The 70,822-nt window shown below is 42.4% G+C and overlaps 6 protein-coding genes across 9 annotated transcripts; 3 read left to right on the top strand and 3 right to left on the bottom strand.

Annotated features, from left to right (window-relative positions):
* Window positions 1–8,447: 8,447 nt before the first annotated feature.
* LOC133891559 (uncharacterized) lies at window positions 8,448–11,703 on the bottom strand. The gene is made up of 7 exons (XM_062332284.1): window positions 11,512–11,703; window positions 10,635–10,709; window positions 10,403–10,502; window positions 9,709–10,316; window positions 9,306–9,473; window positions 8,997–9,107; window positions 8,448–8,878 (listed from the first exon to the last, which is right to left on the bottom strand). Exons 2-7 carry the CDS (start codon window positions 10,707–10,709, stop codon window positions 8,672–8,674), a joined length of 1,269 nt encoding a protein of 422 aa, XP_062188268.1. The 5' UTR covers window positions 11,512–11,703; the 3' UTR covers window positions 8,448–8,671.
* An 8,243-nt stretch (window positions 11,704–19,946) lies between these two features.
* Window positions 19,947–22,220, bottom strand: LOC133891524 (small ribosomal subunit protein eS1). The gene is made up of 6 exons (XM_062332251.1): window positions 22,060–22,220; window positions 21,824–21,929; window positions 20,879–21,016; window positions 20,618–20,803; window positions 20,323–20,523; window positions 19,947–20,226 (listed from the first exon to the last, which is right to left on the bottom strand). Exons 1-6 carry the CDS (start codon window positions 22,116–22,118, stop codon window positions 20,128–20,130), a joined length of 789 nt encoding a protein of 262 aa, XP_062188235.1. The 5' UTR covers window positions 22,119–22,220; the 3' UTR covers window positions 19,947–20,127.
* An 11,882-nt stretch (window positions 22,221–34,102) lies between these two features.
* On the top strand, window positions 34,103–35,892 carry LOC133891370 (zinc finger protein ZAT9-like). The gene has a single exon (XM_062332083.1). It carries the CDS (start codon window positions 34,341–34,343, stop codon window positions 35,619–35,621), a length of 1,281 nt encoding a protein of 426 aa, XP_062188067.1. The 5' UTR covers window positions 34,103–34,340; the 3' UTR covers window positions 35,622–35,892.
* An 8,584-nt stretch (window positions 35,893–44,476) lies between these two features.
* On the top strand, window positions 44,477–49,265 carry LOC133891521 (uncharacterized). Its single transcript, XM_062332249.1, has 10 exons — window positions 44,477–44,693; window positions 44,980–45,197; window positions 45,657–45,771; window positions 46,012–46,101; window positions 46,267–46,425; window positions 47,586–47,705; window positions 48,187–48,297; window positions 48,474–48,555; window positions 48,635–48,718; window positions 48,878–49,265. Exons 1-9 carry the CDS (start codon window positions 44,553–44,555, stop codon window positions 48,688–48,690), a joined length of 1,092 nt encoding a protein of 363 aa, XP_062188233.1. The 5' UTR covers window positions 44,477–44,552; the 3' UTR covers window positions 48,691–48,718; window positions 48,878–49,265.
* Window positions 49,266–58,066: 8,801 nt separating this feature from the next.
* Window positions 58,067–62,136, top strand: LOC133890857 (pentatricopeptide repeat-containing protein At1g26460, mitochondrial-like). Of its 2 annotated transcripts, XM_062331468.1 has the most exons (7): window positions 58,067–58,787; window positions 60,032–60,248; window positions 60,403–60,882; window positions 60,991–61,197; window positions 61,321–61,458; window positions 61,528–61,724; window positions 61,858–62,098. In XM_062331468.1, the coding sequence occupies exons 1-6, from the start codon at window positions 58,174–58,176 to the stop codon at window positions 61,708–61,710; spliced, it is 1,839 nt and encodes a 612-aa protein (XP_062187452.1). In that variant the 5' UTR covers window positions 58,067–58,173; the 3' UTR covers window positions 61,711–61,724; window positions 61,858–62,098. The 2 variants fall into 2 exon arrangements, with proteins under 2 accessions (XP_062187452.1, XP_062187451.1); XM_062331467.1 differs by having other exon boundaries at window positions 61,528–62,136.
* A 4,735-nt stretch (window positions 62,137–66,871) lies between these two features.
* LOC133891531 (putative pentatricopeptide repeat-containing protein At1g26500) lies at window positions 66,872–69,926 on the bottom strand. 3 transcript variants are annotated; one of them, XR_009904240.1, is made up of 4 exons: window positions 68,253–69,926; window positions 67,804–67,937; window positions 67,487–67,589; window positions 66,872–67,394 (listed from the first exon to the last, which is right to left on the bottom strand). XR_009904240.1 is itself a non-coding variant. In XM_062332259.1 (2 exons), the coding sequence occupies exon 1, from the start codon at window positions 69,798–69,800 to the stop codon at window positions 68,277–68,279; it is 1,524 nt and encodes a 507-aa protein (XP_062188243.1). In that variant the 5' UTR covers window positions 69,801–69,926; the 3' UTR covers window positions 66,872–67,937; window positions 68,253–68,276. The 3 variants fall into 3 exon arrangements, 1 of the variants encoding a protein (XP_062188243.1); XR_009904239.1 differs by having other exon boundaries at window positions 66,872–67,589; XM_062332259.1 differs by having other exon boundaries at window positions 66,872–67,937.
* Between the last annotated feature and the right edge of the window lie 896 nt (window positions 69,927–70,822).

Consider the following 70,822-nt stretch of genomic DNA (forward strand, 5'->3'; position numbering starts at 1 on the left):
AGAGATGACCCTAGCTCAAAATTGTTCATGGATTCGTCATTTTCTGATACGGTGTCACAATGAGTAAGGTGAGGGTAAAAGACAGGACTGCCCAAACCATATATCGAGATGGAGGTAACTAATGGGGAGTTGCCGAGTTGAAGAAGAGACAACACGGTCGCGACTCGTGAGGCTGGTGTGCATCAAGCTAAGGGCACGAGGGTTCTCTGTAGAATTTATGGACATCATGAGGATAAGCGATGGAAGGCAAATACGTCTACATTTCTGCCCTTCATCATAGATCAGATGGGTCTTATTGCAGCGATTTTGTTGTTTTTTATTCATTTTCGCTTTTGGAGTTGTTGGAAGATTTCTTTTTAGTTTTTTTTTATAAAATACAATCAATTTTGGACTTTGCGCTACAATTTTGAACCCAATGTCCACACTTAATGGACTAACATTCGTATCATAGGGGCACACGCACTTGGAATGCAAAAGATTTTGTATTCACATTGCAAAAGTCCAACAAAAAATTGCATGATTCCCTCATTGTAAAAAGAGCAATCAAATGTTCGTGCGACTTTTCATTACAACAGCATATTCTGGTCTACATCGCCAGGCTCATTACTTAAACACACAACCTGATAGAGGTAGCATACAACGTGCACTGTACCAGCCATACGGCTTTCGCAACAATTTTTTTATTACAACTGCAATCTAGTTTATATTTAACTAAGGATTGTTCAAGTAGCAATGCATACATGAAATTCTTTAAAATAGTTTTGAGACGACAAGAGACAAGAGTTACCATGCTTCATAGCAAAGTAAAGATATGTGTAGAACATATATATTTTACATGGTAGGAAATATCTAGATTTTAGATAAAATAAAAAAATCTAGAATTTGGATATTTTATAATAAGTGTGTGGAATGTGCCATATGACAACATTCCAAATGTCTTGCACCAAAAGACAAGTATAAATAGGGGTGACCTCATCCCCCCACCAACATTAAGTAACTAGAAATTAGAATATGACCCTAAGTCAAGATGGTTTCACCATGCACTATTAAAAGGTAACGTGTCATAAATGTATCAGATACAAAACTAATTTAAGGATTTCTCCATATGTATGATCTCATAGCTTATTTATGTTCCGTGTGTATGTGTGATACAAAACTTATTTAGGTTATGATCCCATAGTATCATTACACATTACATGGACAAAAGTGTATAATCTCATCTTGTATTCTTCCTTAGATTCCGTGTCTTCGCCCTAGCTCAGAATTGTTCCTGCCACCTAGTGACACACATTGGTCCAATTTCTAAAACTAAATGATATATTTGCACATATGGAACAAATTTAATGGCATCCAATGCGATATACTTGAATGGGAAAAAAACTACAACAGAGTTACAACATCAAAAGAGATTTTAATGGTACAAATCATCTTTGTGCAACATCTTCAAATGGCATTTACATCATCAACAAATCACAAATTTTCATGTCCAATGAGAAACTAAAGATAAAATATTACTGTGCTTCTCCTATTTACAGCAAGGCAATTTTGAAAGGGTAACTATGGTTTCTCGATCTATCCCTTGAAAGCAATAACAAGGATGTGCTTAGCAAGGCTGCACAACAAAGATTTCATAACTTCTTCAAGGCCTATTTTGTAACCAAGCAGTGTTGGCCAGCTCCTTTCACTCTGGAGTTTAGTTCATCCACATCATCATGAAGAGGATCTAGTGCTTTGTTTTGCTTGCAGTTCCAGTATGCCTAAACCACAATACATTCAGCAGACTGCACAAGCACATAAAACTGAAAAGAAAAGATACATTTCTCACTTAAAAAGTGATGATATACTTCACTTTATTAAAGAAGAAGGAAATGGAAGACAAAAGAAAACTATTGAAGAACATAATTATCATTGTTATTCCCCCAACAAAATAAGATATGGTAGAACTGGATTTATCGAGGGACATGCCTATCAATTTACGAGCCCATATCAAGGGCAATGCCCTTGAGTTGTCCCAATATGTTGCTAAGATCAGAAAGGGTATTGTCCTGCTTCTCTTTCTCAACTTACAAAACAAAATAGTTTATGTAACATCCCAAATTTCATAAACACATTATTAAGCATTCATGAGCATCATAATTGAATCTTTGAACAAGTAATTTAATGCAATTATAATTAAACATAAATTGTTAAGTTTAATGAGAAGTGATGCATTGTGAAGGAACTCACAAAATTACTATGTAACTTAGGTCTGAAAATAATTTTAGGTTTGGCATATGAAGAATATTAATGAATTTTCTCAGATTTTAGAGATTTAATTTAAAGCCTTAAAAATTAGAGAAAATTAGAAAAGTTTGCAACTTGGAAGAATTTTAATTTAATTTTGACTCAGGCTTTTTGGGGTCAAACCAATCAAAATGGGTTACATATCCCACAAAATCCTCCTAAAAATTTTAGTGCTTGGGAAGGTCTTACTTTGGATCAGAGGGACTAGAGGGAGATATTTTTTTGCTAGGTCGGCCATTGTTCCCATGGGGGCCTACCTGTCATCCCCTTGACCACCCTCGACCTCTTTGCTTTGGACAGCCGGATCTGCTGTCGACCACCGCTTTTGTTGACAATTAAGGTCGGCCACTGAGCTGCTTCTAGTTGGTGCCGTCTTCGTTGACCCTAAGGCAAAGCCAGCACTTATCTTCTCCCTGTTCCCTCCTTTTTCCTTCACTCTCCCTCACTCGGTTGAATGCACAGAGCAAGCAAAGTAGAGCACACGCACCACCGCCACCGAGCCTAAATCCACCGCACCCCAGGTTGGATCAGCCGGGCCCATGCCCTAGGAATCAAGGAAGGAGGTCGCAGAGGCTTCCCCGAGCTTCCCTCACCGGATCCCCCTCGAGTTCCAACTGGATTTGATGCGCTGGCCCTTTCTTCCCCAACTTTGGCGGGCTCTGCCCACACCTCATTGATGCGCCACCACCTTTCTGAAGGTTTATCTAGTATATAAGTGTGATTTTGGTAATTAATGATATTACATATGGACTAACAATTGTGTTGAAAATTGCTAGTAGGTTGTTCTATAAATGATGCACAGAGGATTGATCATGGATTCATTGAGGAATGTCATATGATCAAGAAAGATGCATCAAGATAAATAGACTCTAGGTGATGCTCATGTGATAAAGGAGAAGGTCAAGAAGATTGACGATAAGCGTGAAGGCTAAGTCGCCTGTGGAGATAAGTGACTGAAGGTATGAGATTGTCATTTGAGTTTTATAGACTAACCCATATGCTATGTGCTTAATAGTAAGTGAGGTTAATTTCTGTATGAAGATTGACAATAAGAGTGAAAGCTAATTTACTTGAGAAGATCAGGTGACTTAAGGTATAAAGTTATCAATTAGGTCTTATGAACTAACCCATGTGCTATGTACTTGAGAGTGAGTTGGAGTTAGATTCCATAAGAAGGCATGAGTTGAATTGTGATATTCAATAAGTCAAGTTGGAAAAACAAGATCAAGACAAGTTTAGTGGATAACTTATATGCTTGATGCTTACGATTTATGCCTTGATGGTGAACCAAATGAAGATAATTTGAATATTGAAGTCTCATATGCTTGGTGTGTGGGAAGCTATCAAGAGAGCTTCAGTAAGTTTTCAAAGATTGAGTGAAGATCAAGATGGAAGCGAGGATGATCATCGTTATCAAAGAGAATAGGAGTTGATGACAAGCCTTAAAGAACTATGAGAAGCTTAGGGGCTTGGATGATGTGTTTGTCTAAGTCCGAATGAGATTGCGTAAGGCAAAGATATAACTAGGATATGTTTTCTAGTTTTGCCAGTCTCAAGGAGTTTGGTAGAAGACCGGATTATAAGATCGATAGTTGTACTATCAAGAGGGACTGCTGAAAGAGTTGCTCGATTGTTGTGTCGAGTGCTCAAACCATGTGCTTAGTGCGGGATGCGTTTGTGTTGAAAGTTCATTTAATGAGTGTGGGTTATCTAAAAGGTCTTTTACATTTAACCCTTTGTTGTTGTTAATCTTAGTGGCGAAAAGTAGTTGTGACCGAGCTTTAGTGGTGTTTGATATGTTTCATATTATATCTAGTTTAATCTTGGGGGATTAAGCTTTACGCAATGGGTGGAAGTGTCCAAATCGACTTTTGGAGTGTTTCTAGTTTTGATCCAATGTGGTTGAGATCATGAATTTAGTAGGGATATGTAGCCCTCTGAATAAGATTTTCATAGAGTCTGAGATCACCGAAATCGAACATCAGGACCAAAAGTTATCGGTATTTTTCAGAGGATCAATTGTGCTGATTTCGGATATTCCGATGTGATTTTGGATGTTCCGATATGTCAGAATATCCGATTTTTAGAAACATGGGGTTCTCGGGTTTGAGTTGGTTTTGGATCAGATGTCCCGATCCTAGCATCAAATGTTCCAATGTATTTTTTTTTACCAGATCTGACCATTGGAATTTGAAGTATCAAAAGTTCTAATCATTGCATAGTCTATCTAACGGCTAGCTTTTTTTCAGAGTAGGATATAAATACCCATTTACCTCCTTGTATTGGGGCAAATCTAGGGGTTTGAAGGTATTTTTCTGGTACTTGCAAATGCTTGATAGATGTTGGAATTTGGTGTTCCACCTTTGAGTGATTCCTTTCTCTCTATAGGATTGTTTTGTAATATCCAAAGCCTTTGTGGCTTAGTGGGTAGAGAGAGAAGTATGGTGCTTTGGTAGCCCACGGTTGGCGTATTAATTACGTGTGTTTGAGCATTTGGTGTTGATCGTACGCGAGTTCGGGAGTATGTTACTCTTGAAAACCACCATCACTTAGACGGCTTAGTGGTGGATTACCGGCGATCTCCTCAAGTGAAGATTGTGAGGAGGCCTATAAGTGGTAGCGGAACTCACCATTTCGTGAGGAAAAGGGTTGAAAGAGACCCGACTCAAGTGTGATCAAGCTTTCTCAACGGAGACGTAAGATATCGGTGGATATCCGAACTTCGATAACAAATTATTTGTCTCTGTATTTTCTTAGTCTTTGTGCATTATGTTGATTAAATTGCTTGTATGTGTATTGAATTAATTTCATGATATTATATTTATATTTATATAAACATCCAATGAACAGTAACAACATCAATGAATAGTATCAGAACATATGATGAATAGTATCAAAGCATCCGATTAGAGCTTCTGGCATATCTTTTTAGATTCGAATAATCTTTGTCACCCTAGGGTTGTAGCCTTCACATTTGTATAGGGTATTTGTGCACTAGTTGAGTCTAACATATTTAAATTTTTTTACTTGTGAAAAATATATTAGTTATTTCCTCTTCAAGTTTAGGTTGTAGCCTTCATATTTGTATAGAGTGTTTGTGCACTAGTTGAGTCTAACATATTTAGGTTTTTCACTTGTGAAAAAAAAACCGGTTAGTTTATTTTCGCTGCAAGTTTAGACCAACTATTAAACAAGAGGATAAGCTTTTGCAAAAAAGACTATTCACCCCTCCCCCTCTATGCGACATCATTGTCCTTTCACTTTCCACCCTAGCTGAACTCACAGTGAGCATCGTCGGAAACCCCCCCCCCCCCTTTGATCTTTTGCGTGCGCCTTTTCGTCTTGAGCCCGTCACCGGTGCTGTCGACCACGATGACTGAACTGTCGCCACCTCTCTACGCATGCCGCTCGCCATGCTCCGACGCGGTCGAGTTCACATGCCTGAGCAGATGCTTTAGGTGCCCTCGTTTGGGCATATTAGGCTGTCGTTCACCGTCAGTGTGCCGAACCGAGCCACTATGGTACGATTATTGCCGTGTGCCTCAAATGGCTCCCCACGTTGCGCCCTCACTGTGTATGACCTTGGTCACGCAGAAGTGGCCGCCGCTCTCCGCCGGTGCGGGTAAGCGAGCTGTCGACCATGACTGCACTATGCGGCCATAGTCTCAAGGCTTTGTTGACCCGGTCAGCCGACATGGCCCACTGGCAGCCGCTAGGGTAAATAAACCCTAGTGCAAAAAGTGTTTAGGGCATTTAGTATTCGGAAAATTCCAGGAAAATGAGAAATTGATTATTCGTTGCACTGATAAATTAGCTTACAGATTGTAGAATGCATAGGAAATTAAGATATAGCTCCAAAAATAGTGAAACTAATTTTGTTAGCTTCGTATGATCATGCTCTACATGTTAAAAATTCTAGGAGCCATGCAATATGTATCGAAATCCATATAATTAATGAGATATGTTTAAGCTTCATTAATTCTTAATTAATTATTGGTAAGTTCAAAATTGGTGAAACCAATCTTGTTAATCTTATTATCTTATGCCCTATTCATTAAAAATAATCTCCCTCATATTATACGTAATTAGTTTTTATTTAATATTAAGTCTTGGTTTAAGCTTAAATAATTCAGAAAAAATGTTAAACGATTAACAATAACCTAAATTAAGAAATTATTGATACTATAAACTCATGACATGATGCATTGTATCTCTATTTTTGTCATGCATCACGGAGTATCTTTCATCGTATATCATCCATACTCATTGCGATGCATCGTTGTTTAATTAGAAAACGACGTTTCGGAGTCATGTGCTTGAACCCGATGACGAACCAGTGGATTTTGTTAGTGAAAAATATGAAGAACTAGACAAGAATCTATCATATTTCTTCTATATTTTAGTGCATTGTTAGTCAATTTGCTAGATATTGCTACGTGGCATATATACATGTTTTAGTGAGTAATGTCAGGAATGTGGGTAGATCATATTTGTTATATAGTACCTATCTTGACAAAGTTGTTGATCCTATCAATGTCTGATTTAAAGTTAAATGTGACATGCTTAGCAATGCACATGTCACCGTTAGAAGTCGGATGGTGGATCGTCCATTGTCCGTGAGCTATATGGCTTATTTATGATCACTAAAATAATAAGTTGGGATAATGAATTGGTGAGATTGAGATGAAAGAGAGGAGACCCGAGTGTCATAGGTCGTTTGTATTGATTAAGCACCAATCGTTGGTGTCGTTAACTTAAGTATTTTTCTGTGCTACCATATATCTGAATATGATAAGGATGAGCCTAATACCTTATCTTATTGTAACCCTTTGGCTTTCTGGTCTATGGTGTGAGCACGTAAGCTTGTAGAGGTATCTAGGCTGCTGGGAGTAGACCTAGGTAACCTCCACATCTACAGGCGCGTGTTCAAACGATTGGGACTGATTTGGGAAAGGTTGTCACGGGTACCCCTTGAGTAGATGTGGCTGGTTGCATAAGCCGAATGATCTCGTGTCGTGTGGGTAAAGAAGTAATCATCTATATGATGTAAAATCAATTTGAATTGTCACGCTCTTAGTCATGAGCACACTTAATATCCATTGGACATCAATCGTAGAATATCGTTCAATTTGTGGGATAGAAAGTATGTGGGCTTTACGGGAGAAGCATCTGCTGAAGCTTATTGGAGTTGAGCAAGTTTAAATTCTTAGAGGTTTTGATTATTGTCGATCAATATTAGTTCTTTAGGTCATTATGTTGATTAAAGTGTTTTTTCACTTAATCAATTTAACTTGTAGTCTTTTCCTTGCTATTCATCTAAATGCATTATCTTTGGAGTCGGGACTACTATATATCCATATTGTGTAAGTCTTACGAGTACATTCGTACTCAGGATGATGCCCTTAAGTTGTTATAGGTGACGACAAACTAGTGTATATATATTTCTATCCTGTCGATGCCGGCGATGGGCAGGAGTAGAGGGTGTCTAATCGAGCTAATCTCGGTGGTGTCTTTTGGGCGATGATGCCATTGATTTTTGTTGTTAATACTTTCTGCTGCATATGAAAACTCTTATAGGAAGTAGAAACTGATATGGTGAACAATGTATGTAATATAAGTTAAACATTTGCACTCTAATCATATCTTGTGATAAAACTTTGTTGTAAACAGTATATAATATGATCTTAAACTTAGTTGACTCATATATCAGACTCATATATCGGAACTACTAGAATTACTCTCACTTTAATCGAATAGTAGCCGCAATAGATGTTTTTAGATGAGTGTTAGTACTCAATACGTCAAATGACGAGTGTATACTAGCTCTTATCTCTGTAAAAAAGCAGCACTGTTGATTAAGCAAGTGTGATATGAACGGTTCTAACAGTTTGTGAATGTGCCCCAACTTTAGCCTGCATGAATCCAAACACGGACACAAACCTGAACTTTCTCCATAGCATTGGTGCGATCAGAATACTTCCAAGGGTTCGCCTTTCCTCTAGGGGTTGAAGAAAACCCTAATTTATCTCCTTATTCTATGTGCCTTGCCCTTTCTTTTGAAGGAATCATCTGATTCATTGATTGACAATGTCAATAAGAATAAAGATATATGCCTATCTTTCGCTTCACAAAAAAAAAACCCTTTGTATGGAGACGGCACATCCTTGCAGGCTAAATAATTTCATGACAGAAGTGAAATTTTACAAATTACATTTTTGCTGCCATCGGAGCTTAACTCCCATAGGAAACTAGAAAAGTAATCTGGAAAACCGAACAGCTAACTAAATGTAACAAATGCATACGCATTTACAGACAGAAATGGCGATACAAAGAATTATCTACAACAATTGCACACTCGAATGTACATGCTTTTTGGCCTTCTAACTTTCTACCCGCCGTCACCATCTGATGCTTCCTCAGGACGCCACTCTACTAGCGGCTGGTTCCGTGAGTTCTCATCAATATGGTTTGCATTGGGAGATCTGGCAACAGATGATCCTTCAATTGAGCAATTAGACAGCTCTATCAACATTGCACAGAACCCGCAAGAGCAAGATTTGCAAACTGTCCCGAGGTTCACCGCAGAGTTAAACCTCTAGAATGAATACATAAGCAAAGTTAATCAGTACGACAAAGCGACTAGTATCAAGTTGGGAGATCACCGTAAAGAGTAACTCATCTCAGATGGGATGCTATCACCTACATGCACATACCTCTAAAGCATCTTTCAACTTCTTAATCTCCATAGCTTGTGCATGGGCTAGTTCATGTGATTCCTGCAATCGCTTTAGTGCCCCACTCAATTTTCTCTTCTCTTTGGAGACCTGTTTCGGACGTCAGGAACAGAACAGAAATGTAAGAGAAACCGGACAAGAAAGTCATTGATATGGAGATGCATCTATTTCATTACTAATTATGTAGTTAAATTCAAAATTAAAATAATAGGACAACAATTTCAGCAACATCTGCAGCTATATTTTTGGGTGCAGTTACACAATGTGAAAAAAGTTCTATATCACTACCTGAGCCTCCAGCTCCTGAATATGTTGAATAGCTGCCTGCTCAATGCAAGATCGACGCTTGTATTCTTCCTCAAGCATGCCTGTTATCTGGTATCTCAGTTCAGCCATTTCTTGAGTGAGATCTTCCGCATCCTCTTTTGCCTTTAACTTCTGTTCTCGAAGTTCTTCCTAACAAACAGTACAATACTTAAATTACACAAGAAAAGGGGAAGTTGTATTCAAGTAAGAACCAGCAAAATAGATAGCTCCTTCAATTTATCCTAGTCTGAATGTAAGTCATGCACTATAGCACAATATATTTAGAATAATTTAATTTTTGAACATGTTTAGGAGTAAGGATGGCGCTTGTCCAAATTAAGAGCTTATGCCAAAACTCTGATGTACATGCAGTAAACAACCTTACCTTGAGCTGCTCAATTAGAAGTTCAGATTCTTCATTTTGCTTTGCCATCCTTTCAAGAACTACATTATCCCTTTCATATCCTGCATGGCCACCGTTCTCCAATGCTTTGTCAAGTTGCTCCCCAGCTGTAGAAGGGGATCGTTTAGGAGCTCTTACAGGCAACAACTCTTTCAGTTGCTTATTCTCTAGTACAAGTTGATCAATATTTTTTTGTGCCTCATGCAGCTGGAGTTCACGTTCTCCCAATTGTTTATCAATCCTAGCTTTGTGCTCAGCAGCATGTTGGGCAAAGCTCTCGGCATCAAATAGTCTCTGCTCAAGAGTAGTTAAATCAAGTTTCAAGCCCTCAATTTCGCATTGTGAATCTAAAGCTGCACTTTCAAGATTCTCTATTTGTGAGGCTGCCTTTTGCAACTCCTCTTCTTTACATCGAACTTCTTCCATCAGAAGCCAGCACTGAGAATCAGATCTTATCAGCTCATTGTCCATAACTCTCACTCTTTCTGGAAACTTTTCAAGTTCAGTCAGCTTCAGCTCAAGGCTGTGAATATGCTCTCCCATGATGTTTGCTTCAACGTTCCGTATATTTAACTGATCCTGCAAATAGTCTGCATTTGCAATCAGCAAAGACTGCTGAAGTAACTGAATTTACAGTAGCCAGGCCAATGAGAACAGAAAAATTACTAGTACATACCAATTTCCTGATAACAATTCCTCAGCTCTGTTTCCAATTTCTCAATATATTGCCTGTCCTGACAGGCCCTAGAAGCTGCATTTTTGTTGAGCTGTACTTTCTGCATTAACAATACTACGAACTGAGCCAAACTTCTCAACAAATAAATGACATAACTTTACCGTTTGTTACATTATTCAGGTAAGATGCGAAACATCTGAAAATATTACATGATATATAGGATCACGCATACCTCTTTATTTTTTTCTCTTTTATGAAGAACATTTGCACCATTAGCAGGATAGTGGCCATTGGAGCTACTAGACATCTGCAGAACAAGTAAAGCCCAAGCCACTAAGAATCATGGACATAAATGTCATAGCTTAGCTGAAATGACATCTAGTACCCTATGATATCACGCATGGTGAGCAAATTTATTACTACAACACTATTACCAAAACTACCGTCAGGCAATCATATGTCATAGCCAATTACCAGTTTACTACTGCAAACAAAAGCAGAAAGCTGTGGACTGGAAATTTACTAGAGCATGCGAAAACCCTGCCCCTGAATAGATTCACTAACAACAATGGACACGGTACATTAGTCAATGGCCCGTTGTCAGATTGGAAGATGCTGCTAATATTTGTGGTCAGGGGATAAATTGGTCAGAACAGATCAAAACAACTACCACAAAATGTAAATTTTGGAGCAGCGTACCATTAGACCTATTTTAAGAACACAAAAGGCGAAAAAGCAAATGACGATCCTGTCGCGAAAATGGAGCAAATTAACCTTTCATGGTTCACTTAAACGCACCTACAGAAATTGATAAGCATCCAGCTGAAAATATATGGGCACGCTTGCAGCTCAATCAGCTCAGCTCACCACCTCACACAATAAGGAAGGAACTTTGGGAGCAGCAGATGCAAGAAAGACATATCCCAGACTTGCGAGCACCCACTTTCTCAAATCCTAAACTTGTAAAGGTCTACCTAACAAAGATCCTCCCTATCAATTGCTTACTGATTCTCTAACCAAAGCGATCTTATTTCACGAGATCTTGGCAGCATATCAAACAAAAATCCACAAAAAAAAGATGGGGAAAGCAGTGAGTTTCGGGAACTGACCTGCTACGGTGGCGAAGGCAGGCAGCGCACGAGGGCCACCTGTGGTGGCTCCGGCAGTATCTGTCTCCAGCGATCGCCGGAGAGAGGTGGACTCGGGTTCTATCGCTTTACTACTGCCGTCGCCTTTGTGGATTTAGCCGTTTAGGGATGCGGCAGCAGCGCAGCTCAAGGACGGACCCCCCCCCCCCCCCCCCAACCGTGATTTTTGGAGCACGGAGAAAAGGGAAGAAAGTATTAGAAATAGAAAATAGAGACAGAGAAGTAACAGTCAATTTTCGTATATCATTGACGACAAATGGTGTACATATTTATACACTGTGAAGGAGTGGCAAAGCACCAATTAGAGAGGTTGGTTTTCTCAACGGGTGTTCTTTCATTAGTTACTATTAATTACATGAGATTAACTGCTAATGGTAGTTATTTGGCTATTTGATCCCATGTTAATCTTGTTTAAAGAATATCATTTCACAATACTCCTTCTTGATCAATTATCTAATTTAAAAATTTCTGGTTGAAACTTCTTCAAAACCCTGTGACAAAATATGAGAAAAAAATAATATACTGATATGCTATTAAAACACTTTTAAAATTCAAAAGAAAAAAATGATATGGTATATATTGGTTATTGCCTTATTGCAGCAAACTTATATGAGAAACCTAGAGTGGAAAAACTTATTAGTGAGTTAGCGAATAATAATTATGGTCTATAGATCATATTAAAATCTTCGAAAAACCTCTTGAAAAAATAAGAGAAATAAGATATATATTGTCTTATTAAAAATCTTATATGAGAAATTGTATAGAAAAACTCATAAAGGAAAAGAATGTAATATAATATGAACATTTTATTATTCAGGGATCAACTCCTCCTGAACCTTGTAAATCTCGTAGTCGTCGTGTACCAATTCCGTGAATACATGTTTAGAATGCAGAAGTTGGTAAGGAACTAGTGAATAAATTAGTGAGATTATCATATTATTTAGTTTACAAGATTTCTATCTCTCCATTATTTTGCAATTCATGATGATAGAACAATTTATGGGCAATATATTCAGAATTTTGATTCCATCAGGAACCTTCAAGAAATTAGATATCGGAACGTGATTTCATTCATTACTAGAGAATATATCTCATTGAAATCAATGACAGGTCTCTACGTGAACCCTTGTGCTACAAACCTCGTTTTATATCACACCACCTCGTTATTTTTGTTCCATTTGCGGATAAAAACTCACTTGTATCCCACATGGAAGATGTTACGAGTAGTAGGTATTACTAATGTACCTCTTTTTTAGAGAGCGAGCGCAATTTTACCTAGATTGCATTCTTCCATTGTGACCAATCTGAGTGCTTGCGACACTCTGCTATGGTCTTAGGATTTGGATCATTATGAAGGTTGTTTGTAATCTTTGAGGAGAAGTAAGTGTCGATAATTATATTCTTTCGGTAAAATGATTCTTCAGAATCAATATAATTGATGAAAATTTCATCTACTCTTTCTGACCCATTATGATTTTCCATTACGATAGAGTCAGGATATTCCGATATCCCAATATCAATATTTGTGTGCACGCTTGAGCTGGGACGTGGATGTTGATTATCCACTGGATGTTTAATATCCATAGGCCTTGGATGTCATTCAACATGACGTTGATTTGCATTTATTGTTGCGGAGGAGGGATTCTTCTGCATTCGCGGTAGCTTGTAGGAAGCTTTATTCTTTTTTTTATCATACTTCTTCCCTCTTATTTTGATTTGGAAGTTGAGTAACTTTGTTTGGTATCTCCACTCTTTTAGGCACATTCATAGCAGGAATGTAGTATTTAGTGACACCTTTGTTATCAGTAAATGCATCTGACATGTTATTTGCAATATGTTGCAAATTTATAATTCTCTGAATTTGGAGTTCAGATTCTTGAGTATGTGAATCTGATGAGGAAATATATGTGGCATTCCAATTGATTTCCTGACATTCTTTCTGGTACTTGAAATCTCCCCCTAATCCCAGGAAATGATCCTCATCAAATATGCAATCAGCGTATTGGAATGTAAATATGTCCCCTGTGAGGGGTTTGAGGTATTTTATGATCGACGAAGAGTTATACTACACGTAGATCCCTAATTTCCTATGTGGACCCATTGATGTATGCTGCGGTGGTGAGATGGGTACATATACAGCGTAACCAAATTTTCGCATATGAAAAATACTAAGAGAATTTTCACGTCCTAACTATAGCGGGGAAGCAATGTGATATGTAGTTTATTGCAATTGAATTAAGTTAGCAGTGTGTAAGATTGCATGACCCCAACACGAGGTTGGTAAGTTGCAATTATGTAATAATAGTCGTGTGATGAGCTTGACTCTTTTGATGAGAAATTCAGCTAAACCATTTTAAGTATGGACGTATGGTATTGAATGTTGGACTTGAATTCCTAGGACCATACAATAATCATCGAAAGCATGTAAGCTGAATTCAACCGCATTATCCATTCGAATGGATTGTATCCTATATTCAGGATAATGTACTCGTAATTTAATAATTTGAGCAATTATTTTGGCAAAATCATGATTTCATGTGGAAAAAAGACACACATATGACCATCGTGTAGATACGTCAATGAGAACTATGAAGTAACTGAACAGTCCAGATAATAGTTGGATTAGACTTTATATATCGTTATGAATGCGTTCAAGGAATTTGAGTGGTTCAACTCGGATTTTAAGGTAAGAGTGCCTTCAAATCAATTTCCCTGTGGCACATGAAGTGCACACAAAGTCCGAGGATTATGGAAATTTGGCAGTATTCATGCCATGACCAATTGAATTGCTGATAATTTTTTGCATCATCTCGATACCGAGATGACCAAGGTGATCATATCATATTTGGAATGTGTCTACATTCTGGAAAATTACCTTGTATACAACATGTGATACGGGTTTGATATATATATAGTATAATCCTGAAGATATAGAGAGAATTTTCTCTAGTATTGTTTAACATATCCGTTATTTTTGGTAATGAGGAGATATTCCTCTTTGTTGTCATTATGTATTTCGATATGAAAACTATTTTGATGGATATCTCTATAATTTAGTAGGATACGAATTGAATCGAAATACAATAGTGCATCATTGATTATAATTTGAGTACCCATAGGGAGTGTGATTATAGCACAGCCAAAGCCAACAATCATAGCATCGCGTCCAACTATTGTTATAATATTTCATTTACTCTTTTTAAGAGTTTAAAAATATTTGGTTCCCTAAGTATAGAGTTAGTGGTACAGCTATCTATTAAGCACATTTCCTCTTCCATCAAATTGTCCCCCCGTAAACATCTATATATAGAAAAATAGAGAATTTAAAGTGAAACTCTTTATAGATATATAGAATACATACAACTTTATTGAGTATCAATGTGCTGATGCATCATCGGAATATATAATATAGTATAAGATGACAACAACCTATTACAACACTATGTAGGATATAGATATAATAATATCTAATTAATTGAGAGATTAATTGAGTCTCTAAACAAGTCGTTGGAAGCAAATTACATGATCATGTTGTCGATGCTCTGTAGGTCCTCTTGCTGCTGCAGAGTGACGTCGTTGTCCGGTTCTGGATGAACGCTTTGGGAACAACTGGCCTTCCTAGTGGTGTCAGGTTGAAGATTGAAATGCGCTTCATATCTTTCGTCTTGAGTTGGTCAGCTTCGTCCAACGAACTTGAGATATAGATCAATCAAGTGTCTAGGGGTGTGATATTTCTTAGTTGTGTGGCTATAGCAACTACACTTATGACAAATTTCAGATTTGTCTATGTTGTTTTTGGAAATGCTTTCCCCCTTGTTGGGTGTATGGAATTTCTGCTTCTTGTTGTGCTTCTTGTTGCCTTTGGAGTTCTTTAGACGGTGTTTGTTGCTGTCGAACATCGTGGTATTCTGAATATTAGAATTAACTTCACGTAAATGAGCAGTGCATGTTGGGCGTTGGTGATGATTCTTCAAAAGAAGTTCATCATGCTTTTCTCCTTAAGTAAATTATGGATTAATTCAGAATAGTGTTAGTAATTTCTAGTACGGTATTGTTGTTGCAATACCCTATGGGCAGGAAGTATTGTAGACAAAAAAAATCAATTTTCTCTTTATTTGTGGGAGTTTTGTCACAAAATAGCAACTTAGAGTAGATCTTGTGAACATCATGGTTTTGCTCTCCAATGTACTTAAAATCTTGGAGGCGAATGTTGGACCACTAGCTTTGAGCTTCAGCCAGAATGACTGCCTTTTGTTGTTCATAACACGCTTTGAGCGAGTTCCATATATCGTATGGATTCTCATCCATCAAGCATTCAGATTTTAAATCTAGATGAAGATGGTGCCTTATGAAGTAGAGAGACTCATACCTGATTTGGTTTAGATGTGGCAGATGTCCTTCTTGAGGAGGATTAATCACCGTTATTAGTCCACGGGACGATAAACTTATCTTCATGTTTATTGCCCAAGTTAGATAGTTTTGGTCATCTAACTCGAGTCTGTCAAACTCGACGTTGGACATTTTGTCCTACAAAAATTACCAATAATTGAATGAATTTACACTTTGGATAAATTGAAGAATCATAGTAATACTGTAAATAATGCAAATTTTGTAAAGTCAAGTTGAGACTTGAAATACATAGGGTAGATCTCAAACTATGTAGCTAACACGTTGAATATAATCACCGAATATGGTGTAGATCTCACAGTAGTAGGAGGCATAATCTGGTATTTGTTAGTAGATGTCTATATTTTTATTACCTTATGTTATGCTAAGTATAATATTTGGAAGAACACGTTGAAGGTAATCATTAATTTAAGTTGACAAAATATAGGCCTCACAATAATGGTGGATAATCTGCAAATATGCAGTAGATTACATAGATCCATTGCCTTGTATTTCTCAAATATCAAATTGAGGTAATCCCTTAATTTGATTATGCATTTTAATTCTTTTTGAATTAATATTAATTCTGCAAGAAAAAAAATTCTCAATTGCAAAATTAAATTGGTCGTTAACAAAACAACATGTTATAGGGATTGTATGAAGCAAACACATTGAACATCACACAAATTCCAAAAAAATAGGGTCTGAAATGCTAAATTATAATAGTAAACAATACAATGCGCAATTACTGTAAACACTGAGGGCCTAAACATGAAAAGTACTAGATACACAATAATGTTAGTTGAATCATCTTGCAATTTGTTAGGAAACTAGGGGGGATTCTACAAAACGGTCTTTACTAGCCTGTGGGCCAAGTTAACCTGGGTTGAAGCCTTTTCGACCTTTCGGCCCATACGGGGTAGGTAGGATAGGCGTGTCGTATAAAACGTGGAGGGTGCGGCGGATAGGGTTTGCATCCACCCCCTCCCACTTGGCCGTCGTAGCCTTTCCACCACCGGCCACCCATCCACGCGCTTCTGCAGCTCGGTGTCTCCACCCCGCCTGCTTGCGCCGCGCACGCTAGTTACCGGTGTAGGGGAGGCCAAGGGCCTTCAGGTTCCATGAGCCACGCTTGAGGCCCGAGTGACAGTCGGGTCGCCGTCGTCGTAGTGTGCCGGAGCTGGCGTGCTGGTGGAGCGGCATCGATGCGGATGTCGGAGGTGGCCGCGTTGGTGTAGAAGGCTGGATTGCTACGTAGTGCCGCCATTGTGCCGTAGTCGGTGCCGAAGGCGAAGGTGGACGGCGCAACATCAGTGGAGGCCAAGGTGGAGGACATGTCGGAGGCTCCTCCCTGATGTCGAGGCTGGAGTCGATGAAGGACGACATGAAGGAGGAGGACCTGGATGCCAAGGTGTCCTCGGCTTGGCTAGATCCCATTCCGATCGCGGTGAAGGAGGCAACCATGGGTGCTCCTGCGATGGTGCGGTTGCCGGCGTGGACACCGAATGCGATGGTGCCCATGGGTCCGTGGGATCGAGTCATGTCCTCAGCAGGCATGTTATGGTCAAGGCCGTGGGAAGAAGAAGCGGGGTCGTAGTTTGCCATGGCTCCAAAGAGTATCCTACCGCGATGGATCCTGAAGATCCAATTACGATGGGAGATCATCGTGTTAGAGGGCACTGGAATCAGTGTTGTCGTCTCGGTGGAGGGAGCAGCGGGTGTTGGTGAAGGCAGGGTGGTGTCCTCTTGAGTGGTGCGTGTGACATCATCATTGCTCATTGGAGGAGCAATCAGGGTGTACTTTGGGGAGGCTGTGATAGCATTGCGCACTGGGACGGAGGGTGGCATGGTGCGACGAGCACGGCTACGACGACGAGCATGGCAGAAGCCATGGTACTGACGGCGTCCGGTCACGACAAGTGTCGTATCTTCCTAGACTGAGGTGCTGGTTCAAGGGGCGTCGTCGAGGAAGGTTCGGCAGAGGCAAGACGAAGAGTATCGCCGTCTCCAGCAACATAGGGATGAAAGGTACAGGGCTTCCATGAAGTGGGCAGCGACGGGAAACCATCGTGCTTACCCTGGATGTGGATGTCGAACTTCCTTTGTCGTTGGTCGATTAGCAGTAGATGGAGAGCAACAAGTGATGATAACGTATTAGAAATAGAAAGTAAAGACAGAGACGTAACAATAAATTCGTATATCCATTGATGACAAGTGGTGACATATTTATATGCTATGAAGGGGTGACAAAGCACCCGTTGGGGAGGTATGTTTCCCCAACGGGTGTCCCTTCATTAGTTACTGCTAATTACATGAGGTTAATTGTTAATATTAATTATTTGACTAATTGATCATATGTTAATCGTGTCCAAAGGATGTCGTTTCACAACAAAAAGAGAACCCAAGCGAGCATTAGAGGACATAGAAAAGTGACAGTTGTGAGTGCACGGATCTTAAAGCCGATAGGTGCTTGGTTTCAAGTTCCTCGTGTCTACAAACTGTATTGTGTCCTAGACACACTTGACATCCGAATATGAAGGTTGGTGCCAAACGTGATGTTTCTATATGAATCTTTTTTAAAATAATATTAATTTAATGAAAAATTGTAAAAGTAATATGCATTTTTCAGAAATTGCTAAAATAATATCATGTCGGTAGACGAACTGCTGACGAGAGATATGTTAGCATCTCGTCTACCGACTAGCCTTCTCTCAGCATTTGGCCTGTCGACAGTAACTTCCAAGCATAGGCAGTAGCAAGCAGGATAAAGGGATCGACTTACATTGCCAACTTCATAGATATTTGGTCACAACTTCAGTGTCCATCTCTCCTTAGACACTCCCGATATCATCACTTAGCGGTGGCCAGCTGATGGCACTTACTTGGCAAGATCAGCCTATTTAGCACAATTTAAGAGCTTTGTAACGCCTTTCAATACAAATCTCATATGAAAGGCATGCACGAAACATAAGTGCAAATTCTTTGTTTGGACTCTAATTCAAAACAAAATTATCACTGCAAACAACCTGGGCGTCAGAGGCTGACCGCATCAAGCAGAATGTCCTTCATGTCAGACAAGGATCCCTGACATCGCGCGCCGTCGCTGACGCGTGGGGCCGATCGTCTCCCACCTATGCCTCGAGTTGCCTCGAGTGTCTCTTCATTATTTAGGACCAGTTGCAGGTGCTCTCTAACATCCGCTTTCACCTCCCTACACGTCACACTGGCACATGAAAGTATGATGCATGAATGGTGGCAGAACACCTCTAAAGTGACACCCAAAACACGTAGAAGGGAATTCAACGGTCTTTTGATCTACATCATGTTGAATGTTTGGAAAGAAGGGAACCATAGAATTTTCTAGAATTCGGAAAAGCAACCAGGCAAGGTTACGGCCCTCACTACAGAAGACGCTGTCCAGAGGAGTCGCACGATAAGTTCATAGGGACGGGGTGTGTGCTGGCCATTTTTTTCTTTGCTCGATCCGAGCCTTGTAAGGTGCTACCGCTGCCTTAATTTCACCGTAACCCTCCGGTACCTCCAAATGGCCCTGCCTTTTCTTTTAAGAAAATTGTGCCAGTTGAAGGCGTAAGTTTTAATTTGAGCTAGAAATGTATTAGATAGTGTGCGGATGGTATGACGGGATTTCTGGATCTCCGATACACAGCATCCTTTACTATATTCTGCAGAAGCCTCACGGTTTCACTAAGAAAAAGCCGTGTGGTTAACTGGTTAGCACTAGTAACCTTTACTATATCCTTGTCTTGGTTAGTATATAATTTATCCCAAATAGACAGCGTAAAACTGTTGCAACGCAGGTAACATGTACCGAAATAGTAAGACGCAATATTCCTATTAACAGAATGATACACAGCTGTCCTGCATATCCTCGGGGAAAAACAGCAAGATCCAAGCTAAGGTTTGTACCTGGGATATGGATACATGCTTGAATATGAGTATATAAGACCGTGTGGTGCATTACATCCGAAATACTAGCTGAAACGAACATGTTGCCCTGGAAACATTCTTCAGTTTTCATACGAAATCAAGCCGACACTGTATAGGTCTCGACAAAGTGTTCAGGAATGCAGGCATCAAAACTTGACTGGGAAGTTCATGTCACGAACTTAGAAAGGTGGTAATATATCTCCTAAACATAAAAGGCAGCAAAATAAGCGATACACACTATCCCTACTCGGCGGCAGCAACCTCCTGCCCAACGATGGCTTCATCTACTTCAGCAGGCCTTTCCAGCTTCACACCAACATCTTCCTTGTAGTCACCATGGACCTGGGAGTGTCACAAGCAGCGTTAGATTGACCAGTCCTGGCACAAATCACGGCAAGTAAACTATTCGAACACAGTCGATGTGCTTGTGGTAATTACCTCCATGAGTTTTCCCAGATCGAATTTGGGGGCCTTCAGGATCTTGACCTTGCGGATGAACACATTCTGGAGAGGGAAAATGCTTGATGTCGCCTTCTCAATCTCCTTGCCAATGACTTCAGGAATGAACTTGGATACCAGCTCCTTCAAGTCGCAGGTAGAGGCTTGGTTGGCCATGATCTCAACCATCTTGCGGCGGATCTGCACACAAAAAATGGCATAAATGTAATGAGACAGCAGGTTAACATATAGTTTCAAGCCTATTTAAGACATGAGATATAGCCAGCAATGTTACCTGTCTGATCTGGCTGGCCTGAGCGTAGCAGGTGCGCTTTACTTGGTTGGGGCGTCTCTTGGTGAAGCCAATACAGAACAGGCGAAGCATGTAGTTATCAGTGGTCTTGACATCAACATGAGCCTCAATGAGCGTCTGCCACTTCTTCACCAGTGATCTGAGCTTGTCAGTGGTGAAATTCATGCCCTATCAAGATGAAGGACCAGTTAGCGACATAATATAAACACAAGGGTGGTAACTGTGTGCACCAGAGATGGTTACCCAAAAGTTTGTGAGCACATTCCTCCCTTGTACATCTTCCGCACGAAGTCTGATCTTCCTGTAAGCCTGATCCTCATCACTCTGAAGATCAGCTAAGGAGACCTCAAAAACTCTGTGCTTCAGACCCTCAGAGGCAATCTAAATACAAAAGGAAGAAACTGAAATTCAGCCAATCGGTATATCATAAATACATCCAAATTTAAAATAAATATTGCAATTTGAAAAACATGATAAACTACAAAGGAATTGGCAGTGCTACAAAAGTTTAATTGCCTTCAGCTGTAAGGCAAAGAGCTGTTAAAGCTCCCTAACCAATAATGACACTCGGGTATTGATTCTTTACAAGACGACTAGTAACAAATATAAGACCAAACCAAATATAATCGGCAGAACTGTTCTAACAAAAGAAGAAATTTATGGCCATAAGAACCACATAGTGAATCTAAAACCATAACTGGACCTCAGAAATCAACAAGATCGCCATACAAACACCCAATAGTTTTATTTTAACGATTTAATAACTTAAATTTACACCAATTGCTCCCAGCCTAAGAACAAGACCGAACCATTCAATACAGACAGGCTCATCTGTGACTATAATATTTTATCTGAAGAGCAAAGCAGGAACGACGTCTAAATGAAAGCTATTGCATAAAATGCTACAGCCTCGTATCCTTTACTCAGTATGAGTCACCATGATCAGTTCACCCATACAACGCATCAACACATACCACAACATTCTTCAAAAAAACAGAGGCATATATACTCGCGCTGCACAAGCGCAGCAAAGGTCCTACCACCTGACTGAATAAATGCCCTAACAAACTAACGCAAAAACATTCTATGCATACATCGAAGCGACTAAGCATGCACATTTTCAACGCAGAACACGCAGCAGCAGTATAAATCCCAAACAATAGAGCGAGCAAGAAGAAAGGCACGGACCTTGGTACCCTGTGTCCTGGACACGAGCGTCTTGCCGACGTTGCGCACGCTGAACACCGACGGGGCCTTGATGTCGTACCAGTCCTTCTTGGAGAAGGGATCGACGCTGCAAGACAAGACACACAGGCACCAAGAAACGGATCGGCACCAGACCAATGGGCGAGACGAAGTGAACAAACCTCGGATCTGATGAAGGAAGAGAAAAGGGTGGGGGGAGGGGGGTCGACCAAACTCACGTCTTCTTCTTCCCGCCCTTCTTCCCCTTGGAGATGCGCTTGTTCTTGCCGACCGCCATGGCTGCCGCCGCGCCGCCGCCGCCGCCGCTGGTGCTTGGCGCTCTGGACGTGGGGTGGCTGGCGGCGCTGCCTTTAAAGGTTTTTGCGCGTCGGGGTGGAGCGGCTATATAGTTGAGGTTCCAAGGTTCCATCGTGCGGTGGGGAGACGCTTTCAGGTAACTCTGAGGCCCGTTCGGCCCAACTGGGTGTCCAAAGTTCGATAACCAATCAAAAGAAAGCCCAGGTAGAGCCTGGAGAATTTTTAATTTTTCAAATTTAGCAATTTTAGCGGCCGTTTGAAAAAATAACAACTGAGTGTCCAAAGCACTTGTCGCCCTTCGAACAGATGATAGGTTAAAAAAAAGAAAAAAAATCTATTTTTAATCCTTCAACTATTGAGTTGGTTTAAAAATCGTCCCTCATTTCAAAAACTAGACATCTTAAGTCCTCCAAATCACGAACCCGTTCGAAGCTCGTCTCTCGCATTGTTTTGAGTGGTTTGCGCCACTGACTAGGACTTGACGTGGCACTGGCGCGCTGATTCAGCCGCGAGGCCCCTTGTTAATCCTCGCCCGAGCTCGCCTTGTTCTGCCCTATGATCCCAAATCTCTAGCCCCCATTTCCCTCTTCTCCCGCCGCTGCCACCAAACATCATTGTCGTAGCCCCACCGTTCAAATCCGATCGCTGCAGGTCCGGAATATGGACATTGTTGGAGAATGCATGGGAGTTATGCGCGGATCAACATTGCTCAGTGAGGAAAAAGGTGAGTGCAGCTGCAACTATATTGTACTGGGGAAAGATTCTCATCGATCTATTCAAACTGAATAAAATAGACCTGGTTGAGCTGTTGATTTGAGTAGTTTAAGCTACTGGTTGCATTTGTTTAAGTTGTTGTGCGATTGTTTTAGTGGTAGAGCTTGCACTTTTGTACTGTCCCATATAGTATTGAGTGAATTATATATGCTTGTAGGTTGACAGAATGGATAATTTTGATAAGTTGGCAGTGAGATTTCAGTACAATAGGGAGTTTTTCAATAATGGTAATATTGTGCGGTATTATGGAGGTTCAGAGGGGATGTCCTATATCGACAGAGATAAAAATGTCATTACCAAAGATAAGAGGATATCTAGAAGACCACTACAAGGACATTGGTCTTGTGCTTTTGAGTGGGTTGTTCCCGGGCAAGGAGTTGTCAAATGGACTAAGAGTGTTTTATTATGATAAGGTATGCCAGATAATATCAGATTACATCACTGATGGTGGTGTCGTTGATATTTATATAGAGTCAGTGGAATCTGATACGATGCTGATAAAGAAGACAGTTGTAGTGATTGGGAGAATGAGATGGAGGCTAGTGAGGCTTTAGGAAGATAGATTATTGAGCAACCACTAATGTCACCAGAACAAACAAAGAGGGATATAGCATTTCTCAAGTCATTCTATTCATCTCCATCTTGTTCAAAGACAACAATGTTAGATCTCCAGACACTTGTAAAACCCTCTAACATCTGCAGTTCAAGAAGAAGTTGATAATGGCAGCAGTGATAGTGACTACCTTCCGGGAGATAATGACATTTCTGAGGAAGATGAAGAAGCTTTGAAGAAATTGACAAAGTATAAGGAGTTCAAGAAGAAGTTCAAGGAGGGAGAATACATGATACATGTGGATCCCCAAGATGTTGAAGCAATCGCCAAAAAGGTCTTCGAGCAAATGCAACTGGATGAACAAACGAATGTCTTGCATGAGTGTAGTGATAATTCATATTTTTCATCTAGTGAAGAAGAAGATAGTTACGATGAACAAGGCAGTGATGGTAAACTAGGGAAAAGTAAGCCAAAGTATCCAAGGCATGATAAGAAGGCATCCATTCCTACTTTCAAGCTAGGCATGACTTTTAGAGGAAATGGATCATTTTATAAAGATGGTGAGGAAGTATGGTCTAGCTGAAAGGAAAGTCATCAAATTTGTTAAGAATGACCTGAAGAGCGTGAGAGCCAAATGTGATTGGGCAAATTGCCCATGGTCCATCCTATTATCAGATACAAACAGAAATGAAGGATGACATATCAATACTTTTAGAGATAAGCATGGTTGTCCATCAAGGAGGGATAATTCAGTAGTGACATAAAGAATGATTGCAGAAAAGTTTGAGACATCCATCATGGCCAATCCAGCTTGGAAGATTGAGCATATGAAGCAAACAATGCAAGAGGTGATGCATGCTGATGTTAGCATATCAAAGTGCAAGAGAGCCAAGTCCATTATCATGAACAAATTGCTAGACTCAATGAAAGGGCAGTATGCAAGGTTGTTTGATTACCAAGAAGAGTTGTTGAGGAGCAATCCAGGCAACACTGTGATTGTTAAGCTCCATCTAGATAGCACATATGATGTATTTAAAAGAATGAACATCTGTCTTGATACCTGCAAAAAAGGCTTCCTTACAGGATGCAGGAAAGTAATTGGATTAGATGGATGTTTCTTCAAGGGTCATACCACTGGAGAATTGATTTGTGCCTTGGGTAGAAATGGGAACAACCTAATGTACCCAGTAGCTTGGGCTGTTGTTGAGAAGGAAACCAATAATTCTTGGGATTGGTTCTATAATATTCTATTTAGGGACTTACAGCTAGGTGATGGTGAAGGATGGGTTATCATCTCAGACCAATAGAAAGGGATAATCAATATTGTAGGGAAATGGGTGCCACAACCTGAGCATAGGATGTGTGCTAGACACATCTATGCAAATTGAGGAAGAAGTTCAAGGACAGGAAGTTGCAGAAGAAGTTCCATGTGCAAAATCTCCATGTGTTAATCTCTTTAACTATCATAAGACAAAGATGGCTGAAGACACACCTACAGGGGCAGAGATAATCATGAGAACTGATCCAAAGCATTCGAGTAGAGCATGGTTTAGACTTGGATCAAATTGTAACTCAGTTGACAACAACATGTGTGAGAGTTTCAATCACTCCATTGTTGAGTCAAGGTTCCTCCCTATTATTAGTATGCTAGAGTGGATCAGGAGAAACGTGATGATAAGGATCTAAGTTAACTTGAGTAAGGCAGAGAACTAGAAAGGAATAGTATGTCCCAATATCTTTAAGAAGCTAAAAGAATGCATCAATGAGTTTGTTTTCTGCCATGCAATATACAATGGAAGTGATGCTTTTGAGGTGACTCATATGGAGCATAGATTTACTGTGAATTTGAGCACAAATACATGTTCTTGTAGGTATTGACAGTTATCTGGTCTGCCTTGCCCACATGCCATTGCATGCATTCATTGGAGAACCAACAAACTTGATGACTATATTGCACACTACTACTCAATTGAGGAGTACAGAAAGACTTATGAGTTCTGCTTACAACCAATACAGGGAATGCATTTCTGGCTCACATCTGATAGGTCTAGACCAAGGGCTCCTAAGAACCTGAAAATGCCAGCGAGGTCAAAGACTTGCAGAACCAGGGAGCCTCAAGAGAAGCCCAAACCTACTACTAAGCTATCTCAAGTTGGCACGGTCATAAGGTGTAGGAAGTGCAAAGGGATAGGTCACAACAAGTCCACTTGTGAGAAGAGAAATGGACAGAATCATAACACACCAACTGCAAGTGTTGGAAACTTTGCTGCACAAGAAAAAAAATGTTGTGGTAATTACACTACATTAGTAGATTCCTTTCATGTTGACTAAGTATCTTCATTATCAATATAAATTCCTTAACAATTTATTGCTCTCTTAGGTTCCATTCCCTACTTCACAGCAGAGCTGTTCTAACCAAAATAAGGAGCTTCATGGATCAAGGAGACACCAACCCATCAAGTCAGAGCAAGAGAAGGTGCTCCGAATTAGGGATCTTGTACTCAGAGAGGACTGGAGTAATAATTTAGAATATAAGTACCAGTACTGAATGTAAGTATTGCCACAAGAATCCACCAATTACTGAGTTTTCATACATCCTTTTGTGCAGCATGGAATGTCAAACCAGAGGATAGTCAGGACTACTGTAAGAGCCAGAGTCTCCACACACCAAGGTAGAACTGCTTCTATTAATCTGGAGGCCAATGTACCAGCCAGAGCAAGTTCAAGGGTGAACATTCCTGTCATCTCTAGTTCTGTATTTGCTCAAGTCCATGCCAAGGAACCCATCAAGAAACTGAGGCCAAGCAAGCGCACCAAGCCACCTCTAAGGTTTATGTCATCTTTTAGTTCACAATGATCTAGTTCTCAAGCTTTTATGTGTGTAATGTGCCCAATGTGGCTTATCATACCTAAATGATAAATTTTGGCTTATCCATCCTACCAAAACCGTGTGCTTTTATGTGTGTAATGTGCCCAGAACTGAGTGCTTGCAATGTATTGAATTGACATTCTATAGATTTGTATGCTTATCTATCTGAACTCAGTATGGTTAGTTTCTTCAGACAATTTTGGCTTTATCACCAAAGTGTTGACAGTGATAACAGTGTGAATTTTGTCTGTTTGAAGATTATCGCTAAAGTGTTGACAATGAGATATATTCCTACCAGAACTGATATTAAATTATTGATTCACAAATTGAATTCAGATAATATCCACTAAACATTCATTATTGATAGTAAATTACATTGATTCAAGCTGTCAACACAATAAATAACATCATAATACAGCATACAAGTGCACATATCAGCATTTTCTTCTACCTCTCTAGCCAACTAATGCTATCAACAATCTCAGTGCTAAGTTTAGATTCTTGCTTCACACAGCTCAGCAATCTGGCAACCTCTTCTCCATGCCTCATCTTCAGCTCCTGGAACTCTCCATTTGCAGCTAAAACATCACCTCTAAGCTCATTGTTCTTCCTCCTCAAATCGAGAACCACATCCTGCAAACCAATCAAAATTTGTCTAAGAAATGGTGTGCTCTCCGAGTCAAGCCACTCCCAGTACTAGCAACCCCCAACCTGAGCAATGGTTGCGCATCCAAACTCAGGACAACACAAAAGCTAGACAAAACTCAAGGAACGAATTAGAAATTCAAACTTACTCGACGATGAGCGCATGTCATGTACCTCCTCGCCGGATTGTCGTCGCTCCATGATAGGCATCGAGCAGCTTTCTTCCCACAAGCACAGAACATGGCTGGCCTGTAGTCAAGGGTCCCTCTTGGTAAGGGATCGGCGGCGGCGGCCTCATAATCGAGCTCCCTGTTGACCTATCACCCCTAGAGCTCATCGATCTGGCCATGGTGCCTACAGATCTGAAGAGATGTGGCAGAATTAGAGAGCTAGGGTTATGGTGCGATGCTGACAATGGCATGTGATGGCGGGACACACATGCAGCGGGGGACGACAAGCGGTGTCCTAGAGGAAGAGAGAGTGGGAGGGGGTTTAGTACTAGCCAAACTCAACCCTCATATGTCTCTGATGGCTGACTCAGCGCGCCAGTGCCACATCAAGTCCCAATCAGCAGCGCAAACCACTCAAAACGGTGCAAGAAACGAGCTCCGAATGGGTTCATGACTTAGAGGAGTTAAGATTTCTGGTTTCTGAGATAAGGGGCAATTTTTAAACCAACTCAATAGTTGAAGGACCAAAAATGGACAACCCTCATGCGTGTACATTTTTTGCTTTACAACTCTTTGGTACACAAGCAACTGGGAGTGAGCCACTGCTGCTATTGTGCTATGTGTTTGCTGATGCATGATCGTGTATGCGAATGCAAGTGGAGAATTTGGTGCAAGCAGTGACCAATAGGCATCGATTTATGCGCATAAGTTGAATGAGATTCTATTTGAAACCTTAAATTTGGTCCATTGGATCAAGGAACACTACAAGATATATGCAGCAGCAGCAACAACAACAACAACAATGCCAAAGACAGCTCTACATGCATGGGCCCGCACTATGCAACAGTGCCAATGCTAGTGAGTGTGGCGACCAACAAGGCAACAAGTGAGCAGTTCGATTCCAATCGAGTTGTTGGAACTTGGAAGAACATTCGTCGCAAGCACTACTGCTCACGCAACAGTCTCCACAGTCTCCCCATTTGGTGCGTCTTTGGTGCTGTCATCTTCCCTGCACCCTTTCCTTGCTACACCTTTTATTTGCTTACCGGTGCCGGCTTGTCTTGCTTAGTGACAACCAGCATTCTCCTCTGGCACACAACATGGAGATTGACTACTACTCCAATTTCTTAAGCCATCATCAATGTTTCATGTTTTCCTAGTACCCTTTAGGAAGCATATGAAGACAGTTCATGGTTGCATGGACAAGGCAAGTAAAGCCAGTACTGAGTATAGATCGAGATGAAAAATTCAGAAGGAATAAGACTAGCCTTGGTGTAGTTGGCCACACTGCACTGCAATTGCTTGGAGAATTGCAAGGCAGAAGTGGAAAAGGAGGGGAAAGCGGAGACGAGCAAGGCCGAAGAGAGTAATTGGGCTGCCATTTGGTAGGTCCAAGTTTGGTTGGGCTTCGATAAGAAAAATGTTTGATTAGGCTAGATAAGAAAAAGACACTAAAATTTGTCTTTTTTGTTTCTCATTGCACAAATAATTTTTTGTGCTGAAAATTTTGTGAGAGCTAGATTATAGCATCCTCCACACCATAGCTTTTTTCAAAAAAATTATGATTATTTACAAAGTGTTTTGAATTTTGAGACATTATATAGGAAAACAATGTCATAGATAATTGGAAAACAGTCATTATATAGGTCGGGATGGCCTGCGTGTGAGAAACCGTCCAAATAGTATTTTGATTAATTATTAAATCAATTATTTCCATAATCACAATTGCAATGATTAACCAGAATATCATTCTGGTAGTCCTGGCATGTGTTTTGTGCCTAAGGTCGGAACACACGCCTTTCAACATATATCATCACAATAAAACTTAATAAAGAGCGAATAATTAAATTATATTATAAGTCTTTAAGTATTAATAATTTATGACAATTTACAATAAAAGAGAGAGCTAGTGAAACAATAAAACAGATCACCCCTAGCCAAAAAGAGAAACTACGCAACGAAAGATAAAATCTATTAACAACACAAATAGGTGGAGCCATATGCCCTTAGGTTCCACCCTAAAGTAACGTCACACAAGTAGTTTGCACTACTCATCCCCGTCACCTACCTCGGCGGGTGCAAAGTAGCTGAACACTACCTCCTCTACGTCGGTAGCACCTGAAAGAGCAGCGTGATACGAAGGTACTTGCAAGACTTAATTCAGATTGGGTACATATAAATTACTCAACTTCAAGGATTGTGCATTTGGATGAATTAACAAGGATCGGCTATAAGGTTAAGTAAAGTTCATATGCAAAAGTAGTTTTGACACAAATATGTGAGCATCTATTTTTAACCACATGCACCTTTCTACCCTATAATCCTCAATATGAATCTATGTGTAACTGGAACTACCATAAACATATTCGTAACAGAATTATCTCAACCACATCCTAACATACCATACCACATTATCCCATATTCGTGACTCTACAACTGCTGTAAATGAACACAAGCATACTTATGACTGAGAGCCCAGTAATTCGAATTATTCTTATACCCACCAGGGAGTACATATTTATCCACACGACTCGAGGACCATTCGGCTTGCGTAACCACACAGGCTCACACAAGAGGGTACTAGTATCAACATTTTCCATACCTGAAACTACCCACTTGCATATGCCCCTATGACACCAGGGTTACCGCGAGCGGGTCTCGGACACCTCCAACTCCCCACCACCTTGCTTCTCCTTTTTTTTCTCTTATGTGTCATAGGGCCGCAAGACAAGCGTCAACACAGCGTATGATAATCGGGTTATCTTACCATTAGATCGACATATAGTTAGTACGAAAAGTACAAGAGCTAACTGCAACAATGGTCGATGATTAAACGATGCAAGTGATATATGGCATTCGGGTTTATCTCCCGACCTACCCTTAGCGTCGCTCATATCTCGTCTCATCCTCACAACTCATCTATCCCATGTCATTATCATTGTGAACCATAAGTAAGCTCTAAGCTCACGAACAATGGTTGAACTATCACTTGACTTCTACCGAGGACCTATGCATTGCTAAGCATTTCGGTTAACCTTTAAAGTTAGATATCAACATTATCATACCCAGGTTACAAGGATAAGGATCAATAACAATATCAAGGTTAAGGTAATGTATCAACATAGGTTCTACCCATATCACCCGACTCTGAAATGCTAATCACGCAAACATACATAAAGCATAATTTATCATATTAGACATAATTGATCCAAAGTAGTGGGTTGAGTATGATTAGATGCTTGTCTTCCTACTCCGGTGCTTATCTAACGCTACCTGTATAGCACTCACAAAACTCCGGTGATCTGGTGTCGCCTTCAACCACTTGGACCCTCAGCGCGACACTCTCTAAATGAATCAAGAATGCATCACATAAACAAGTGAATGATAGAAAAGTGTGCATATGATGCATGCTCGAACAATAATAAAACGTCATGTTTTGAAAACATTTTTAAAGGAACGCTAAAAAATCCGGGTTAGAAAAGGTTTGAACCTCGGATAAGACAACCTAAGTTCATAAAGCTTGGAGCTACTGGCGGTCATACCGATGGTATAGTGGCGGTAATACCGATGGTGTGTAGAGAGTTTAGGGTCTTGGTGGTTAGACTGACGGTACGATGGTGGTCAGACCAGTAGCTGGCGGTTTGACTCCTAACTATTGGGTTTTGTTGTGGTTTTGAACTAACTTACTGGTGGTCAGATCGGCTTGAGCGGCGGTCAGACCGTGAGACTCTATTGGCACCACTTTGCGAGGTCGCGACGAAGGCTCCGATGAAACTTTCGACTACGAAGGGTACCAAAGTACTGCACAAGACTAGGAGAATGTTTTCTATGATTGTTCGGACAACATGCACAGTCCAAACACGTGAAACCTGTAGATGAGATCTAGATCTAGGTTTAACTTGAGTTTCTCGGTTCAAATCAAAACAGCAAGCGACTAGAGCTAGGAAATGATGGAAAATGGCATGAGAAGGTTTACCTCGGCGTAGGGGAACTTCCTATCGAATTGGTTCACCTTAGGGAAGTTTCGATTTGTGGATCAAGCCTCGAGGTGATCGCTAAGCTTGAAATGAAGAAGCCTGAGGAAAAGCATCTCCGATGATGGAGAAGAGGGAGAAGAACTCAGAAAAGCCTTCAAAAAGCTCGGGAAAGTCCCCACAGTTGATCTTCGGTCGTCGGGGTCATCCTCTCCTTCTCTCTCTAAGGTTTGGGTGAGGGAGAGGGAGTGAGAGAGAAAGGAGAAAATAGATAGCGTGAGAGAGTGTGATCGAGTCACTTAAGTCGAGTATTTGAGCTCTGGCGGTCAGACAATGGAAGCTCCTGATGGGACCGCGGAAAGCCCACATGGCCGCCTCTTGCGGTCAGACTGCTGGGAATCCTTGTCAAACTGCGGAAACAGTTCTTTTTCCTTTTTCTATTCTTTTTTCTCTCTAAAGTATTTAGAGTTTTCCTAAAGAGGTTTAGACCATCTTCTAAGTACTTTTGAAACATGTTTAAAATTTAATTTAATAAATAAGTAGAAACAATTATTATAGTGATTATACATACTTAATTACGTGATTAACGTTTTGAAACGTGATACCGCACAACCTATTTAATTAGCACTTACTTTGCAGCACATGGTAAGTATTTTTCTGACCAATCTGTCATTCTCTTGCCGAGATGTTCCCGCGACGGTTGAAATATGTCCTTCTACCTTCCATCTGGGATTGGGAGGCCCAAATATTTTGGTTCGAAATCAACTCTCTCCACCCCCAGAATGGTATGTATGTCTTCACGAAGGCTAGGATCAAGATTCTCACGTGTTAGCAGTGACCACTTGGCTGGGCTCAATAATTGTCCCGTGCCTAGCTCAAATCGTTGAAGCATGCCCTTTACACGGTGTGCCTAAATTGTGTTGGCCTTTGAAAAAGGGATAAATGCAAAAATCCCCTAAAAGTCACTTGGATTTTGACTTTCCCCCCAAAAATTATTTTGTTGCAACCCCCCCCCTCCCAAGATTTAATTTTGTTGCAAAAACACCCCTAAAAATTCAAAACAATTTTAAAAAATCACAAAAATTCTAAAAAAAACTAGAGACAATTATAAGACCTTTTGTGAAATTTGTTTTCAAAAATAATATCCTTTGCATCATATTTCATGGAGAGTAAGTTTGAAAAAAAGAAGAAAAACGTGCAACTCATTTATTAATTTGAGTTAAATGCATAGTTAATTATTTACTAATCCAAAAATCATGAAACAAAATTTTTTAGTCTTCTTACATGATCCTCTATCTTGTAAAAATATATGAAATCTTGAAATAGTTATTGTAACGTGCAGGATTGAGTAAATATGCTGCAGATAGATTAATTCATAACTAATCCATAACACCCCAAAAATTAGTGAAACCACTTTTATTAGTTTACTTAAACAATTATTTGTGTAGGAAAAATAATGGTAGACATGAAAAAGTTAAAATAACATGAGTTAATAAATGAGCTACACATTTTTCTTTTTTTTTCAAACTTCCTCTCCATGAAATATGATGCAAAGGATATTATTTAAAAAAAAAAAATCACAGAAGGTCTTAGAATTGTCTCTAGTTTTTTTAGAATTTTTTTATGATTTTTTTATTTTTATTGAATTTTTAGGGGGTTTTTTGCAATAAAGTCAAATTTTTGAGAGGTTTTTTGCAACAAAACAACTTTTGGGGGAAGTCAAAATCTAAGTGACTGGGGGGGGGGGGGGTTTGCAGTTTTCCCCTTGAAAAATAAAGAGTGCATCGGCATCAAATAAGGGATAGGAAACACCTGCGCTCACTCCGAGAGATCTTGAGCTCATGAAAGGAACCATCTTGTATCTCCTTTTGAGGAGCAACAAAGAGAGCGTCAGCTAAAAAGCAACATATATGGCGAAAGAAGATTACCTTGGCGTAAACCCCGTGATGGCTGGAAGGATTCCAATCGAATCCCATTAAAGCGTACTGAATAGCGCACAGTGGTTATGCAGTTCACCTACCGTACCCATTTTCTATGAAAGCCCATTTCACTAGAACTTTCTCCAAAAAAATCCAATCCACGTGATCATACATCTTCGATAAATCCAACTTATATGCACAAAAAATATTCCTGTCTGAGGTAGTATGCTGTATAGAGTGGATACATTCAAAAGCAATGCTGATATTATCCGTGATCATTCTTCCAGGTATAAAGGCACTCTGATTTGACGAAATCAGGTCATGCAGCAGGGGCTGAAGTCTATTCACCATGCACTTCGATACCACCTTATATATAACGTTGCACATACTGGTTGGCCGAAAGTCCGACAATAGCTCAGGATGAGTTTTCTTATGGAGCTCTAGGGATTAAGACGATGGCGGTATCATTTACCTCATCCGGCACATGTCCATCTTTGAAGAATTCCTTCACTGCCCGTACGCACATCGGCATTAAGCATGCCCCAATTGCGCATGAAGAAACGGGCCGGAAATCCATTATAGGAGTATGTAATACGCCATTGGGTTGTGCCATTCTATCTCCGACGAAAACGCTTGTGTCACTCTACAATAATTATTTGCTACTATGCACATCAAACAAACTTAATTACCAGTCGTCACTATGTTATCACATACAGTTACTATCACGCAAGGAAATCATTACTGCTGATAAATGATATAAATTTCACAGTGCCATGCCGATACAACCACGCAATTGCCATGTATGCAGCTATTATCACGTAACAAAATCTTTGAATGACGACACGTGTAACACTATGGTACCACTACAACGCCACCTGTCCTCTTGTAGATTATACACGTCATCAAACTCCAAGGTGGCGGCTCTCCACGTTGGAGGCTCTTTCTCTCTCTAAAGTAACCCACTTTCCCTCTCCAAGGGCCCATGTGGTTCTCTCTCCTGTCGGTTTTTACTAACTTTGCTTCCATGCATGGATTTCTCCTCCCCCCAACCGCACCAACAAAACCTCTGCGCAGATCACAACCTCCGCTAGCTTCGCCATCCGCTTAACCACAGCACCTTACCTTTCCTCCCCTCTTACTCCTTCGGCACTCTGCTCGCCTCAAGCTTGCTCGCCGCCTCGCCCTCTGTACTAACTCCCAGATCTCCAAAGCCGCCGCAGATCCTTCTCCCGATCGCGTCTCGATGGCCACCAGGTCGGTTTCTTGATCCCTTGATCCTGAATTCCAGCAAGGTTGCCATGGAGCTTGCTGCGGCGAGGCGTGGATGCAAGGTCTGCGGGAAGAGCTTCCCGTGCGGCCGGTCGCTCGGGGGCCACATGCGGTCCCACCTCTCGCTCGGCGACGCGGCGGCGGAGGTCGATGCCGACAACGAGCTGAGGCGTGCTTCGGCGGACGGTGGACGAAGCTCCAATGGCGCTGTCGGGTACGGGCTGAGGGAGAACCCCAGGAAGACGCGGCGGCTGTCCGACTTCGCCGAAGAGAAAGAGGAGGACGGTGGCGATGTCGATGTCGATGGCGAGCACAAGGCGTGCCGGGAGTGCGGTAAGCTGTTCTCGTCGTGGAGGTCGCTCTTCGGGCACATGCGAAACCATGCGTTCGGCGGGAGAGATCGCGACGAGGACGAAGACGTGGACGTGGAAGAGGAGTTCGTTCCCGAGGAGGCGGAGGCAGAGTATGCGGAGATGGTGGTGCCGATGGAGGCGCCTGTGCCGGCGCCGGCGACGGTGTTGGCCGCGGCCCCCATGAGGAGGCGCCGGTCGATGTGCGTGGCGGCGCCGGCCCCCGCGCCGCCGCCGGTGCCGAGCGGGTTCGAGAAGGAGCAGGAGGACGTCGCGCTCTGCCTCTTGATGCTCTCACGCGACACCGGCCTGTGGAGCTCGCCAGTCAAGGAGGAGCCTTTCGAGAAGGGGAACGAGCACAAGAAGGCGACGATGAAGCAGGCGCGCCTCCCAAGAAACGGCCGCGCTTACGATTCCGAGGACGATTCAGCTCTGCTTCAGTACGGCGATGCCAAGATCAAGAGCGGCGTCGCCAAGAGCAGGAAGCGAAGCTCGCCGAAACAGCAACGCGAGGCCGTGGCGACGAAGCGGACCCGGTACGAGTGCCCCGGGTGCGGCAAGGTGTTCAGTTCGTATCAGGCGCTCGGCGGCCACCGCGCGAGCCACAAGCGGATCAACACCAGCTGCAGCGCCCCCAAGGTCACCCCCGCCCCCGCCCCCGCGCCGGAGCCGAGCGTCGAGACGTACACATCGTTCAGCATCCTGTCCCCCTCGGCCTCGCCGGACTCGGTGGCCATCGGCATTAGCAAGGCGAAGGCGGCCGTGGAGAAGTTCGAATGCCCGGTCTGCTTCAGGGTGTTCGCGTCCGGTCAGGCGCTCGGCGGCCACAAGCGGTCGCACGTGATGGCCGACGACGACGGCGAGCTCTACGCCGCTGGCGCGGACCAGGAGCAGCATTCCGTGGCGGTGGGCGGGTTTCTTGATCTCAACCTCCCGCTGGCTCCACTGGAGGAGGCTTGAAGCTCGGTCGCGCTGGCTGTACCGAACCAAGCTTGATCCGCAAATCGAGGTGATCAATGGGGAGGATGTGTACAGATTCAATGCATTTCATTTTTTCAAGCATCAAACTTAAGCGTCTTCGAGGAGAATTAAGAAGAGTTCAGAGTTTTCTCAGGTTACCTCAATTGTTTAGCATTTTTCTTTAGCTTTCTGTTCTTCAAGGTACTAAATCAATAAGCCTATGATATGATGATCTGATCTCACAGTAGCTGAGCTGATTCAGTTACTGGGTTAATGGATTCTAAGATTAGCTCAAAAGCTTGTCTTTTACTTGGTCATAGTGTTATTTTTAACTTTGCCGTCTGCGTTCTGAAGTAACTAACGATTCTCCGTGATTTTCTGGGTCAATGCTAGCCTTTGCTCTACTCCTACTTTTGCTCACCAATCTGAGATCTGCCTTAAGGGAGGGAGGAGCAACTTAGTTGCCTCAAAGTAACCAATTGCTTCAGCTGCTGCACGCTCAGTACAGCAGTACTGCCGTGCAATTGGTTGGTGGCTCTGAATTGGAAGCAACCAGTAAGTTTGTTTTTGGGAGGGGGAACAGCATTGTGCAAGTGGAATTGGATCAACTGACCTTACGGTGGAATGAAGTCAGGCGTTAGATCACAGGTGAACGATCAAGATTTGATGCTACAATATTGCTATAATAGCAGAGGACAGTAATATTAATATAGTATTTGGTGCTACAGTAACTTTACTACAATGTCGTTATGGTACCTATTCACTACTCACGATTTATCGTTTATCTCTGATTTTACCGAAGAAAAGTAAGAGGATTTAGATCCCAAGCAAGCTTGGCCAACAGAAGTATGTGAGCCAACTGAAACAGGAGAGCAGGGAGCAAGCAAGGGCCGAGGCCGAGTACACTGATGGAAGCTCAGGAGCTGCAAGCCAGAAAGCTGTAGCGACGAAATGATTGGTTAGTACAGTGGAACAGTAATTTTTTATGCAGCAAATAGGTACTGATAAAGGAAAAGATTTTGCAAGCAAGCATGTGTGTGATGGTTGTTCACTTGTCCACCTGAACTCTGGACATGTCTTCTCGCTCACCATTCCTCCCTCTCTCTCTCTCACACACACCCCTCTCTCTCTCTCTCCCCCCTCTTTGCTGCTTTAGCAAGCCTGCTGCCAGCGCCAAATAGTTTATGTTTCCTTCACTAAAGATTATAAATCTTAATCATGCCATCTTTCTTTCCCTCTTCCTCTCTCTGTCTCTCTCTAGAGACGAACAGACAGCTCACATAAATGTTGTGTTGTTCATGTCTCTTTCTCGCCGACCTTTGCTGAACTAGGTTGCCTTGGGAGGCGCACAGGACACTTGCTACTTGCTGTAGCTCCTACCGAAATTCAAATCCACTGCAAAAGCACAGAGTTAGCTTGCAGCCTGCAGGCCGTCTCACACTGGAGCCCTGATTCTTCTCTTGTTTGGACCGGAGTTGTTACCGGTACTTGGTCACATTTGTTCAAGTCACACCTGTGCACGGGCATATTCCTTGCTTCAATTCAGTAATCTGCATCGGGATCTGGAAAACAACGTTTCTTAGGTCCATAGTGTCATGCCATGCAGGAGTATGTGCTATCATGCTGCTCTGCCTCTGATCAAAATCGTGATGCTTGATAGTTACAGTAATAGTTTTTGAGACGGCAGCTTGAATAGGTGCGATGGCAATCTCCAAGCACCTCTTTTATCGATGCCAATCAGATGGGACCGCGGCATTGTGCTGGTCTTCTTCTCCATCCTATTAGGTGGAGCTCTCGATGTTGGTTGCCCACAAGTCAGGCAAGGGTTCTCTTTTATTTATGGCGCTAAGATTGAGCGATGGCCTCATTTTGACCACAGTTATATATCAGAGCCAATGGTCATGACTGCCTTGCTGGTGCTTGTTGAAAATATATTTCAGAATATCGCTGTCAAAAGAGCATAAGGGCGTACAATTAGTCGATTTGCCAAGATATATGGAGTGATGAGCTTCCATTTGTCTTGCATGTAGTTAGTTATATGAGAGGCTACATAGTTCTTGATGCCTATCAAGCAGCTTTTTAGTCTCCAAGCTTTCTAAACAGTGGGGTCTATGAAATTGTCCCTTTAGAGAGCAAGATTCAAACACTTCTCCCTCTGGCTGTATCCCTGTAGCAAGTGATACGATATCTGTTGGAGACTGATACGAGAATCAGCATCGGCAAAAAACAGCACAGTATCACGCACAGTGTTACATACTCGATTTTGCAGCGCAGCTGGAGCTGGCCTTAGCCTCCATTTGCAATGTCTTGAATTTGAGGCCCCAATCAACAGAGATTTTTCTAGTGAGTTACTTTACTCCAGTTTCACTCCAAACCAAAATGCAAGATCTTTAATCAGTAATGATGTTTCTATAACAATATCAGAGTTTTTCTGTACTACTTAAAAAATAGTAGTATAGCATCGTCGTTCCGCTCCCACTGGTCCCCGTCCGCGCGCTTCCCATTCCGCGCGCTTCCCATTCCGCGTTTCGCCTCCTTCGTCCATCTCCGCTCCTCGCTCCCCTTCCCTCGCTCGTTCCGCCCGTCCTCCCCAATCTCCAGTTCCTCCGCCGGCGTCCAAGTACCCCCGCCTCCGTGCTGTGTGTTCCGCTCGGTACCCTGTCCTCATTGTGCTTCGCTCGCTCCCCTGCGCAGGTCCAAACAAACCGCCGCTCCCTACTCCACAAATTCCGCTCCCGGATTTCCTGCACCCACGTCTCGCCTCCCTCTGCAAACTAATCCTCGCTTCCCTCTCCTCCGTCCCCGTCCGCGATCCACGCGCCCAGTCCCCAAAAATACGGGGCACTGGCACCCCCCGCGTCTCTTTGGCGATCTTCCTCCGTCTGTCTCGCACAGCCTCAAGCCATGCACGACGATGCCCTGCCCCGCCCTCGTCACTATCCCAGTCCGTCGCCGCCCCGATTCGCCTCCTCCGAGCCGCCGATCTCGCACTGCATCAAGCTGAAGCCGCACGCACGACAACGCCCTGCTCCGCCCTAGTGAGCCTTCCACCTCGCCAAAGCCCCACTCCGCCGCCTGCTGCCCGCCAGTCCGCCCTCTCCACTGCCCGTAAAAAAGGCTTTGTCTTGTCTTCTGCGTGCTTGCATGTGCTAGCTCTGTTTCAATTGTTCTGCATCTGCATGCACAATTTCTCCTTTTCACTTCTCCCACCGAGAGATCGTGCTACTCTCTGAATTATCGAAGGATGCTTCATCGCTCCTTCTCTTTTCTCTATGAAAAAATTTCGCTGGGTTTTTGCATGCCTGTGCCACCGCAATATGGCAATCGGGGATTCTCTAGGTGGGCGGGTGGTCGACTGGTCGTTAATATATCTCATGCTCACTTCTTGTTTGTTGAAATGCCCTAGGGATGTTTCCATTTGCCAAATGTAATATCCATATGGAAAAGATGGTGCTAATTGGTGGAATTGCGACTACGATCAATTGCGACTACAATCAATAATGGCTATACTAGAGAAAAATCAAATAACACCAAATAGAAAGACAAATGAGCTCTAATGGATATCACAATATGACATATGAGTAGATCTTGATTTTAGATGAATTTCAGCGAAAGAATCATCGTAATCGGAGCCAGAACGAAGAAGTTGTCGCTCTCAAAAGATTTAATCAAAAATTAAATTGAGAAATTACGAAATGGTACTGTTTATAGGTGGGGTCATCTGAACACTAACTTGGGCCCACATGAATAGTGACTTGATGGGACCTACATGAATAGTACTGGTTGGGCCAAAATGGGCTTGGATTGGTCCGGGTCTGTGCCTAGGTGGGCCAGGCTGGGCTTAGGCTACATAGTACTGGGCTACACAGTACTGGCCCACACGGGTTATGCTCGCTGGCTTTATGGGCTGAGAAGCTGGGACGGCCCATGGGGGCACGGCCTTTGGGTGGCTGGGGCGGCTTGGCAGACTGGCCGTTACTGGGCCGAGCCGGCCTGTAGGCCAGGCCGAGCGGCGCGCAGGTGAACCCGGCCACGTGCGTGCACGGATGCACGGCAGAGAAGGGGGAGAGAATAGCGGCGGAGGTCACCAGAAGGCTCGCTAGTGACGCGTTCTGGCCAGGGTTTCGCGAGGGAATTCCACAATGAGGATCTACACAACACAGCGGACTCGATGGTGGGTTTAACGTCGGCGGCTGGCGGCGAAAGCGGTACCAAACGGCGGTCGAAGAGGGGGGCAGTGGCGCAGGAAAATTGGGCAGCACCTCCCTTGCACTGGGAGGCGTCATCCTGCAAAGAAAAGGGGTTTGAGGCCCCTAGGTATCACGGCGCAATGGCCGGCCACACACACGGAGCACCAGCATACCGACGATGAGCAAAAGCATGGCGGCGGAAGATCAATAATACACAGCGACGAGCGGCAACCAGCCAAGAGAGAGCACGGGGGCGACTGCACGCTATCTAAGAGGGGATTCTAGGTGCCCGGGTGCTCACCGTGCTCGGAGACGGCGAGAAGCGGGACGATAGCCGGCAGAGAGTCGACGCGTTGGCGGCAGAGCGGCTCAGCTCCAGGTCGAACGGTCCTCCCGTCGGGCTTCCGGCGAACGGACGACGGCATAAGGACGGCGAGGGCTCCTTGGTGCTCCTCGGCAGCACGTCGACGGCGTATTGGCGACGACGAGGTCGCAGCATCGGGAATGGTGATGGAGGCGGCGCTATGGTGGCGGCGAATCAGTTAAACAAAGGAGAGAGGGGCCGGCGGCTCTATTTATAGAGGGAGGCGGTGCGGCGCGTGACGTCGTGCGGTCGTCAGCGGCGAGGTGGCAGGATGAGTTCGCCGTATTTCCCGTGGCATGGGTGCCTGCGCTGTCCATGCGCGCATGGGCGCGGAATTCGCGCAACGCAGAGGCATGGGCGAAGAGAGGAGAGAGAGAGAGAGAGAGAGAGAGAGAGAGAGAGAGAGAGAGAGGGAGCGAAGGGGTGTCGCGGCTGACTCAGAGAGGCGGACGTCGTGGTGGCTTAGTTAATTGATACATTCCTTATGTTTGAATTGGTTCAACGAATACGGTGCAACAGTCATTTCCCAAATTATTTGTATTTTTTTATTGTTGATTATGTTCTATGACAAGTTTTTAAGTATATACTTTGTTATGTTCGACGTCAACATTTAACCCGAATTTCCTTTCCTTATGTTTTTTATGAGTGTTCAGCGTATGCTTGGATAAGGATGTAAACTTGGTTATACGACAATGTGTTGGCTGATGTTCAGAATATTACCTTTAGTGTTTGCAGTGCTTCAACAATATTAATAATGTTATTACTTAAAAGATACTTCGATGATGATGGCTAGTTTTAGAGGAGTCAACAATATTATGTGTAAATTTACAGCTCTTGTTGCAATGCACGAGTATTCAACTATACAATCTAATTTGCAAATGCATGCAAAGCAAAGCCATCATTCATCTCTCGGGGTACTGGAAATAAAACAATTACAAATGAGCAGTAGATCTGCCATGTGGCAGCATAAGGATTCACTTCTTAGATCTATTGATATAAACAATATCTATGCATATGTTTGATATCATCTCGTGCAAATTTTATTTCCGTTACAACGTACGGGTACTCAACTAGTTAAGCTAAAAAACTAGTAGCCCATGCATCAAAGCCTTGGAATAGCAGGCACCACAAGCCAAAGCCTAGAGAGAAACGTGCTGTCACATGGTCTCTTGCATCTTAGCCAAAGGCCCGGGTCACACTCCAACTTGTTAGAAAGATATACATATATATGTGCAAAGGAACATTGATTTCTCTGGGTAATGACTTCCTTGAAGAAACAATATAAGGATACTCCATAAACAAAGCCATGAGAGGTCAGATGTGCAGGCAACTTCTATTAGTGGTTCCCACAAATGTGTTGTGCTTAACCAAGCCAAACACTTCTCACCACTACACACAGAGGCCATTGATCCGTTGCCTTGTAACCAATTAACCGAACCTTTCTTTAGCAGCTAGACATCCTGCCTGCCTCCTTCAGTGGTCAGTACAATGCTGCTAAAATTAGCCAAGAGATGGGAGCTCTAATTGGGTGTTTGTGACCGGATCAGTAGGCAACCACTAACATCAAAATGCCATAAACTGTAGCTAACCATTTTGACTGTCTAGTTAGTGTTCCTTTTTTGTTTGGCCATCAGAGGTGTCGATTCGCGCTAATAACTCGGCATATTATTAGATGATGACACCGGACTAGCAGAAGCAAAGGTAGAGTCCACTATATATTTGAATTCAAGGATGTAATAATTGAGAGGGTTGATTCGTTAGTGAGCAAGAGACGACACCATCCAAGCTTTGGGGTTACTCTTCACAGAAAAGGATAACGCCTTTTTCCATGCCCTGAAATGTGTAACAATCATATCTGTTTCAGTAGCAAATGTTTCTCTCATCAGTCATCTCAGTTATGCTACTTGCTTTTCAGTGCACTGTCATTGGGGTTGTTAAAGAAATACAAGTTCTTTAATTAGTTGGGGAGCATTCAGAAGCTTTGGAATATAAGAAGATTATATGCAGAATGATGCAAAACTTACAAAACCAAACAGTGAAAATAGTTGACCAAGGTAACCAGGTAAAGGATATCCTTTATTCCATAACCATGTTCCATTGCTACATCTATGCAGTCGTAGTATTTTGGCTCCCTGTGAAAGAGATGAAATCAGGACCTTGAGCTCGTTTTGTTCTCTTTGAAAATACGGGCAGGAATTACAGGGGCGTAGCCAAAAGATAACTGAAATATTAAAAATTCTCCCTTTCGACACACATGTAAAAACAGTAAATATTTTGCTTGCAACCATCAACACAACCACCTGATCGACTGAATCTCATCATGGATAATTAAAGAAGGCACAATGTGATAAGATGTGCCACGCAATACTGTTAACCAACTTACTCCGTTTTAGAAGTAATGCAGGGAATAAAGTAGCATTTATCAAAATAAACCTCGCTTGGACGCAAATGCATCAGTACTCGATCTTGACCCCGAAGACGGGGAGGTACCTGAAGGAGCATGGCATGAAAGCTGCCTTGTACATCGCTGAGCATGTTCTGGTCTGGATGACAGCCAACTGGGAGCTTAGATGCTCCATCATCCCCACTGGAGCTCACCACACGCATCAAGAATTCAAGATGCTGCTGCACGAAAATGGTTGTCACGGCAAAACTGAGATCAGCTGAAATGATATCCGCTCTACAGTTCTCGAGAGGCATGACCAACAGTTTTGTTGAGAGATTGAGAGAGTTAGTATTGTTCGTTGATTGATGGCTGTTTACATATATGTATATATATACATGTTCAAAGGGTATGAACATGTCCATTCAGTAATGAATGGTAATCTTTTGGTTCAATAACTGAAAAGCAGTTAGTGTTGCTAATGACTTAATTGATTACATGTATAATTCCTAAGAGGTGTCAGTTTGTAACAAGGAGGAGACCCGGCTGCATGTATCCCGGGATGTTGCAGAGGCCGGAACAAAGTTATTCCATTATCTAAGAAAAGAGGGAACGAGAACATGTCGTCGCGGCGAACTGGTGGACATGCAATTTTTTTAAGGTCATGGTGCCCATTTCACTGAGACCTGCCTGCACCTTGACGGTGCAGTTGCTGAAGCGTTGCGTGGTATCATCGCTTGATCAAGAGAGCGTGCACCGTCATGCTGGGACCTCAGAGCAACATGCATGATCCACCCTGCTGTCGGTAGGAGCTGGAAGTGGAAGCCATGACATGGTGACAACTGACAACCCCACAGGTTACGGCAAAATCTCGTCCCGTTTGGATGGACCGAATCCCGGCTCCAATCACATTGGCTTCGTGTGGTTCGAAATAGAATTCAATTTGATGAGACGAGGCTAGATTTTGTTTGCACTTAGTAAAGGGTCCAGAGAAATGAGCAACCAAAATATAGTCAACTTACAATTGACTCCACTGAATTTTCTAGTCTTAATTTTACGAACCAATCTTCGACGATTTGAAGAATGCCACCGTAAATAATCAGAGTCTAGGTTACTGACAGAGTTTTTTTACCGGTAACTAAAATCTACCAGAAGTCACTGGTAAACAGGATTCGAATAAAATTCAAATAAATTTAAACAAAAGTCAAATAAAATTTCAATAAAATACCTATAAACATGGTAAAAATTTTCTACCGGAGTTCACCAGTAGACCTGGTAAACTGAATATATTGGATGTAAATGGAGTAGGCGTTCGGCTTTCTTAGGCTGTCGGATGTGGAGCGGATGGTGAAGATTCGGTAGAAAAAGTTCTCATAACTCTTAGTGTCTGTTTATTTGGGCTTTTGCTTTTGAATTTTTCTAAAAAGTTATATTTTTGTTTGTCTGAAAAGCTACTTTTTAAAAATAGATCGTTGATTTTTACAATAATTTTTTGACTTTTTCGCATATAGCTTCTTAGAAAAACGTCTCTTAGTAATATTCTTAGTTTTAGTTTATTTTCCTCAAAATCACTTTCTAACTTCTCCAAAAGCTACTTCCCTATAACCTCACCTATTCTGACTTCTAATTTATACTCTATCCGATTTTTAAATATATGACGTTTTGATCAAAATACAGTCAAATTTTTAAAACTTTGATCGTCAATAGCTTCTAAAATATTTATTTTGAAAACCTAAAAATGTAATATTATAAAAGTATTTTTCAAGATAAATCTACACATGTGATTTTTATATTTTTAAAGTAAATATTTTAAATCTATTACCCGTCAAAATTTTAAAAATTTAACTAGATTTTGATCAAAACATCGTATATTTAAAACCGAAAAAAAAGTAACTTCTAACACGAATAGAAACAAAAGGAAAAAGGAAAAAGAAAGGTGCAGTTACACGTTGCAGCTTTGCCCTTTCTCTCGTCTCTCAGCGGCGGCGGCGGCCATGGAGGACAACGACGACTGCCCTCCCCTCGCCGTCGAGCTCCCACCGCAGGAGCCATCCCCTCCAGCGCCAGCTTACTCCGCTGCCTCGCCAGTTGGCGTCACCGTCATCACCGGCTACCTCGGGGCTGGCAAGTCCACGGTGAGAATTTTCTCCGTACCCTAACCCCCCCCTCCCGACCTTTCCCTCTCCCCAATGTGTCCGGTGAAGCAGGCGCGTCAGTATCCTTGTGCTACGTAGAATCGGATACAAATTGCGGGCTTCCCGCTGTACAAAGTCGTGCCGATACAGTGATGGGTTGCCATTAATCTCACCAAATTGAATCCTGGTTTAATCTATCTTGTGTTAAGTTTCGTAGTCAGTTTGTTGATTTAGCTAAATGGGTCGCTTTGCGTTGACACTTACTCCTTGGACATTAATTTTTCAGTTAGTCAACTACATTTTGAATGAGCAACATGGGAAGAGAATTGCCGTAATACTAAATGAGTTTGGAGAGGAAATTGGAGTTGAAAGGGCAATGATCAATGAGGGGCAAGGTGGTGCACTCGTCGAGGAATGGGTGGAGCTGGCAAATGGATGCGTCTGTTGCACTGTAAAACACAACCTGGTTCAAGCACTAGAGCAGCTTGTGCAGAGAAAGGAGAGGTAAAATACACTTATTCCTATATACGTGCCAATACTTTACATACAAGTACAACATAAGATCCTATAAGTATAGCCCTTCTATTGGTATATTTTTGTTTCTTTTTTTCTGTACCTGTTGATGACTTGATGTGTTCAAATTATCTGGTGATATATTTTGATCTGATGTTGACATTTGGCTGTAGCTCTGAATTATTGACATCCTGTTTTTAGCTCAAAACACCCTGCTTATTCATGAATAGGGGATCAATTTTCGTTTGCTAAAGATAGTTGCTTGCCTGTTCTGTTCTACATAAAACACTGGAGTTAAATTAATTCTTCGATGTCTAATAATAGGTCATGCTCTTAGTCTCTTACTTTGGTCATATGTTGGAAGTTGGATATAATAGTACCTTGTAAATTACGATGACATAAATTGATGTTAATTGTCCTAATCTAGTGGAGTCATTCGGTACACTGCAGAATGGATCATATATTACTTGAGACAACGGGATTGGCTGATCCTGCACCACTTGTCTCTATTCTTTGGCTGGACGATCAATTGGAGTCATCAATTAGACTTGATTCTATCATCACGGTTAGTTTAACCTTAAATATTGTTTTTCCACAATTGTCAATCATCATTTTTGAAAGGGAGAAAACACTGTTGCTTAGCACATCCATAGCCTTGTTCTGCAGCTTCTTCTTTACACTTATCATTCCTATAATATTTAAAAGCTTAGCAAACTGTATGGTTTTGGCTCCTTACAGTTGCTCACAATTGAAACTATTGCAGCACTTTGGACTTCTTTTATACATTTTTACTGCCTACCTGCAGGTTATTGATGCAAAAAACTTTAGGCTTCAGATTGATGAGCACAAAAACTCTTCCTCATTCCCCGAAGCCTTTCATCAAATTGCATTTGCGGTAACTTGTGCTTCATGTTTCTCTTGCTCCTATCATGTCATGGTTTATTTTTGTGATCTTCACTTCTAGAATCCGGAGTTTCTTTTGTTGATTCCATCTGCAGTTGAAATTCCTTAGTTCAATATCAAAATAACTATAACATAGTTTCAAAATACTGTTCAACAGGATGTTGTGATATTGAACAAAATTGACCTAGTGAAAGACTGTCTTGAGGATTTGGAAAGGCACATTTATGACGTAAATGCTCTGGTTACAGTAGTGCAGTCTATACGGTGCCAGGTTGACTTGAGTACAGTATTTAATCGGCAAGCGTATGGTGCCAAGGTCAGTAAACTATTAAGAACATAAATTCAGTTTTTATCCCTTTGTATTTGGTGTGAAAAAAAATCTTGAATTGGTGATTGGTCAACAAATTTAAATTCTAGTCATGGTAACGTATTTAATCTAATTTACCTAGGTTTTTAATGTTATAGATTATCTTTGGCAACTCAGAGATTTATTCTCAGGAGGTCATTCAAACTATATAGTCTATAACCATGAGCTGCTCAGTAAAAGATACTCAAAGTTGGTTTATTCAGCAGCAGCAAATGCTACTCATTCAAAATAAAGCTATTAAGGATATGTCTAACCAATAAAATAAATCAGTGAACTATGGCTTTTGGGCTTCTATGTGCTCATGCTAGCTAGCAATTACACCCTATAAATTGAAGTATTGCACACGTAAATTCAGTTTTTATCCCTTTGTATTTGGTGTGAAAAAAAAAATCTTGAATTGGTGATTGGTCAACAAATTTAAATTCTAGTCATGGCAACGTATTTAATCTAATTTACCTAGATGTTTAATGTTATAGATTATCTTTGGCAACTCAGAGATTTATTCTCAGGAGGTCATTCAAACTATATAGTCTATAACCATGAGCTGCTCAGTAAAAGATACTCATTCAAAATAAAGCTATTAAGGATATGTCTAACCAATAAAATAAATCAGTGAACTATGTCTTTTGGGCTTCTATGTGCTCATTCTAGCTAGCAATTACACCCTATAAATTGAAGTATTGCATTGTATAGTATTATAATTTATCCTCCGCAATACATCATGTACCCTTTAGGGTGTTAAAGTATTACACTACTCATTAGCACTATTCTTATATGTTCTGAATTTTAAGAAACTAAATAGAAATCAACAAAAAATGTGCGAAGCTGCCTCTTTGTCCTCTTTAAGGCATTATACTGACTTATACATTGATATGTGAAGCACCTAACTTGTTTTGGGGTGAACCACGCTGATAATCTTGATACAGCTGTCGAATTCTTATATAAACAAATTACCAAAATTCAGGATTAAAAATCTTACTTTATCAGTGTCTTTTCTGGTACTTTTTTGTAGTTATTGCTGGTTAGTTACTAAACCTTGTGGTCCACAAACAATGGATCACCTTAAATCAGGGACGTAACTCTAACTATTTTTATGTCTTTTCCCCTAGAATTTGTCGCATCTGCAAGAACTTCTGGATTACAGTAAATCAGTGCCACCTAGCCTCCGGCATGACAACAGTATTTCCACCTTGTGCTTCCAAGAACAAGATCCAGTTTACTTGCCTAAGGTACTTTCCCTCTTTAGTTGAACCATGCCTACAGAATCTATGTAATAAAATCAGACATTAAAGCTTTGTCATCAGGCAGTTATAAGAAAAAAATGGAGACTGTAAGTAAAGAGATATCTTATTCTTAGATGTCGAGTTAAAGATGCACAATTGGAACACTTTAATAATGATAATCTTAGTTTATCCTCTTCCATAGTTTGTATACACACCATGGTTTTTTCTTAGAACTTTAAAGTATGTGCTGTCTCATTTCACAATACGTGGCAGCCTAATTTCATACACATTTGCTGCTTTTAAGAAGTTCCTAGAACAAGTAATTGCAAGCTCTGAATTTCGAATATGTTCTTGTCTGTCAATTTTGAAACACTTCTTCCTGGTTAACGATGCAGCACACTTGGAAACAATATCTGACTTACATACCAGTTTATTTAGAATGAATACTCAGCCTCCAATTATCAATTGTACATATTTGTTTTTACAGGTGGAATCTTGGCTTGAGGATCTTCTTTGGGAAAAGAAATCTAATATGGATATATATCGTTGCAAAGGGATTCTACATATCCACAACTCTGACCAAGTTCATACATTACAGGTTGTTACATCATAACAGGAATCTGATAGAAAAATTGCATAACCAGATAAAGCTATCAAGCAATTTTTTTTATCATATCCCTCCATATAAAAACTAATAACTAGAGAACTGTGTTAAATGTACCTGTTTTGCTGCACAGATTGTCACTACTGAAGTCTGATTTTGCCACTATGCAGGCAGTGAGGGAAGTCTATGAGATTGTGCCGGCTCGAGAATGGTCTGAGGCACAGTCTCGCGTGAACAAGATAGTTTTCATAGGTAAAACTCAAAACTCAGTAGTTCAGCGTCCACAGCTTCTTAAACCGGTCATAATCTTTCTATGCCTATTTTGCCACAGGCCGCAATCTGGATATCGATGTTCTTCGAGATTCATTCAGTGGTTGCAAGTGCTGATAATGATTTTTTGTTTGTCTTGTACAATGTAAGTTGCTGTTTGTTTTGGTGGTTGTGGTCCGCATTTCATGGGCATCGTGTGCCATTATGGATAGCTTTGATATCTTTTTAAATCATCTTAATTATCAAGTTCTATGTTATGCCGTACAAATGTTTGGCGTTTTAACTTCCTTCCCTGTATGTATAGGTACAAGGTACCTTCGTGTTTGTGTAACAAACTGAAGAAACCCATATGGCCAATGCTTGGATGAATCTTGTATAGTTCCCAAATTTATACTTTATCAATGGAGAATCTTCAACAGATGGGAAGCAACTTGCAACGCCAACATTAAGAGAGGAAAACTGCTGGTTTTATTTATTGTATCACCTTGGTAGCTCCTCTCTGAAGCACCATGGTTGCTGAGCTTTGTTCCTGCTCAATGGCAAATGCAACCTTGTTCAGTTGTGGAAGAGTCATGTATCTAGTGATAAGATTTTGTACTTTGTGGTATGAATTTAGTTCGAGTAATATGCGAACCGTTCAACAACATTTTGATTACTGAACAATAACATAGCGGCAGTGCCGCAGTGGCGAATTCTCGCATGAAGTAGGAACTGGGAGACATCAAACCGAAGTTTTGCTTCTTTGATTTGTGGCCTCTTTGGGCTTGTGGTCCGTGTACTATGCAAATCCTTGGAAGAGATGGCTCAGCAGAATGATACTTACGCTAAGAAAAAGCAGGATGCTAGTACTACTGCTGCTTACCGAGTTGTTTCCTAAATCTTAACTGTAGAGTAGGGTGATGAAGATTGACGAGCGTGGACTCGTGGTGTTTGAAGGACATTTTTTTTCTGACCGTCTACAAATAATGCTGCTGAAAATACTCTTATAAATAATGCGGCTGAAAATACTCTTATAAATTACCTGTAGGTATCTGAATGCAACCGGGAATCATCCATGGATAAATGATTAAGAATTTTTTTTATTTGTCATCGAAAGATAAGTTAATTTTTTTTTATCATCCCACGAAATGAACTTTTTTATTTGTCACTGTTAAATTTCAGTCTTTTCTCGCCATTATCATCTATTTGACTTGTAGAAAAAACATGTGTTGCCCTTGATGAGGAGAACAATAGCCTTGGGTGCGGCTGCTAGGGGTGAACGGCGGCGAGTCATAGTGTTGGTGTGGACGCTCATGATGGGGATGCGGTCCCCCGCATAGCTGTCCTCCTCACCCTCGACGCTTTCCCCTTCCAACCGCTCTTGCTTCTAGGAGGGATTTATGGCTCGAGCCCCGCTGCCATTTGCCATCGGTAGTCACGCACGAGGCCGGTGTCCTCTTCCCCGAGGAAAATTTTGTATTTTATATCGGTCAAATGGATGGTAGTGGCGAATAAAAATGAAAATTAGAAGCTGTGACAAATAAGAAAGTTCATTTCGTGGATGACACAGCGAGAATTACTATATTTCTGATGGCAAAAAAGTAATTTTCTCTAAATGATCACGTGAGTTTAACGGTTTATAGCTAGGTACACCTTGACATAGAGCAAAATTACGAAACCACCCTCTAGCTCCGCAGTCCACTATTCCATTCCTGATTCCATCGGCCCATCTGTGTTTTTTTTTACTTTAGCCCTTTTTAAATTAATATTTTAAAAACAGCACATGTGAAACTGATTTTCTAAGAACTACTCCATTTTGTCGCGCTGAAGTCATTGCGTGACTCCTCAACATGGTCACGCCACATGCATTGGCGTGACTCCTCAACATAGTCACACCAAGTGACCAAGGTTGCCAATCTAGCATAAGCCCTAACGCCTTTACACACGGGGCCGACGTGGCATCGCTGAGTCACGTCAAAGGTGTTGGCGTCATCGTCTGTCACGCCAGTACCATATGTCGTACGACGTGGTTCATTTTAATGCGAAGGAGAGGTACACTATCAAATGCTAAAGAGGTTGTGGATGGATGTATGGGTCTGCCTTATTCTAAGTGACGGTCGACGATGGAAGGTCACAAATATGAAACAACCTCACACTTGTGGGTCAACGAGGCCCAAACAAGTGCACTCCCAGTGCATGGCGAGGTACCTTGGTCAGCGTATCACCCCCATCATTTGGGTAGATTCAGACATGACTGTGACCTCTCTAATTGAGTATATACTTGGATTTACCAATTACCGGGTGTTGTATAGTAAGGCATGGAGGACGAAGCAACATGGCATGGCATTACTATAGAGAGATTAAAAGGAGGCATATGCAAGGGTCTCTAGGATCTTGGATGCAATTTCACATTTCAACCCTGAAACTAAGTGATTCATTTCATCTGGTGGCATGATGGGCAGCGATAGAGGTGTCATGAAGCTCGTCAAGCAGTGTCATACAACGTGTGTTTTGGTGCTTCCCTTAATGTGTGAAGGCCTTCAAGAATTGTAGGCCTGCGATTGGTGTTGATGTCACTTTCTTGATGGGAAAGTATAAGGGTACATTGATGATTGATGTTGGCATTGATATGGAAGATCAGTGTGAAGAACCGTCTAGATAGTATTTTAATTAATCATTAAATCAATCATTTTCATAATCATGACCACAATGATTAACTAGAATACCATTCTGGTAGTCCCGGCATGTGTTTTGTGCCCAAGATAGGAACACAAGCATTTCCAACTTATATCATCAGAATAAAACTTAATAAAGAGCGAGTAATGAAATTATATTACAAGCCTTTAAATATTAATAATTTCTGATAATTTACAACAAAAGAGAGAGCTAGAGGGACAATAAAGCAGATCACTCCTAGCCAAAAGAGAAACTATGCAGTGAAAGACAAATCTATTAACAACAAAGATATGTGGAGCCATATGCCCTTAGATTCTACCCCAAAATAACGTCACACAAGTAGTTTGCACTACTCATCCCCACTGCCTACCTCGGCGGGCGCAAAGTAGCCGAACACTACATCCTCTACGTTGGTAGCACCTGAAAGAGCAGCATGAGTACGAAGGTATTCGTAAGACTTAATCCATATTGGGTACATATAAATAACCCGACTCTAAGGATTATGCATTTGGATAAATTAGAAATGATCAGTCATAAGGTTAAGTAAAGTTCATATACAAAAGCAGTTTTGCCACAAATATGTGAGCATCTATTCTTAATTACATGCACATTTCTACCCTATAATTCTCAACATGAACCTATATATAGCTGGAACTATCATAAATATATTCATAACGGAATCATCTCAACCACATCCAAACATATCATACCACACTATCCCATTCGTGACTCTACGACTGCTGCAAATGGACAAAAGCATACTCATGACTGAGAGTGTGATAATTTGAATTATTCTTACACCCTGCAGGGGTACATCTTTACCCACACGACTCGAGTACCATTCAGCTTGCGTAACCACACAGGCCCCCACGAGGAGGTACTTGTGTCAACCTTTCTCATACCCAGAACTACCCATTTACATATACCCCTATGACACCGGGGTTACCATGAATGTGTCTTGGACACCTTCGGCTCACCGCCACCTTACTTCTCCATTTCTTTTTCTCTTACACGTCATAGGACCACAAGGCAAGCATCAGTGCGACGTATGATAATCGGCTTATCTTACTATTAGATCGCTTGTGGTTAGTATGGAAAATGCTTGAGCCAACTGCAACAATGGTCGATACTTAAACGATGCAAGCAGTCTATGACATTTGGATTCCTCTCCGACCTACCCTAGCACTGCCCACATCTCGCCTCATCCTCACAACTCATCCATCCCAATGTCATTATCATTGTGAACCATAAGTAAGCCCTAAGATTGCGAGCAATGGTTGAACCACCACTCGACTTCTACCGAAAACCTACGCATTGCTAAGCATTTTGGTTAACCTTTGAAGTTAGACATCAATATTATCATACCTAGGTTACAAGAATAAGGATCAACAACAATACCAAGGTTAAAGTAATACATCAACATAGGTTCTTCCCATATCACCCGACTCTGGAACACTAATCATGCAAACATACATAAAACATAATGTATCATATTAGACACAATCGATCCAAAGTAGTAGATTGAGTATGCTTAGATGCTTGTCTTGCTGCTCTGACTCTTGTCTTCAACTACTTGGTCCAGTGTTGCCTTTAACCACTTGGACCGTTGCCGCGACACTCTCTAATGAATCGAGAATGCATCGCATAAATAAGTGAATAATAGAAAAGTTTGCATATGATGCATACTCGAACAATAATAAAGCATCATGTTTCGAAAATATTTGTAAAGGAACGCTAAACAATCCGGGTTAAAAAAAAGTTTGAACCTCGGATAAGACAACCTAAGTGCATAAAGCTTGGAGCTACTGGCGATCAGACCGATGGTACAATGGCTGTCATACTGGTGGCGTGCATAGAGTTTAGGGCCTTGGCGGTTAGACCGATGGTATGGTGATGGTCAGACCGACAGCTGGCGGTTAGACCGGCCCTAGTGGCGGTCTAACTCCTGACTATTAGGTTTTGCTGTGGTTTTGAACTAACTTACCAGCGGTTAGACCAGTCTAAGCGACGGTCGGACCGGCCTGAGCGGCGGTTAGACCAAGAGACTCTACCAACACCACTTTATGAGGCCGCCGATGAAGGCTCCAGCGAAACCTTCAACTATGAAGTGTACCAAAGTATTCCACGAGACTAGGGAAATATTTTCTATGATTGTTCAGACAGCATGCATGGTCCAAACACATGAAGCCCCGTGGATGAGATCTAGATCTAGGTTTAACTTGGGTTTCTCGGTTCAAATCAAAACAGTAAGCAACTAGAGCTAGGAAATGACGAAAAATGACATGGGAAGGTTTACCTCGGTGTAGGGGAACTTCCTATCGGATTGGTTCCCCTCGGGGAAGCTCCGATTTGTGGATCGAGCCTCGAGGTGGTTGCTAAGCTTAAGATGAAGAAGCCTGGGGAAAAGCATCTCCGGTGATGGAGAAGAGGGGGAAGAACTCGGGGAAGCCTTCAGGAAGCTCGAGGAAGTCCCCATCGTCTATCTCCCGTCATGGAGTTTTCCTCTCCCTCTCTCTAAGTTTTGGGTGAGGGAGAGGGAGTGAGAGAGAAAAGAGAGAGTGAGTGAGAGAGAGAGTGATCCACTCACTTAAGTCGAGTCTATGACTCTGGCAGTTAGACCGCGAAAAGCCTACGTGGCTGCCCTTGGCGGTCAGACCGCTGGGGATCCCAATCAGACCATGGAAACAATATTTTTCCCTTTTCTTTTTTTTTTCTATTCTTCTTCTTCAAAGTATTTAGGGCTTCCCTAAAGAGCTCTAGACCATCTCCTAAGTATTTTTGAAATATGTTTGAAACTTAATTTAATAAATAAATGCGTAGAAACAATTATCATGATGATCATACATGCTTCATTACGTGATTAACTTTTTGGACGTGACAATCAGTTGGTCCCCCTATCATTTGCGTTGACAGAAGGAGAGAAGAACAACATTTGGTCATGGTTCTTATACTTGGTTCTCCATTGCATAATTGGACCGACACGCTAAGTTTGTATGATATCAGATCAGCACCAAGGTCTTCTTAATGCAAGTAGAGAACAAATAGAGGGTTACCCTCCTCTTGTGCACCGGTGGTGCATATGTTATTTTGCTGCAAACATTTGGATAAGAAAAAAGAGAAAGGAGGTAATTAAGAAGCTAAAGATACTTTGCAAAGTTAAAGAGGAGAGATAGTTCAAGAAAAGGCTTAAAGAATTGGAGAAGCTTTTGAACGAGCCTGCGACAGAGTGGTTGAAGGGTGAAATGGCTGATAAATGCAAATGGATGCTAGGGTATGACGTGGATGGTTGTAGGTATGGAACAATGACCATAAATATCTCAGAGGTATTCAGCAATGTCCTTAATGGCATCCATGCAATGGTTGTGGCTGTCATCGTGGAGTACACCTTCCACAAATGCAATTTCTATTTTGTCAATCGGTGAAAGAAAGCATGTAGTGGACTTGATGCTGGTGATGAGGTGTGGGGAAAGGCTATCTCTAAGCACCTTATGAAGCAGGGAGAAATATTTGCTACCTAAGAGGCACAACTCTTTAATCCAAGGACCTATGTTTACAGAGTTACATAAGTATTTTGGACTAGTGTAGGGGGTGAGAGCTCTGGTGGCAGGATCTTTAGAGTCGACTTAACTATAGCAGAGTGCACGCGTAGGACCTCTCAATTGTTGCATGTCTCGTTCTCTCATGTCATCACAGCATGCCGGATGAGAAGAGTGGACCACCATCACCCGACTACTTGATCCCAGTGTATTCTAGAATGGCTCTGAAGACTTGGGAGTCCACCTTCGAGCCTGTACTATAAAATTATGTCAAATTATGGTCTACTAAAATAAAAACCAGGGAGGAGGAAGAGAAAATGGCTCCGGAACGAGATTATTCTATTTCCCCCCTTTATTTCCATACTCAAACACGCTATGATATTTTCACCAACTTCATGGCAGAGGGTTTGTAGGAGCTGCCATTGCCTTGCGTACAAGATGAGCTGCATGACAACATCGGATGTGGCACTAGCACCAGGTGCTACTTCTTCCCAGCCATCTACTGGCCATGCGACAACTTTGACCCAATAGACATCAGTGCACTATGGCACCAGGGTCCCCATTCGTAGTGCTAGTGTTGCTCGCACGATATCGCGCACTAGCTCAAGGACTGTCTCTACCTCCTCAATAGTGGCTGCACATGGGAAAGTTAAGGCCCGACGCGAGGAACCCTCTGAGAGTAAAGAAGACAACTTAGAGGGTGATGACCCATCCTATGGGCCCGATGAGATTGGGAGCTCATAGCTCGCAGGCGCTCCTCCACTAACACATGCTTCACAGAAGTCACGGCGTGCACGTGACAGGAATGCCATTGGGGGTGCCAATATTCTTGCTACCAACTCAAGCCATGATAGGAGAAAGAAGAAGCCATACATACCACAGGGCTGAGTAGTGAATAATGTTATGTGTGTGGTGATTGAACAATATCATGTGTGAACTATCTTGTGTTGACACTTTAGTTTTGTCATGTTGCTTGTGCTATTAAACAATATCATGTGTGCGGTTCTTTTATGTGGACTATATGTATGAAGTTGGATTATACTCAAATTTCTTATATCATTTGATGGATGTGCTGTTTTGAAGCTTTACTATTGAGAAGCTTTACTGTTGTGAAGAGTTTGAAGCTCAAGGAGGTGCATGCATCTTTTTGTTCGATGGATTGTACAAGTTCACAATCATTTGATAGATTATGCTCAAGGAGGTGCATGCATCTATTTGTTCTATAGTTTTGAAGCTTTACTGTTGTGCATCAACAGCCTGCAAGTGGGACTGTCAGCAAGATGAGAAATAACTCAGGTTTGTGCGTTGTCATGCTAAAGGACTGACCCCTCATGCTATTCGTATGATCCATCATAGAGCAACTCATCATCGTTGTTGTCGTCGTTTGGGGCAAGCACATGCAAATTAGCAACAAGAGCCTTCATTGTCTCCATTTGCATTGCCTTAGCCGCTGCCTCTTGATCCTCTATGGCTCTCCTCTTGTGCTTGGGATACATAGCTCGGTAATAATCATGAGTTACCTTCTTACGGTGCTCCAGATAGCTTGACAGCACCATCGGATGACGTTTACTCTGTCATGCAATCTCATGATGCATCTCATATTTATCAAGATACTCCTCCTATGAATATCTCCGCATACCCTATTCTCAAAAACAAATTTATATGAACTCTCATTAACAAGGTACAACTGACATAGGATATCTAAATAGAAAATATAGATAATATTCATAAAACTAACCATGTCTTTGCCAACCATATGCAGGCAGTAGTACCTCAAACCAAGTTCAGAGGGCATTATTCTGTATCGAGTTTCACACCATAAGTGCACTTCCTTGGATGACGTGGTTCTATCACCCTATTCTTCTTCACTTGATCCTCTTACTCTTCCATTCATTGACCATCGGGACCATACTACGAATCCTAAAAGTTACAAGTAGCACCATGACACTGCATTTAAATTCATGATACAAGGTACATGATATTTAATTCTACCTCATTCAAATTGTAAACAAGCAACCACACTCAGTTTTTACCTTTGTTATTCCTTCACAACGAAAGTAAGGAGATCCCTTAGAAGTTTCACAAAGCACACTTTGCTTCCCACACTTGTACAACGGAGGATCCGCTACACGTCTTCTGCTCACTTCCCACTCTCTTTATCCATCAGTTTTGGTGAAGAAGGAACCCAACAAATAAACTTGTCATATGGCTTCGGATACTGAATAAACCGTTTCACCTTCAAAATCTTAGGGTCATACATCTCAAGCTCATCAATCCATTGGAAAAAGTAGCACATCTCCCACTCCTGCAAATTATTAAAACATCATGTCAGCAAAAATAATAACATATGTTTCTACCCTAACCCATAATAAATATACACTCACACGATAATCCTTGCACATGTAGTAAGCGCGGCTAACAGTATCTTCATGTAGCGATCGAAGGACCACAACAGATTTACCATAGTCACAAGTCGGGACAGGGAGAGTGGGAGGAACGGTGACATCCTTGCAACTAATATTGAGATACTTCTTGCCGATGTGTGCCTACCTTTTGCTTATGCCATAAATTGGCCATCATACCATACAACTGCATAAATATCAATCCATTACGAATTTGACATGCACCAAACACTTTAACATTCAACACTACCAAATCATATGCACTAGAAGAGTTAATTTCGCTACATAACCTACAAGAGTAAAATGGTCTACATAAAGTATAATAAACATGTAACATTAAGTATTGAACAACAACAAACAACAATTAGATAATCTAAATAAATTTTAACATTGTCATCACCTAATCTCCAAACCTTAGGTAGCTCAAAATCATCTAAAACTACGAAGAAAAACAAAATTGATTGGATGCAATAGAGATTTACCTTCAATGAAAAATCCCTTATGAAATCTCATTTGATTTGGGTTTGAAATAGAAGGATTTAAAGAAAAGGGAAATAGGGGTGAAAACAATGTCCTCGGGCTCGGTTTGGAAGGAGGAGGAGGAAAAGTATAGGGAGGGAAGGGAGCATGGTCGTGAGTCACACCAAGGTCTTGGCGCGACAGACGATCGTGCCAAAGACTTTAGTGCGACTCAAGGCTGTCATGTCCACCCCACATATAAAGAGGTCGGAGCTAATATCAACATGACTATCTTGCTCATACCAATACATATGGTATAAACATACTATGGAGTCTTAGCTTGATAAAATAGGCCACTTATGAAAAGACAGTATCCAGTGACTAATTTTGAAATATTAATTTAAAAAGGATTAAAATAAAAAATCCCCCATCTCCAGATCACAGGCAGCCGCCGTCTTCTCCGACCCCCGGCCTTCACTCCGCCACTCCTTCCCCCACCGCCCCACTAAAACCCTAACCCAAATCTCCCCTCCACTCCCCGCGCCGCCATGGCTGCTGCGGCGGCAGCCACCTCGCTCCTCCTCCGCCGCCACTGCAACACCCAGGCCCCCCACCTCCTCCGCCTCCGCGCCGCGATCTCCTCTTCCCGCGCGCTCCCGCAGCAGCTGGAGCTCTCCCCGGACCCGACCGCCGCCGCCCCGCTCCCCCCGAACCCCAGCACCGGGAGCCCCTTCTACGGCGAGAACTGGCGCAATCCCGCCGCCTCCAACCCGCCCTCCTCCCTCCTCCCCGCCGTCGTCGGCCCGTTGGGAGGCCACCACCGCATGGCCGCATACTCCGCCACGCTCGACGCCGCGGGGCTCAAGGAGACCTTCGCCGAGTGGATGGCGGAGCAACGGTGGGAGGACATGAAGCAGCTCTTCGAGTTCTGGGTGCGCTCGCTCGACGCCGCCACAGGCAAGCCCAACCGCCCCGACGTGGACCTCTTCAACCACTACCTCCGCGCCAACCTCATGGCGGGGGCCCTGCCGCACGAGCTGCTCGATCTGGCCGACCACATGCGCGAGTTCGAGATCGAGCCCAACACAGCCTCGCACAACCTCGTGCTCAAGAGCATGGTCGCCGCCCAGGAGGCCGAGGGCGCCGAGAAGCTCATCGAACGGTGAGTTGCGTTGTTTCCTGGTTTCCGACATTGCCATTGCCTGGTCCATTGTGTGATGTGTTGAAATTTCTATGTATTGGTATTTGCCTATTTGGTAGGTAGTTTATTTAGGATAGATTTATAGGTTGGGGCGTATCAGAATCTAATGTGAACGTATGGATTCGATTGCTGAATTATGTGTTGTGATACCAGGACGTGGTTGATTCAGATGACTGTTGCTGGGTCTGGTTAGATTACTTCTAGAGTTCCCTGTTTTACTTTGGATATTGGTACGTTAGGGCCATAGATTGATCGCTGACCTTGAGGTATACAGAATGGGCAACATATAGTTTGAATTGAAACACTTAATTATAGAAAATGGAAAGGTCACGATCTGCTGTGCTCAAGGTCATTGTCTTTGCGTTTTGTTTCGTGGATGTGTTGAGACTGTTGATTCATGATGCTCTGTGAGAATCGGGTTGCTGAGACTACAATTATACCATGGATTTGTGATTTATGGTTGATATCAACTTTGTATCCTAAACATGTACATTGTGTGGCCAGGTGTATAGGAACTAATAAATGCCTTTGAGGTTGGTGTGTTAATGCCAGGATCTTATATTATTTATGCTTTTCTAGTTACCTTTTTAAAACAAAATGTGCAGAGGGTTGAGTTTGGCAAAGGCTAATGTTGAAAAAAGTTTTTCATGGGTATTGTTGATTTCTACTATTCCTTATATCTTCCTCTCTTTTTTTCTCACACTTCCTAAATTTGCATCTGAAATTTAGGAACGTGAATCAGGCGTCGGCGCCGGTGAGGTATAGGGTTCAGGGAGGGGGTTTTGGGGTTGCCAATGTGCTTCTCGGGCTTAGAGGGATGCCTGGGGAAGCAGGCCTGGCGAAGGAGGCGGCGGAGGACAGCTGGTGGGCCAGGGTGGGGCGAGTGAGTGCGAAAATGAGTTGTTAGAGAGGGAGAGGCAGCAGCCACGGATCCGGCTGCGGGGCCGCCATCGGAGATGGGCGGGAGGCGGGGGAGCGAGCTGGCGTCGGTTGAAGAAAGGCTGTGCATCCAACGGCTCACAGCTGTCACCTGAAAACAAAGAAAAAACAGGCGCCTGATAAATATCAATGCCCTTTTTTCTGTGCTTAGTATGACAATAATTCCTTCTCTAATATGTACCAAAATGTGTTGTTTTAAGGTCACTCTGTGACTCTCCACTACATTACATTTGACTACAAAATGATTGCCTATTTGTTGAAATCAGGATGCTGCAAACAGGAACTTTACCAGATGATGAATCCTACAATTTGGTTGTAGGCCTGCTGATTAGACAGAATCGTGTTGACTCAGCTCTGAAGTATTTGGATTTGATGCTTAAATCGGGCTACACAATATCATTAACTGTTTTCACTGATTATGTCCGAGCATGTGTGAGATCTGGGAGATTGGACACATTGGCATCTGTTATAGAGAAATGCAAGGTACTTATTCTTAGAATGGTTAACCTAGTGCACCTGAGTTGTACCTATGAACCTTTGGCTTCCTTACTTTTGTAATATACCTTTTGCATGCATATCTCAACTTGAGAAAATATTTGGCTGCCTTGTTTATGATAGTGCAATTGGTTTATTTCAGACAACAGATAAGAACAAGGTCTTGTGTCCACAATGGGCCTGGTGCATTGACATAGCAGAAGCTGCGTTTGAAGCTAACAATAGCAAACTAGCTCTCTTTGCTTTGGAATTTCTCGCAAGATGGATTGCTCGTGGTGAGAATGTTAAACCTTCTGTGCAGCTTTCAGTTAATGAAGGTCTAGTAATATCAGCTCTAAGTGCTGCTGGTAGAACTTATAATACTGACCTCTTGAATGCTGCTTGGTCGCTATTACGGAAGTCCTTGCGCCAGAAAAGGGCACCCACTCCAGAGACATATCTTGCCAAGATTTATGCTCATTCATCAATTGGTCAGCTTCAAAGGGCTTTTGGGACACTGCGTGAACTTGAAAATGCCTATGGGAATTCTGAGGACATTGATTTAGAGCTCTTCTCGCCATTTACTTCCTTGCATCCACTTGTTGTTGCTTGCTGCAAAGATGGCTTCACCACACTCGATTCGGTATATTCACGTAACACTTGTTATGCAAGATTTGTTGAGATGGTCACTTGTGGTTTTCTTTTGCAAAGTATGATGGAATACCCTAACCCTACAGGCTCCTGTCTGCAGGTGTATGTTCAATTGGAGAATCTGAGTCGTGCAGATCCACCATACAAATCTGTTGCTGCTGTTAACTGTGTTATATTAGGCTGTGCAAACATTTGGGATCTTGACCGAGCATATGAAACTTTTGAGGCTATCAAGGAAAAGTTTGAACTTACACCTGACATACATTCATACAATGCCCTTCTGTATGCATTTGGAAAGATGAGAAAGGTATTATTTGTCTCGTCTATATAATTGATATTTATGACCTCTTTTCCTCTCATTTCACAACAAAGTTTTAATCAGCTGTGCCCTTTTGTATTGCTCAATCTGCTGTGCCCTTTTGTATTGCAGACAGAAGAAGCATGCAACGTGCTCCAGCATTTATTAGGTATTGGTGTTAAGCCAAATGCAACAACATACTCCCTGCTCGTCAACGCCCATCTTGTAAATAAAAATCCAAAAGCTGCTCTTGCCATAATTGATGGGATGGTAAGTCCAAACCACCATTCAAAATGCCCTTTTGCATGAAAGCTTTTTTTCTAATTACGTCTGGATCAGGTTGATGCTGGCTTCACTCCTTCAAAGGAGACCCTCAAGAAGGTCCGAAGACGCTGCTCTCGCGAATCAGACTTTGACAGTGATGAGAAAGTGCAATCCCTGTCTAAACAGTTCAATTACCGAATGGGTGGTGAAAATCGTAGGGAGTTGCTTTATAACATAGTACACAATGCTGAGTACTGAAGCAGTAACTACTGGTCAGTATACTGGCTTTCATTCCTTGTAGTGGATGTGTTCTTCTATAATTAGAGCTGCATCTTGTTGATTATTCTTCACTTGCTGGTTTCTCTTCGATTTTATATGACTCTGGTGTTTTTCCGATTTTGATAGGCAGCTTGTGTTCTGTTTGCTGGCAGTTGAGAGAGCACGGACATTGTAGTTTGTACATTAGTTCTTTGTACCAAACTTTCAATTGATTCTCAGTATCCCGTCCCATCGATTTTGCTGGCAAACCACAGAGTTGATGTTATTAGGACATGGTAATAAGGCCGCCATACTATTTGTCTTTCTTTAATTCAGCAATCAGATAAATGTCATTTCTGCTAACCGCAGCTGTAGCATTTCACGTAAACTTTTTTTTTCTTTTTCATCTGTTGTTGCCTCTGCCCAGTCTTGCTGTTGTGATGTGCACGATGGGATCAGATCCGTTGAGGGTCTTTCGAAAGCCACAGATAATGAATTGTGCACAACAGTGTATAACTTGGAGTCAAGTTGGGTAGCACCGGTTGTCAAATACTATGATGTCTATAGACTATAGTGATGTTCGGTTGGTAGTGGCTTTGCAGTGATACAGGTTACTCAGTGGCAATTTGCGAAGGCATCATCTGCACGACCTTCATTGGAAATCTTGAGGTGGAACCCCCGTCAGGGCTTGACACGACCTTCATTGAGGTCTTGAGGTGGAACTCCGGTCGGGGCTCGACACGACCTTCATTGGAGGTCTTGAGGTGGAACACCGTGGAGGGGGCTCTATACGTGCTCGCGAGGAAGTTGGAAAAATCTCGAGCTGGCGTATATCCGTGTGAACGGCTTTCGAACACGGGCCGGCTCAGGGGAGACCCTCTGTCCTTGTCGCTCGGATGCAAAGGCATCTGCTTTTTAGCCCCAGTTCCAGTAGTCATGCTGCGACAGTAATTTTCTTTCTATTTCCTAGATGAGGTACTTTTCCCAGTAGTAATCGTCATTAGTGTACTGTGTACATTTGAGCACAAGCACAGTTGGCGAATTTTGTAGAAATGAAAATATATGTGAATGGAAGTACACTCTGACATCTCCAGCGTGCTAAAAAAAAATATGAGCTGGGATATATATATGTATGGAGTTATTAGAATCCACATTTTATGTATGGAGACTGGTCCGCTAAATCCACATTGCAGAACCTTGACTCCATCGTTTTGCCTCGATAGTGACAGTAGGTTTGTTGAGCATCTCCAGTAGGATGGTCTTTTGGCTTGTCATTATCAAATATCATCTTTTGTCAAAGACGAGCTTCAGCAAGTAGTCAACCGAGTAGCTATTACGGTAGACATTTTATGTCATATTTCAAATTATGTAATCGTGTGATTAAGCTTAATCATACATCATTAGCGTCATAATTAAATTCGCGGTAAATTATTTTGGCACACTAGAGCACTTCATTCTGAATCATTTGGATGACAGAAAGAAATTCGAGAGAGAAAAGAATAGAAATAGTAGTTAAAATAGACTCTTTCTCTAGCATGTGGGCTCCACATGTGGGCTAACCACCCCAACCACCCCTTGGGCAGCACCACCTGCCCCTCCCTCAGCTCATTCTCTCCCTCACCGTGCTCCCCACTGACCACAAGAGCAGAGAGCTCTCCCTCTCACTCTCTCTCAAGCTCCATCTCCCTTTCTTCCCTAAAATCCGACCTCAAGACTTGGAATCAAGGTATACATGTGGTACTCATGCGTTCCTTAGCTCCTAAGCTTCTCATACATCCAATTCATTTTTGTTTTCTTGAAAGATTCGAGCCAATTTTGACTCATTTTGGTGTTTAGGGTTGAAACAAAAGGAACATCAGATTTCTTCCCCTCCTGAGTGTTTCACTCTATTTCCTTCATCACCCGACGGTTCTCAACCTCCACAAGCACTGTGGGTAAGTCCCTTAGGCTTCCCTCAGCATGAACTCGTGATTTAGTTGGTTAATTTCATGATGGAGTGAAGTTCATGAGTTCTTGAGATTTTGGACCAAATTAAAGGATTTGTGTAGATTTGAGTTAGAAATCGTGTTGCTAGGTTGATGAGTGAATTTTAGACTCTCTAAACTATCTCAAACATGTCTCTTTTTGGATTGGAGAAGCTCGTAAATTAAATTGGCTATTTCCCTAGCGAAGAACAGTTGCTTTAGAAAGTCCGGAGACACCGCAAAAATGCGGAGTCTCCGCAGAAATTCGCAGAGGCTCCGTAGTTACTGTTCATCACGCGAGTTGAGGCTTATAAAATTCATAGTAAATTTTCTGTAGCTCCAAAAATTATGAAATCAATTTTTTTTTCATAATAACATCCTCTACCTATTAAAAATATCCTCAACCATTAAATGATTAATTAACGTTTTGAGATGAATTAATTAGGTTAAAGCTTTATTAATTCACTATTAATTCTTTGCAAGTCCAAAATTGGTGAATCAAATTTTGCTAGTCTTCTTATGACTTGTTCTAGCTATGAGAAAGGTTTTCATGCATTATAACACATAATTTCATGGCATTTCATCATATGCTTATTGCGGTGTATTCTTTTCTTTAGTGATCATCATACCGGAGAGTGACGGGTTTCCGTGAAAAGATTTTGTGGTTGATCTTGTTTTGAAGAAGAGCAGCAAGACAAGTATCTAAGCATACTCTACCTACTACATTGGATCACGTATGATATAATTTGATAAATTATACCGTATGTATGTTTGCATAATTAGAGTTCCAGAGTCGAGTGATATGGGTAGAACCTATATTGATTTGCATTGCCTTTATCTTGAATTATTATTGATCCATGTCCTTGTACCCTATGTTTAATACTATGTTGTCTAACTTAAGAGTGATATAAGATGCTTAGTAATGCATTAGGTCATCGGTAGAAGTTGAGCGGTGAAATGTTTCATCGTTCGCGAGCATAGGCTTTAATTACTGTCACAAATTATAATATTATTGGGTTGATGATGTTGGTTTGATGAGTTGTGAGTATGAGACGAGATGTGGGCGGTGTTAGGGGTATCTTCTGCCCCGGAGGAGTTCTTCGGGGTAGTTCAGGAGACGAGCCCGGATGCCGTAGACCGCTTGCATCGTTTAAGGCTGTCTGTCGGTGTAGTTAGCTTTAGCACTTTTCATACTTACCACATGTCGCATATGGGAACATAAACCAAGTACCATAAGTCGTCACGTTCATTTGACTCATGTGCCCGGGATGTGAGCAAGGGCTTGTAGAGCCACCTTAGATCCGCTAGTAAGACGTCGGACGCTTGTGGTCTTAGGTGGTCTCCACATACATCGGGCATGGGCATAAAGGTTCGGGGTGGGTATGTGAAAGGCTAATACGTGAATCATCGCTTGCAACCGACGGGTTGTGTGGGCGGTGGTCTCGTGTCGTGTGGGTCCAAGAATACTCCCCTGCAGGGTGTAAAATCAATTCGAATTACCGCGCTCTCGATTATCGAGCAAGCTTATGTTCATTTGCATCGGTCATAGAGTCACGGATATGAGATGATATGTGGTGGTTTGGTATGTTGGGACATGACGGTTATGGTTCTATCTTACACTTATGTTTATATTAGTTCCAGTTACATTTAGGTTCTAGATGTTGTCTACATGATAGTTTTGGTTTAGGCACTCTAGAGTAGATGCTCACATATTTATGTCAAAAGTTTGCTTTCGCTTATGAAGTTACTTGACCATGTGGCCGTTTTCTTGCTATCAATCAAATACATAATCTTTGGAGCCAGTCTATGTATATGTGATCTTTATGGATTAAGTCTTGTGAGTACCTTCGTACTCATGCTTGCATTTTCAGGTTCTGCTGGTGAGGTAGAGGCGGTGTTTGGCTGCTTCGTACCTGTTGATACCGATGATAGGCAAGAGTAGCGCATCCTACTCTTGGAGGTCGAGCTTTTATGAATAGGGTCTAAGGGCATATGACTCCATTTCCTATTTTGTTGTATAGGTTTAATCTTCTACTGCGTAGTTGTCTTTTTTGTTGTAAATTATTGAAAATGGTTGAATGCTTAAGAACTTGTAATATAATGTAATTACCTGCTCTCTCTTAAGCTTTGTTGTGATGTGTATGTTGGAAATGCATGTGTTTCGATTTTGGGCACAAAACACGTGTCGGGACTACTGGGATGGTATTCTAGTTAATAATCGATGTTGTGATTATGTTTAATGATCCTCCTATGATTAATTAGAATACTGTTTGGACGGTTCCTCACACGTTATCCACTAAGAAAGAGTGGCCAAATTTGGCTACCTCGTACGGCTCATCATCCTTTTCCGTATCCGTTCCCTCGCGCCTCTGCACGTAGCCTTTCTCGTGCTTTTCCGTTCCCCGGCTCCCACACACCTACGTCGCCGAGCGCTTGCCTCCACAGTTGTCATCGCTGGATCTCCCCCTTCGTAGCTACCCCTTCCACCAGCGTCTAGGAGCCAGCGCCTTTGAGCCTACGCGCCACCCAGCAGCTACCCCTCCACCTGCCCAGGGAGTCGTGCACTGCGCTCGGCCGTCCGCATGGAGGGCGCGGTGCAGAAGCAACAACACGATAGCATGCGGCAGCATGTAGCATGCAACAACAGTAGCTCGCCTGCACAGAGGTGAGAAGCATATATTCTTTTGTGGATCGATGAGAAAGTGACATCAATTTGTGTTATTTGAGTGCTAGATTGCGATCAGAGGATGTTGGTTGCATAATTTGATTGCTAGATTGAGTTATTACCCGTTGTCAATATTAGAGTAGAACTTTTAGGTTTTGTGTACTGCAAGTGTTCAATGAAATGTCACTATAAATACAGAACTGAATTTGTTTCTTACATGTTAAATTTCGTAGGTAATATGGAGTAGTATGTTAACTTTTAGAGTCAGGGAGACACTGGTTGGGATGAAAATCTAGATTGGTATGTAGTTGAGGAGCAAGCAACATCAATTGAAATACCTCCTTCATCCACAGGACCAAACAATAGAAGATCTAAAAATTGAAACTACTCTTACAACGTGTGTGTTTGTGTTGTAACTACTTTTACAACACGTGTGTTTGTGTGGTAACTGCTCTTACAACACGTGTACTTATGTAGTAACTTCTTTTATAACACATGTGCTTATATAGTAACTGTTTTTACAAATTCTTACAATGTGTGTGCCCATGTGGTAACCGCTCTTACAAATTCTTACAATATGCGTGCTTATATGGTAACTGTTCTTACAACATATGTACTCGTGTGGTAACTGCTCTTACAAGCCGTTGGAATAACGTCGTTGCAAGAAACAACCGTTACAAATAAAAAATATATAAGATATGAAGAGTGAAATTTAACTAGTCTGCTGAAGTTTGCAGAAATATAGCATACGCTGCATAACCATCTCTGCCATAGTTGCTGTTGTTGCCAGGGTGCTTTGTCCGCAATAACTGGGTGATCCTATGGAAAAATGCTGCAGAACCACCTTTGCCATAGTTGCTGTTGTTGCCAGGGTGGTGTTTGAATTATCAATACAATCCTCAACATCGTAAGCAACCTCTCGCACTTGCTTCATCCATAACTTAACTTGCCTGTGGTGTTCATCTTTCTCAGAAAGGTCCTGAAGGAAGGTCGTCATGCTCTCCAGCTCTTCCTTCAAGTATTGCAGTAGAGTATGGACGGAACCTTCAGCAGCACTGACAACAGCATGCTCCATCTCCCAAACAGTTTAGCATAAGATCGACAAAGAGAAAATGAACAGAAAAAAAGGCTAGAAAGGTTCTTGTACCGCAAACGAGAGATGGATGAGAGAAAACATCAGGTTAGAACCCTTGCTCCCTTGCTTGTGGCTTCAAATGAAAGTTGGGTAAGAGAGAGGGATATTTGAGTGCCTGTCCACAGTCCATTGTCAGGTATAAAGCCTACTTACTGTCGGTCTTAAAAGTCAAAAGTGGCAACTGGACTTCTGTAGCAAAGCTGACACATGATCTTGTATTGTTTATTACTTTCTATAGGTACAAAATTTGTCACGAATAATTTTTGTTTGGTAATTGAGGACTGAACACAAGCTTTGAAGAATAGGTTGCATTGCTCAGCTGGATGTACCTGATCACTGTGTAAATTAGTATTTTGCTAGCATGATGCCAGTTGCCAGTTGTAGGATGAACACATGATCTCTGAGTATTAGACATTGCTCTCAACAAAGGGTGTGACCTTTTCAGAAAGATAAGTGGATGTACCTGAAAAAGAGATGCTGAATGAGACAAAAGGAAGCATGGAAGAAAAAGAATATTCCGAAGCTACGGCACTGCAATCATGTTGATTGAAACTCCTATAGCGATTCTAACAACTCAATTCACGCTTGCGAGATTTGAAACAAGCATAGAATGAATAGTCCATCTAATAGAACTCCTCGGTTCAAACCATGCCAATGGCAAATCAGTAATCAATCAAACATCTGGAGAGGTTTCTAGAATCATAGCAAGATAAGCAAACACAAACAGTTCCCTATTCTTTCAAAGTAGACTGTACAAGCAGATCATTATGATGTTTACCTTCTGGAAAAATAGCACAAACTCCTAGCAGACCTGAGATGACGACTGGCAGCTAACATCTTGAACCGGTTTCAGAAGTCCGTTCATTGCTCTACTCCTCCTATCCCTGGTGGCCATCCGCTCACCATAGGTTAACAAAATGTCCCCAAGGTCAATCATTCCCACCTCCTTCAGTCTCTTGCCCACTTCCTCAAACATCACCACCCCCTCCTCATTGGAGAAGTAGTGCAAGAACTTGTTATAATCGAACCTTGGCACATCCACCCCACCCCACATCGTCCTCTCGACAAACTTGGTCGCCTCCAATGTCCTCCCGGCTTTCACCAAGCCGCCAACAAATATGCTCTCAAAATTCACCAATGGATCCCTCCCCTTCCGGCCCCTCTTCCCCAAGTGTCCCTGAAGCAACATGATGTAAGTGTGCATGTTAGGTTCACATCCCTTGGCGATCATCTCCCGGAACACCTCGGTCGCCTCCCCTGCCCGTTTGATCCTCAGCAAACCCTTCATCAACCCATGATACAGCGCAATATCCTTCTCCTTAGCACCATGGAACACCCTGTATCCTTCCCTCACCCTTCTCCTCGCCATCAGCCCATACACCAAATCCCCCAGCACCTCACCGTCCACGTCCACACCTCTCTTCACCATTTCGGCGAACACCATGTACGCGCCCCACACCCTCCCTTCCTTGCACAACCACGACACCACCGCGCGGCAGCACCCGCCTCCGTCATCCGGTACTCCGCTCCTCCGCATTCCGTCGAACACCTGCATGGCGTCCGCGACGCGGTTGTTCTTGAACATCGTCACCACGATCTCCTCGTACGCCGCAGCGCCCGGCTCCAGCCCGCCAATCCCCATGCCGTTCCACACCCTGCACGCGTCCGCGAGCGACCCAGCGCGGCAGTACGCGACGACCAGCAGCTCGCAGCACCTCGCGGTGCGCGCGACGCCGTTCCGGTGCTCGGCCCGCCTAATCACCTTCTCCGCCACGTCGGGCAGCCTGCAGACCGAGCACGCGATGTCGGTGACGAACGTCAGGACCCGGGCGCGGTGGCACTCGGGGAAGAGCGTCACGATGGCGGCGACCTTCCCAACCTCGCGGGCGGGGGCGAGTCCCCGCACCGCGGCGCGGAGTGCCGCGGCGGAGAGGAGCCCACGGGGCAGGGAGAAAAGAGTGGAGTGGAGGAGGTCGATGTTGCCGGACTTGGCGAGGACGTCGAGGAGACGGGCGGCGGTGGCGGGGGAGTGCTCGAACTCGCCGTGGCGGGCGGAGAGGTGCGCGAGGAGGCGTTGCACGGGGCGCCAGGAGAACTGGAACCGCGCGGATGCCTGGAGGAAGAGCTCGCGGAGGTCGGCGGGCGCGGTGGGGAGCGGCAGCGCGGAGAGGCGGCGCTGCAGGGCGTCGTCCGGCGCGAGCTGTTGCTGGTAGAGGATCGTGCAGAGGCGGAGCAGCAGCGCGGGGTCCGTGGGCTTCGGCGCGGGAGACAGCGTGGCGGTGGAGAAGAGGCGGCGGAAAAGTACAAGGCGGAGGCGGGGAGGCATGGGATGATGGGTGGGCGGACGCGGGCGCGGCGGTTGGGTGGTTCGGTAGTTGTTGATCGGAGGAAGGGCGAGGAGGTTGAAGAGCGCGGCGCGGGGGAAAATTCCACGACTGTGGCGAGCACGTACGTGACCGTGGCTGAGATTCATACTCAAATAAATTACCACCTCCGTTCATTTTTACTTAGTTATTATTTTTACTGTAACAAATTTGACTATTCATTTTTTAAAAAGATATATAAATAGTTAAAATATACAATATTAATAAAGTTTGTTCATGATGAATCTAAAAATATAAAATTTTTAAGTATTTATAAATCTTATTTAGAAAAAAGGATGATCAAATTTCTTATAATAAAAAATGGTGATAAGTAAAAATAAATGAAGGTAGTATAAAATATGTGAGAATTAATCGATAGATAAAAAAGTATGGTAATAGACGATGATAGTGCGGACTCGTATTTCCGCTGGGCAGTGGCCGCAGTGCATTGCAGGACGAGGGAGCGGATTTTTGGGTTTTGGCGTTTGGACCGTCGGGACGCAAAATCTGCTCGGTTTCGACGTGGAGTGCACGACAGCTGGTGGGCGTTGGGCCGTGTGGCTGTGTGCATATGGGTCCAATTTGCCAGTATGTGATTTAGCAATTGGGTTTCATCATATTGCTGCTCGTTGGTCGCTTCTGGTTAGGACACCGTTTGAGATTAGTACTAGACAAGATGGATGACTGAGATGGAGGGAATCGACTCCTCACTTGGTGGATAGTACTTGTGACTTACCTCCATAAATAGTATCAGCAAACAGATAGTTCATAAATAGTAAACACATAAACAGTAATCCTGTGACCATTATTTCACGAATAGTAATCTCACAGAAAGCGCCATGAACAGAAAATTACTACAAGTTACCGTTTACTTAAACTCATAACACTGTAAGTCAGTGGAACCGGTTCCTGGAGGGAGATATGTGGAGCAAACAACTATGGAGGAAATGGTGAGATGGGATGGGATGGGATTTGATTTTCAATC

Source organism: Phragmites australis, chromosome 14 (assembly GCF_958298935.1).
Source record: "Phragmites australis chromosome 14, lpPhrAust1.1, whole genome shotgun sequence".
Taxonomy (NCBI): Eukaryota; Viridiplantae; Streptophyta; class Magnoliopsida; order Poales; family Poaceae; genus Phragmites; species Phragmites australis.

Coding starts and splice junctions, on each gene's coding strand:
- LOC133891559 (XM_062332284.1), bottom strand. CDS start 10,709: ATGTCTAGTAGCTCCAATGGCCACTATCCTGCTAATGGTGCAAATGTT. Junction 10,317..10,402: donor GAATTGTTATCAGGAAATTG/GTATGTACTAGT, acceptor TTGCAAATGCAG/ACTATTTGCAGGATCAGTTA. Junction 8,879..8,996: donor AGTTGAAAGATGCTTTAGAG/GTATGTGCATGT, acceptor TATTCATTCTAG/AGGTTTAACTCTGCGGTGAA.
- LOC133891524 (XM_062332251.1), bottom strand. CDS start 22,118: ATGGCGGTCGGCAAGAACAAGCGCATCTCCAAGGGGAAGAAGGGCGGG. Junction 21,930..22,059: donor AAGGGCGGGAAGAAGAAGAC/GTGAGTTTGGTC, acceptor CTTGTCTTGCAG/CGTCGATCCCTTCTCCAAGA. Junction 20,524..20,617: donor AGGCCAGCCAGATCAGACAG/GTAACATTGCTG, acceptor TTTTGTGTGCAG/ATCCGCCGCAAGATGGTTGA.
- LOC133891370 (XM_062332083.1), top strand. CDS start 34,341: ATGGAGCTTGCTGCGGCGAGGCGTGGATGCAAGGTCTGCGGGAAGAGC.
- LOC133891521 (XM_062332249.1), top strand. CDS start 44,553: ATGGAGGACAACGACGACTGCCCTCCCCTCGCCGTCGAGCTCCCACCG. Junction 45,198..45,656: donor CTTGTGCAGAGAAAGGAGAG/GTAAAATACACT, acceptor GGTACACTGCAG/AATGGATCATATATTACTTG. Junction 46,426..47,585: donor GGCAAGCGTATGGTGCCAAG/GTCAGTAAACTA, acceptor CTTTTCCCCTAG/AATTTGTCGCATCTGCAAGA.
- LOC133890857 (XM_062331467.1), top strand. CDS start 58,174: ATGGCTGCTGCGGCGGCAGCCACCTCGCTCCTCCTCCGCCGCCACTGC. Junction 61,198..61,320: donor CATTTGGAAAGATGAGAAAG/GTATTATTTGTC, acceptor TTTGTATTGCAG/ACAGAAGAAGCATGCAACGT. Junction 61,459..61,527: donor TTGCCATAATTGATGGGATG/GTAAGTCCAAAC, acceptor CGTCTGGATCAG/GTTGATGCTGGCTTCACTCC.
- LOC133891531 (XM_062332259.1), bottom strand. CDS start 69,800: ATGCCTCCCCGCCTCCGCCTTGTACTTTTCCGCCGCCTCTTCTCCACC.